General features: G+C 36.2%; 6 protein-coding genes and 1 long non-coding RNA gene across 7 annotated transcripts; 3 read left to right on the top strand and 4 right to left on the bottom strand.

The window, feature by feature from the left end:
* Positions 1-24,123: 24,123 nt before the first annotated feature.
* LOC125218528 lies at positions 24,124-24,652 on the top strand. The gene is made up of 2 exons (XR_007175970.1): positions 24,124-24,242; positions 24,351-24,652. It is a non-coding gene; the product is annotated as an uncharacterized LOC125218528 (long non-coding RNA).
* Positions 24,653-26,300: 1,648 nt separating this feature from the next.
* Positions 26,301-26,928, top strand: LOC125218013 (probable E3 ubiquitin-protein ligase XERICO). The gene has a single exon (XM_048119604.1). It carries the CDS (start codon positions 26,305-26,307, stop codon positions 26,815-26,817), a length of 513 nt encoding a protein of 170 aa, XP_047975561.1. The 5' UTR covers positions 26,301-26,304; the 3' UTR covers positions 26,818-26,928.
* A 1,573-nt stretch (positions 26,929-28,501) lies between these two features.
* LOC125185357 (NDR1/HIN1-like protein 26) lies at positions 28,502-29,476 on the bottom strand. Its single transcript, XM_048081881.1, has one exon. The coding sequence runs from the start codon at positions 29,414-29,416 to the stop codon at positions 28,796-28,798; it is 621 nt and encodes a 206-aa protein (XP_047937838.1). The 5' UTR covers positions 29,417-29,476; the 3' UTR covers positions 28,502-28,795.
* A 2,687-nt stretch (positions 29,477-32,163) lies between these two features.
* On the bottom strand, positions 32,164-35,860 carry LOC125219017 (two-component response regulator-like APRR5). Its single transcript, XM_048120856.1, has 8 exons — positions 35,521-35,860; positions 34,589-34,750; positions 34,373-34,503; positions 34,119-34,277; positions 33,841-34,003; positions 33,471-33,762; positions 32,669-33,347; positions 32,164-32,560 (listed from the first exon to the last, which is right to left on the bottom strand). The coding sequence occupies exons 1-8, from the start codon at positions 35,759-35,761 to the stop codon at positions 32,453-32,455; spliced, it is 1,935 nt and encodes a 644-aa protein (XP_047976813.1). The 5' UTR covers positions 35,762-35,860; the 3' UTR covers positions 32,164-32,452.
* Positions 35,861-46,381: 10,521 nt separating this feature from the next.
* LOC125185463 (protein IQ-DOMAIN 18-like) lies at positions 46,382-48,648 on the top strand. The gene is made up of 4 exons (XM_048081995.1): positions 46,382-46,619; positions 46,691-46,951; positions 47,327-47,647; positions 47,974-48,648. Exons 1-4 carry the CDS (start codon positions 46,488-46,490, stop codon positions 48,439-48,441), a joined length of 1,182 nt encoding a protein of 393 aa, XP_047937952.1. The 5' UTR covers positions 46,382-46,487; the 3' UTR covers positions 48,442-48,648.
* Positions 48,649-50,199: 1,551 nt separating this feature from the next.
* LOC125218983 lies at positions 50,200-51,158 on the bottom strand. The gene is made up of 2 exons (XM_048120817.1): positions 50,946-51,158; positions 50,200-50,559 (listed from the first exon to the last, which is right to left on the bottom strand). The coding sequence occupies exons 1-2, from the start codon at positions 50,970-50,972 to the stop codon at positions 50,278-50,280; spliced, it is 309 nt and encodes a 102-aa protein (XP_047976774.1). The 5' UTR covers positions 50,973-51,158; the 3' UTR covers positions 50,200-50,277.
* Positions 51,159-51,259: 101 nt separating this feature from the next.
* LOC125218982 (growth-regulating factor 2-like) lies at positions 51,260-53,440 on the bottom strand. Its single transcript, XM_048120816.1, has 4 exons — positions 52,855-53,440; positions 52,539-52,709; positions 52,115-52,457; positions 51,260-52,032 (listed from the first exon to the last, which is right to left on the bottom strand). The coding sequence occupies exons 1-4, from the start codon at positions 53,165-53,167 to the stop codon at positions 51,390-51,392; spliced, it is 1,470 nt and encodes a 489-aa protein (XP_047976773.1). The 5' UTR covers positions 53,168-53,440; the 3' UTR covers positions 51,260-51,389.
* Positions 53,441-64,430: the final 10,990 nt, after the last annotated feature.

Below are 64,430 nucleotides of genomic sequence, written 5' to 3'. Positions count from 1 at the left end.
CAGAGAATCTATTAGGCACCGGGTCTAAGAACTCAGAGAATCCTTGGGTTACCTGTCGTTGGGACACAATCACTTCCTTCGCCCTTCAAAACCCTCAACCCGCTGTTGCTAAAAAGGTTAGTACAGGGAAGCAGAGATCGAATCCACAGAGACAAATGTGCAAGTAAACATGCTCAAAGACCTGAAAACTATTTTTGGCTTCTGCCACGCAATTTTCGGGGTTGAGATTTAATTCCTAGACTTGGTAAATGAAATATTCTACTCTAACAGCTAGATCTAGGCAGAGACATGCATAATGACTAAAAGTATTTGAAACAACTACTTGACTGGGTAAACAACTTCCTAAGCTAGCTTAGACATAGGAAAAGCTAAACGTGGGGACCATTTCCTTAAATGGCATAGTACGACGGAAAAAGCTGCAGATTAACCAACTAAAGGGCTAACTAACAGCTAGGGGTGTGTCGATACGATATATCGTATCGAAAATGTTGTATCGTGTTTCGTATCGAAAATATCGATATGAAAGAATTTCATATCGTTATCGTATCGAAAGTTTCGATATACCGAAATTTCGATACGGATAATATTTGTATCGTTATCGATCGATATTTCGATATATCGTACCGAAATTCGATATATCGTTCTATATCGAATTTCGGTACGATATATCGAAATATCGTATCGTATCGTATCGAAAACCTGTATATAAAAAAAATGATTTCAAAACTGAAAAATGACACAAAATTAATAAAACATCAATACAATAAAATAAATAGTGTTCTTATCTCCATAATCAAAATACAACACTATGACATTCCAAAAAAAACTAGTAGTTGTCTTGATCTTGATCTTGATTCTTGAACACCGAACCCTTCATCTTGTCGAAATCATCTAGAAATATTAACCTACATAATCCAAGATCAAAAGAGATGAGAGATTAGAATTGAACAATAAAATGGGCATATACAATTAGATATACACCACAAAGAAGTGGACATTTAATTGACAAATTACAAACACAAATAAGAGAATAGCACTGACTATATATTGCTTGAAGTGTTACATAATAATTTTGTCATGGATAACTTAGTCACTTAGACTAATGACTCAATGTTAGCAGACAGTTTAATGCAGTGAGCTTCATATCAATGTTATCAAATAAATTAATGATTTAAACTATCTGCTTTAGCAAAATGAGAGCTCTGCAAACACAAGCTAAAATCAAAGTCTAGAACAATAGACCAATCGGCCAATCCTGCCATATCTTCTCATGTAGTACCACTTATGAACTCAATCACAATTTATAAATCAAAGTCTATAATAATAGACCAATCCAGTCATATCAACTCATATAATTTACTTATGAACTCAATCTCAATTAAGAAGCCTAATGGCCACCACATATCAGATAGCAACCAAATTTAAGACTAATACCTCATCATTTGGTGGATCAACTAGTAGAAGATACATTTAGAGAACCATCTCGAGTCTCTTGAGTAATGGTTGAGTGACTTGAGCCTAAAAAAAAACATAAAATGGAATTAATAATACTCCCTCTGTCCTATTAGAAATGCAACGTTTTCCTTTTCGGTCTGTCCCATTAAAAATGAAACGTTTCTAAAAATGGAAATATTACCCTCTCTACTTTTTCTTCTCTCTTACTTTACTCTCTCTTCATTAACTCACAAAACAACACTACATAAAATCTCGTGCCGAAAAGCAAATGTTGCATATTTAATGGGACGGAGGGAGTATATGACAAATAAAGTTCATAAATTAAAGAAACACTTACTTTTTTCAATTTCTTCAATTTCTTGATAAAAAGCAAGGTCGTCATTGGTTGGATCCTTGTATAAGCTAAAATCATCCGCTTTGAGCCAATCATTGGTGCACACCAATGCCTCAACCATTTTTGGACTCAAACTAGTCCTAAAAGGATCTACAACTCTTTTGCCCAAGCTAAAGGCGGATTCACTAGCTACGGTTGAGCTTGGAATTGCAAAGATATCTTTTGCAATGAGCGAAAGGATTGGATACCTTGTTCCACTTACTTTCCACCATTCTAAAAGATCAAAACAAGGATTAGATCGCTTCTCCATCTCATCGGCTAAGTACTTATCCACTTCATTAGATATTTGATTTAGTTGGTCTTGAGAAACTTCTTCTTGAACTCCATTATACAATTCATCAAAAAGACCCGAACCACATGGACCGGTATCATCTCCATCACCACTATTTTCTAGAAGTGGTATCTGAGTAACCAATGTATCACTCACTCCCTTATACTCGACCCACAAAGTCACCAAGTCATTTTTAAATCGGTCACACAACTCTTGAACCTCTTGGTTAGAATCTCCAAATCTCTTCAATTTCTTCACACTAACTTGAAGCATTTTCAGCTTGTTCTTCGGGTCCAAAACATTGGCAATAAAAATAATTGGATTCATTTTATTCCAATCACCCCAATACTTGTCAAATTTCACCTTCATTGCTTTTGCAACCTTTGACATAATCTGATCTGAATCATCACATTTTTTTTCAATCTCGATTTGTAGAGCAAACATAGACACAGAAATCATTTGGGATGTAGGAGTTTTTGATGCACTTAACTCTAAAGTGACATCATAAAAATTCTTGAGAAAATGAACAAATGCTTTTGCATTATCCCAATCTTCTTTAAGTGGAGGTCCCATTCTTTGTTTACCCTTATCATCCTTTTCTTCAAAGTATCTCATGAAAGGAATCCATTCTTCAGCCATTCTTTCAAACACCCTTCTGTATTTCAATGCAACATCAAGCATTTTATATGTTGAATTCCACCTCGTTTTCACATCCATGGGCACCGTTGACATACAAGGAAACTTGGCAAGTACTGCATACTCTCTAAATTTACTCAATCTAGAAGGGGAAGAATGAATAAACACAACAACATTTCTTATAGATTTAATTGCACAATTAAGCTCCTTTAATCCATCTTTGACAATCAAGTTGAGTATATGACAAACACATCTCAAATGCAAATACTTTCCATCAAATTGCAATGTGTTTTCAATATGCAATCTTTTCTTCAAATAATCAATCGCAGTATCATTTCAAGAAGCATTATCAACCACAATGGAAAATATTCTTTCTATCCCCCATTCTCTCAAGCAAAACTCAATCATCTTTCCTATTTCTTCCCCAACATGACTAGTGATTTTCGTGAAATTAATTATTCTCTTATGTAATTTCCAATCTCTATCTAGAAAGTGAGCAGTAATGACCATGTAATTGATATTCTGAATTGAAGTCCATGTGTCAGTAGTAATGCTCACTCTTTGCCCATTGAGCACACTTTTAATTCTCTTCTTCATATCTAAAAACAATTCAAAAACCATACCTGCTACCTTCTTTCGGTCGGGAATTCGAAACCTTGGTTCTAATTCGTGGACAAGCGCAACGAATCCTTTTCCCTCAACAGCCCGAAAGGACACTTCATCTGTAATAACATATTCCGTGACCTTCAACTCACACCTTTTTTGATTAAAAGAATGAGGCACTATCTGACTTCCTTTTCCCATAGTCTCCTTTGTCAACACAGTTTGACCCTTGTCATTTCCACTCGCACCATAAAATGGACTTAATTCACACTTCTTCTCCAAGTGATACTTCAGTCCAGTAGTACTCCCAGTAGGAGTTGGTACTTCAGCTTTGCAGTAGTTGCATATCCCTGTTTTTCTTTCTCCTTTATTCGTTGTCGTCGTTGTTTTTTCGAAGTGCGTCCAATATTGACTTCTACCTCTCTTTGTAGGAGCTAAAGGAGGTTTTTCTGAGGAATCTTCTGCTGATCGTTTTCTACTAGTACCCTCATCATTTGTTGAAGTGCTTTGTTGCTTTGATGGTTCAGAAGTAGGTGGCAGTGGAAGCGCATGAGAAGCTTCTGATTCCATTCTGAAAAAATAACAACAAAGTGAATATCTTATGTCTCTTATCTTATCTCATTTGAGCTTATAATCTCATTAAAACAACTTATGGTATAAAATAAGATTCAGTAACTTGTATAACTTTACCTTTTCAGAGTTAATGAATGAGTTTTAATATCTTATGCAGGGACCATCAAATGCAAGTGGGGATTTGTCTGTATCTGCATCTGGAGAAGGTAATCATCCTTCAAAATTTTTCCATAGAACCTGAACAACACCAAGAAACATACATACTTATAATTTGATTGTTGCTTTAGAACAGACAACACAACAGTTGATTATTGCTCCTTAATATTCACACATATTAAAGACATATTGAGAATGATTGGATTTGGAGTATACTGAATACTTTTCGTTTATGATGCTGATGCATTCATATTTAATCACTACTTAATTAAATCCATTGCAAATAAATAGCATACCACATTTGTACAACAACTTGGCTTCAAATAAAAAGTGACCAACTTAATTTGGTAAGATAATTAAAGAATGGATTCATCTTGGAAGTTTATAAACCATGAAATTGCTTATATAGAACATAAATTAAAATACTCACTTAATTAATTTGAGTCTACTGAAGCTGAAGGGTTGTAGAATATAGGAGCTGCAAGCCTGCAGCCGCTCGCCGGAGATAAGAGATGCGGTGGGGAGCATGAGAGAAGCTGGAGGACGTCGCCGGAGATGGACCGTGGAGGCGTGGACGATGAATTGTGAGAGAATCGTATTCGTGAGAGTGAGATTGAGATTTGAGATAAAGACGGCATGAGCGTGAGGTGAGCGATAGGGTTCCAAATCCTAGGGATTTAGGGTTTCATGTATATATTTTATAAATATATTAATTAATTAAATAGATTTATATATATTTATAATTTTAAATTTTAATATGTATTGAATTTCAATATGTTTCGATATATACGATATATATCGTATATTCGATATGAAACGATATATCGAAAATATCGATATATATAGTATATTCGATATGAAACGATATATCGCGATATAAGGAAATTCATATCGTTATCGTATCGAAAACTTACGATACGATATTGTATCGTATCGAAAATTACGATATATCGAAAATTCGATAATTTTTCGATATTTTTCAATACGATACGAGCGATATATCATTTTTTCGATATTTTTCCCCAGCCCTACTAACAGCGACATCATCTTCTCTAACTTTTATCACGAAACAACCGGTGAAGAACAGAGCAAACAAAGATCGAAACAGCGCAAACGAAATTAAACCGATTGACACAAAGAACTACTGAAACTAACACAATCTATGACTGCTAGACGAGGCAAACGAGTAAATAGAATTTAAAATATCATAACCATGCAAATGCGAACAGATCTACACGTCGGATGCTTCATCCACTTCGGATCCAAGCCATCCACAACAATCAAACACCATTTCCATCTCCGATCTTCATAGATTCAACTAGATTCAACTGATCAACTACAAATCTCCATGCAATTCAAACTCCAAACTCAGATCAGCCAACAATATCCACCAAAACAAACAAATAAAAGGACAATATCATAACTGAAACCAAAATAGCAATCTCCATAGCAAAATACGAAGTATCCAACGAGAGAATAACAAAGCACAATCGAGCTTTGAACAGCGAAGACTCGGGGAAATACAAAATGTAAACATAAAGCAAATATCGATTGTATCTTCGCCTCCGTAGAGACGGTGTTACACCACAACTAAATCTGAAACGTGAACTCCCCAAGATGATTCCCCTCAAAGTGTGTGTAGAGAAAATGGAAGAGCTAAGCTAAGAGCCGAGGTGGAAAAAGAGATATCTTCATGTTGATCGCGTGCTCTTATTTATAGTAGGTAGAGCTTCTAGACTGTTCTTGTGATTCCCATTTTGCCCTCCATTTGGATGCTCCTTAGTCTAGTAACTCTTCCTTCTTCCGCTCACTTTTCCCGCCAACTTCTTCTTCCAGGCAATCTTCGTCTTTTTCCTGGGGCTGGCGATTTCTCTACACACACTTGGCTTATAAAACCTTGTTAGACCCAGGAAAACACAAAATTCATCCCCCTAACCAATGCATGAAACTAGCCTTATCAATGAGCTTATCTCATTTTTTGTAAGAAGTTTCTTATGTGTGAATGTATGTCAAACTTAGTTGCAGGTTTTGTTGGGGATTCTGTATTACAAGAGATAAAATTAGTCGGGCGTAATACAACCCAAGAAGCAAGAAAAATTCGAAACAAGTAAACCGTGAAAGTTGTTAGCGGAGTCGAGGAGTCCTCTTTCTGCAAGACGAGATACGCCCCAGTAGTGATATTCGGATTGACGTTTCGTCCCCAAAGATAAAACGACTACGTCTCTGATGAAGCAGCACTGCTATCAGCAGAGCTCTGGCGAACTGGATGGAGGTGAGGGCAGAACTTCGACAGAAGAACAATGCAAGAGAGAGAGAGAGAGCTTATGCTTTGTAGAATGCTTGTGAATTGATGTCTACAATGCAAGAGTATGCATGCCTATTTATAGGCCAAGTCCACTCATTTGAATTGATGGAGTCAACACTCATAATGTGTGTCATAATGACTAGATTGTAACCGCCAGGGGTTACTAGCCGCTACGGACGTTATAAACGTCAACAATGGAGCATGAACCTGGACGGATGTATCTAGACACCTCTCACGTAGTTGTTCATTCCAGAAATATATCTGGACGACCCGATCAATGTGCACGCATTCTACGAAGCCACATTATTTTATCTACGTGTCCAAAATAATATTAATTAATTATTTAAATAATTAATTACATATCTCCATATATCATGACATACTTTAATACTCCCTCTGTTTCGCCATAGTTAAGGCGAAACTTTTCGACACGAAGTTTTAGAAATGAATATTGAATGTGTTAAATAAATAGATAAAAAAGTAAGAGAGATGAAAATGTAGAGAGAATAAAGTATGAAGTGAATAAAGTAGAGAGAGTAAAGTAAGAGAAAGTAAAGTAAGAAAGAGAAAAAGTTACCATATAAGGAAATGACTCAACTATGAAGAAATTTCCCGAAATGATAAAATGACTCAACTATAGTGAAATGAAGGGAGTATATTATTTCACACTCACCGGGAATCGGTTTAGAGAAAGTGAATATACTACAATCATCTACTCGAAGCGTAGATCGATTATAAATTATTTAATTATTTTAAAATTAAATAATCCGTCACTTGTACGACCCGGTCCAATTGCGTTGACCGGACTACGATTCCAACAGGTTTGGAGTTAACAAGAGATTTTTTGATTTTATTGAACTTTTGCAGGAAGAAGCCAAAGAGGAGAGCGATGATGACATGAGATTCAGACTGTTTGATTAGGAATTTCAAAGTCTTGGGCCACAGACTAATTTGAGTTACAAATAGTAATCAATATATATGTTTTTTTTTGGTTGTATAGTAATAGTACTATGCCCTTGTTTTCTAATAGTTACAATTTACTGATTTCAAGTTAATTATGTTGTTTCCTGTATTGTGTTGGATAATTGGACTGAACCTTCTTTAGCTCATTGTTTACTTCATGGGAAAATATGCAATTAGAATTTTACTAGAAACATCATAAATTCACATTTAATTTGATAGTACTATATTATATGCAATAAAATTAATTAAATTGAGAGAGATAAAATATTAAAATTGAAAGTTCTTTTAAAAAGTTAGAATAAAAAGGATATATGTAATTATATATTCAAAACTAATACTTTCCCCCTCCCCCGTTACTTCATGCGTTTCTTTTCGCCACGAGATTTAAGAAAGTTGTGTTTAGTGAGTTAAATAAAGTAGATGAGAGAATAAAGTAAGATAAAGTACAAAAAGTAAAGTAAAAGAAAGAATAAAGTAAGTGAGATTAAATGTTTTGTTTTTAGCAAAAAAAAAAGCAGAAATAACTCAAGTAACTTGGGACAGCCCAAAATGGAATACGACTCAAGTAACATGAGACGGAGGAAGTATATAAAAGTTATATTTTCAAAAAATAAATAGAAATATAATAACTATAAAATAGAAAGTATTTCATCCGTCCCACTTATGATGATACATTTTCCTTTTTAGTTTGTCCCAATCAAGATGACACATTTCATTTTTTGATAACTTTCTCTCTTCAATTAATACACCCAATCATTTTTTCTTACTTTTATTTAAATATTCATCTTTCTTTCTCTCTATTTTAATACTTACACCCATCTTTTCTCTCTCCAATTAAATACATTAACCAATAACTCCTAAAATCCCGTGTCGGCTAAGGAATGTGTCATCTTAGCCGGGACGAAGGGAGTATAATAAATAAAATGCAGTTAAATAAAAAGTAGGAGTAGTTGAATGGACTAAGAAAGTGTAAGAGGAAGACACGTTGAACAAAACTATACAACATTTGCTGATCTTTGAAATTTCAGGCCTATCTACCGATATTCAGGCCGATCTACCGATATTCAACTAGAAACGATCGACTTCTCACACAAAACAAAACAAAACAAAAACACCGCACATCACTGAAATTTCAAGGCGATCAAAGATTCATACAAGATAAACCAATACAATCCTCTAAATAACAATAACTACGCATATTATTGAAATTTCAAGCCAGATCCATAAAGATTCAACTAGAACCAAATTTTAAGGCCCTCTTTAATTGTCAATGAAAACCCCGTGGATGCTCTTCCAAACAAAATTTTTTTACTAATATAAATTCCAAAATTATGAAAGTGCAAAATAGCAGAAATTAAACACTTTCTTTACTCTGTGGAGACAATAGAAAATCATGAATAAAAAATACTCCCTTTCGTCCTATTAAATATGCAACATTTGGGAATCGACACATGTATTTATGTAGTGTTGTTTTGTTAGTTAATGAAGAGAGAGTAAAGTAAAAGAGATGAAAAAGTAGAGATATAAATGTTTTCATTTTAGAAAACGTTTCATTTTTAATGGGACAATCTAAAAAGGAAAACGTTTCATTTTTAATGGGACAGAGGGAGTATCTGCCATATGTACAAAGAAAAAAAAAGAGAGTAAAGTAAAAGATATGAAAAAGTAGAGATAGAAATGTTTCCATTTTAGAAAACTTTTCATTTTTAATGGGACAATCTAAAAAGGAAAACGTTTCATTTTTAATGGGACAGGGGGGGTATCCGTTATATGTACAAAGAAACAAAAAAAAAAAAAGAGGAAAGGTAGAATTTGAGATATTGCAAGAATTTGCAATTACATTTGATTTTGATACATCCGAAAAGCAATTACATTTGGTAAATCGAGCAGCCAAAAATAGATTAATCCAGGCCCGGACAATTGCATTTTAATATTCAAATAAAAATCTAGGAAGATAATAGATCAATATGAAGAGTTAGATAATATACTACTACCTCCGTCCCCCAAAGCTTGACACGGTTTGACCCGGCACATGTTTTAAGAAGTTGTTTGACTTTGTATTAAATGAAGGTGTGTCGTGGAGTTTGAGTCCCACATTATTTGTTTTCTTTTATTCTTGGCTATGAAATGAGGTGTAAAGGCTATTCTTAAATTGTTGAGAACCTTTTTTTGTTGCGATCAATTTATGCAGATTTTGATGTAATTAAATTTTTTTTCGAAAATTCTGAAAATTGATTAAATACAACAAGCTAACAATTCTGGAAAATGAAACATACCCATTTCAGTTGGGATTAAATACACTAACATTTCATAAAACAATTGATGCATATCCATATCCAAATATAGGTGTTGCCACCTTAATCCATACATTTTTAGAATTTTTGGGGAGGGAAATCCCAACCACCTACTACAATTAGGAGGAAAATTAATTCAAACTAGTGGAGGGAAATTCAAACCACACCTATCTATAAAAGTAATAGCTACATCTTCAAAATGAGACTTTTAGTACTAGTACCCTCAGAAAAATTTCATCACTGGGCAATGGAGGAGCCTGCTGGAATAGAAACACGCACGGTTGGAGGCACCAAAAAAAATCAGAGTCTGCTACGAGGGATGCAGGCATGAGTATTACCACATGGAGAAATTGAAAAGGCAACAAAAGCGTTTGGAGTAAGCAGGGGTACAGTCCACAGAATGTGGGCAGAAGCTCAGCTCCAAATAGAGAGTGGATTACTTGTCAACATAGTAGACAGACTTAGAGGCTACAATCACAAAGACAAACTTGAGCTTGATGCTGCCAAGGTAAAAGAATTTTCAGTTCTTGAAAGATCTAACATTCACAAAATTGCTGCAAAACTTGAGGTAAGTAAGACCACAGTAGGTAAGTTTGTGAAAGCAGGGCATCTTAGGCCACACACAAATGCTATAAAGCCATTACTTACTGCCTCAAACAAATTAGCAAGAATGAGATTGTGTCTCAGCCATGTTCAACCAACCATAGTGGATGGTAAGCTAAAATATCACTCAATGCACAATGTTGTGCACATAGATGAAAAATGGTTTTACATGACTAAGGCTACAGATAGATACTACCTTCTGCCCGATGAAATTGAGCCATATAGAGCACGTAAGTCAAAGCGGTTCATCACAAAGGTGATGTTCATGTGTGCTGTGTGTAGACCAGTAATTGCAGCAGATGAACAAGTACTTTTTGATGGAAAAATAGGCATTTTTCCATTTACAACTATGGAGCCAGCAAATAGAAATTCAAAGAACAGGCCAAAAGGGACTATGGAGACTAAACCCATTGAATCAATGAACAAGGAGGTGATGAGAGACTGCCTCATTCATAAGGTACACATTTTTTCCCTTACTTATTTAATCAAACAGTAACAGATCATATATGTGTAGATCATACCAGCAATCAAGGAGAAATGACCAGATAATATAAGCAAGAAGATATTCATCCAACAAGACAATGCCAAGCCTCATATAAATCGCAATGATGCAGATTTTCTAGCTGTTGCTTCCACAGATGGGTTCAAGTTCCATATCAGGTGCCAACCACCACAATCCCCAGATTGTAATGTATTGGATTTTGGGTATTTCAGAGCTATACAATCTCTACAGGATGATAAAGTGGCAAAGGGAGTGGATGACTTGTTGAGGAATGTGCATATTTCTTTTGACGAGCAGGGCTGCCGCCTGCTGTGTCGCTCGCCGCCGGCTCCAGTGGACCAGCCATCGCCGCCTTTCCTCTCCGGCGGAAAGGTATCGCCTTTCTCCCTCCATCTCTTTCTCTGTCATGCGTGGGACTCCGGAGTCGTCATCGCGCCTACGCCGTCAGTCTCGGCGAGCGAAGCTGCTGACCATCCCGCCTCTGCCGCATCGTCACTCGCTTCGTCGCCGGACAACCCCTCATTCTCAAGCTAAGTCACCCTTCCCCACTACCCCTTTAATTATTACATAACTTTTCGGAGTTCTCGATCGATTATTGCTTTCATTACTTGTGTGATCAAAGTTTGGGAATCGCACTACTTAGTTCCAGTAACCTATATTGCCATTTAAAAAGCTTGATTCTTGATCACTGAGTCGTTCTTATTGTTGCTAATAGATGAGATTCCTATTGAAAATTCTAAGTCCTTGGCTACTACTTGTGGTTGTTCTACACATGATGCAAGATAAGGTGTTGGGGTGTTGAGGTATTTACCTCACTCGGTTGATCCTCGGTTTATGCAGTTGTTTCTCCCCTTCGCCGCTGCCTCTCCTCGCCTTCTTGCTCCTCTCATTTCCTTGCTGCACTCCTTGATTTTGAGTGAATTTGTGGTGTCGAAAGAAGAGGAGAGGGGAAGGGAGATAGGGCTGCTTATATAGTGCTCTATTTTGGTTGTTTGTGCCGAAACTTGGGGACAAAGACTCCCATTTTTGGCTGCCAGCTTGCTCCCTTTCGAACTTGATGTTTATGCTTGGTATGCTATTTTGGTGTAAGTTGGGGCTGCCTCTCTTGGCTGCTATCTCAGCCTCGGTTGATGAGGAAAGAGAATCTGATGTTGCCTCTAAAAGGCCTTAGGGATGAGCTCACTCCTTGCTCATTCTTGTCTTTTTTTCTTTCTTGGAAGATTGATGATGCATTGTATAGATTGTCATACTAACTAATTGAAGAAGTCTCCAATCTTGAGTCTTTGTGAAGCCTATTTCTAATATCCTTTTCGGTGCTAATTTGTAGATATATGGGTTGTCATCCTTGGAGCTTGTGGAGGCTGAAAATCGAGATGGGAATGAGGGAAACACTTAGATATAGTTGCTCTATTAGGCTAGTATCCAAATATTGTTGTTTGGCATCTTTGAAATGCTAAGTTGTAGCTTCCACTTTTGTATTTCAACATATACCCATTGTGTAGCAAAAATCTCACATATATCAATAATATTGTGTAGTCCTTTTCCATAACTTTCTCCAAGATATGTAAATCCTCTTCATAAAGTATTGTACTAATTTATTCTCTTTTCCTTTTTGCATGAATAACTTCTTATTTCTTATTCTCCACAACGGAAATTCTACGTTCACACATCTTCTAATCGAAAATTAATTAAGTTAATAAATCCGATTTATCTCGAAGGTAAGGAACGAAATTCTGGGGCGTCACATTCCATCCTTCTTAAAAAAAATCATCCCGAAATTTGCGCTGCTCTACTCGAAAAGCACGGGGTAATACTTCTTCATCTTATCCTCCAAACCCATGTGGCTTCTTCTTTCCCGTGGTGCTTCCTAAGTACCTTCACCGAAGTGATCAACTTATTTCTTAACTGTTGCACTTTTCTGTCCATGATTGCTTTTGGCCTTTCCTCGTAGCTCACTGATAAGGCTCGTTTCATGCATCGGTTTAGGGTTAAAATTCTGTGCAATTGGGGCGCTAATGTGCATTTATGAGTTCAGGTGCGTAGTAAATCTGTCGGACCCAGGAGTTGCTGTTACCTGACCTGGCAGATGCAAAAGAGATGGAATTGAAGTAAAAATCAGACGTTGTCGTTCGGACCTGGGAGAATCAAAAGTTGGCGACAAGAGCAGAATGGAGCGAGAGCAGATTATTTTAAAGAGTCTTACTCAAGGGCAAGAGTGTAAAATCACCAGAGACCGTGAAGAACAAGAGAGACCGTGAACGGCACTTCTGCACTTTCCTAGCTCTAGCTCTAGTTCCACACTTCAAATTTTCATTTCGTCTGCTGCGCACTTGGACATGGAGGATTCTGGCCACCGTGGTTCTCATCGTTATCATCGTTATTTTGCTGTGTAACACCGCCTTGTGAAGGCGAAGAAACAATCTTACTTGCTTTCGTTTAGTACTTTGTGGTTTTTAAGTTCGTAACTCTAGTTTCTGACTTTGATCTACTGGATTCAGACCCATTTCTAGTTATTATGGAAGTTTATGTTTGCTTTTGTTGGATCTCGCTGAGTTAATCTTATTTCTTGCCTTTACTTTTGCTCTTTGTTTATTGTTGGATGTTTGGAGCTGAGATCTGTTGGTTTGTTGTTGGAGGTTGGGGATTTGCGTATGGAGATGTCTGGATTTGTTGAATCGTGATGTTTTAAGAGTTGAAGTTTCGCATATTTGGTGCTTGATGTTTACGTTGTGCATGATTATGGCTATTTACTTTCTGTTTCTGCATCCTTTAGGTCCAGTAGCGTAGATCTATTAGTTTAGACTTTAGTTTCTCGTCTTAAGTTTATATTTAAAGTTTGCTCTGTTTTCATGGTGTTTAATACTCTGTTTTATCTGCTATTCTCGTTTGATTCCCGAAGAAGATGAAGTTGTTGGTAGTTAGAACCAGATCTGCTTTATGTCAGTACTTTTCTGCATGTACTTTACTTTTTCTGCATATCTTCCAGACCACTGTCAGTACGATCTGCTTTGTCTCTTTTACTTTTCTGCATGCTTTTACAGACCCTGGTAGTTTAAGGAAATTTGTCTTTACTTTTCGCTTTATGCTTGTCTGTCCTAATTAGGAAAGTCTGTCTAGTTAAGTTTACTCCAGTTGTCTTAGAACTTTAAAATATCTCATTTTCTCTCAGTCATGTATGTCCCGTACGCTCTCAGTTCTTAGACCCAGTAGGTGTTAGGTTTGGTATACTGAAAAGCATGTTTCGAGCAAGTTTCGCTCGAATAGAATCTTGCTTGTATACGTAAAACTCTATAATCCACTTTTAACCCGATTCAGTATTATTCGAGCAGTCTCGCACGAATAGAATCACTATTATTATTACATTGTGTTTGCTTGTGCATTTATAAGATGTTTTATAAACATTTAAATGCATAAGAAGTAAACAAAGTCTAAGTCTTTTGCTTAGTAGACCGGTTGTGGGCGTCGTCCACTTTAAGGTAACACGGTCAGATCTATGCAATGCTTTGCAAAAGAAAAAGAAGAATTTCACAACCTAGATAGGCTTTGGCTACCTATCGTGAAAGGTTGCAATGTCAGTCCGCATATTTCTAAGCCTTACTGAAATAAGATGACATTGGTGTGGTATAGCACTGAACGGATCTAACAGCAAGACGTGTCTTTATGCTATCTACTGAAAGACTAGGTCTTGATAAAATACTATTTCTTAATCTACATATGTTAGCATTGAGCATACGGTATTGATTATGCACTACTTTGACTTATCAAATGGTGCGGGTTTTTCGCAACCCAATAATCCCGATATATTGGGTAGTGGTGATTAATATCTAGCGGTGCTAGGATTGCTATTATGTTGAAACGTGCGCGAGGTGAGTCTCGTTTGATAATGTCCTCAAGAGGAGCTCGAACAAGGTTTTATTATTCGGAAAACTGGCCAGTTGGAGTTTTATTACTCTATGAATAATAAATAAATGTTTCTTGCTAAGTCCACTCTTGGAATTAATAAGATATAAATTAATTAAGTCCAATGCAGACATTAATTAATTAATGGACATTTATATCTTAAGCGCGTGAAATAAATAATAAACAAAGTGGAAACCCGGATTACTTGTAATTTCGGATTTGGATGGGGAGAGTTCAATATTACTTCTGTAGTGGCTGCTCGTAATATTCCAATATAAGCTTGTATTAAATTGTGGGTTCAATTTAATTAGTAAAAAGCTAATTGGGGGAGCCCATATCCAAAACCTTCCATAGATCCCTGTCTGGGCCCAAAAGGAACTTAATATAAATAGGAGAATAAAGGAGACATAATTAACACAATTTTTATTCTCAAAAATTTTTGAAAATTTTGAAAATCTCCAGCTGTGGAGAATTTCGAATTCTTCACCTATTCTCAAAAGGATTTCTTCTGTCTTCTTTATTCGAGTCCTAGTATTTTGATAAGATCAGCCCACCCTGATATCGAGATACAGTTCGGGAACCAGAGAGAAGATCCGTGGTCTAGTATTGAAGATCATCACGTGGAGAAGGCGCGAGCAATCGACGATTCTTTGGAGAATCAAATCGGTAACTCTAAACCGTAGAAATCATGTTTAGGATTTATATTTTCTAAGCATGAATTATTTGCGTTCTAGCATGCAATTATCTGTTTAACATGTGAATTGATTAATCGCATAATCGATCAAATAGATCATACGTCTGATTTATTTGTTTTGTACAAGTCTTCCGCTGTGCAAGGGGCACCAAACCCCAACAGTAGGTAGAGTAAATTTCTTCTGATCTATTAGACCCAGTAGTTTTAAGTTCTCGACCCACAAAATTGCATGGCAGCAGCCAACCCCTTTTCCCAAAACATCCTCAAATGCGGTTTCGTAGCACCTTCGTTCTCGTAGGATCGATCCTTTACTTCCCTGTGCTAAGTTGTAGTATAGTGGGTTGAGGTTTTTGAAGGAATAGAGTGCACCCAACGACCCCTTTCTGATAGTTTCATGATCTTCTAGCCTCTGAAGTCTAGTCGAATCCTCTAGACCTGTTAGATCGAGTGATATCACACAGCACAAACCGCACTGCACTTCTAGGGCCTGTCACTCACTTACTTCTATTCGTTATATGTGTATCCCTCGATCAACTATTCTTATCTAATTCGTGCGGCATGATCGGGGTCGTTGGGTGGATCATTTTTACCCATGTCTGTCCATCATAACTTATTTCTCATACCTATGTGGAAAGGATTAAGGCTTTGCCTTCGTTGAGAGTCTTGCATTAGGAATTTAGTCAAACAGCCTTAACTTGGATGATACTGATTTTAGATCAATGAAATACTGAAAAGAAATCACGGTCTTGGGAGAGTACTCAAATTACCCAAGGTGGCAAGAATAACATCTCCGGTGTTACTTTGTGAATTAAAATTGCTAACTCGCAATGATTGGTTTATAAGGAAACTGGAACTAAGTTCAATTGAACTTATCACGTCCCTTCGAAGGATTACATAGGTTAAGAGGTTTTAGGTAAACCATAGGGCTTGAAAATTTCTTGAAAGAAATGAAACATGTCTTGGAACGAATTTAAATTTAAATTCACATAATAGGCGTCAAATGAAATGGTCAATTCGACCGTTCTAATTCGATCAGAGTGCCGACCCAATTCCAATGTTGATTCAGGAGGACTCGAACGCCGTTAATTTCCCCGTAGGAGGATACGCCAATGGTGCTAATGCGAGAGAAGTATTTGGTCTCATCAACGAAGAGATCTCTTCCAACATTGAGTTGGCGCCTGTTCTCACTACGTCGTGCTTCGGCCTCAATACCAAGTTGAATGATATTGTCGCTGAAGGCTTCGTCTCCAACATGATTATCCATGGATAGAGTAAGAGTGAGAGTACTTGGAGGAAGAAGGAGGTATGTGATATGTGAGGATATTATGCTATTATGCTTGGAGTAAGAAATGTGATATGTGAGGATATGCTTATAGATGTGGCTTGAAATTTCAATAATATGCGTAGTTATTGTTATTTAGAGGATTGTATTGGTTTATTTTGCATGAATCTTGATCGCCTTGAAATTTCAATGATGTGCGTTGTTTTTGTTTTGTTTTGTTTTATTTTGTGTGAGAAGTCAATCGGTTTTAGTTGAATATTGGTAGATCGGCCTGAAATTTCAAGGATTAGCAAATGTTGTACTGACCTCACATAACTAACAAAACATTTGATAGTCCCTTTGTCATTATTTTTATATTTTGTGCCAATTAATTAATTATTAGATTACAAGAGTATTATAGTCTACATTGGATTATTATTTACAATTAGTTCAGTATTAATCACTATCCCAATTCCTATATATATATATTAAGTGAAATATATGAAAATAGCATCATTTTAATTTTTACTCGTATTTGGTATTTAAGTGAAACAAGAAAATGAATCATTGTATTTTTTCAATCGTATTTGGTCTTACGTCGTGACTCTGTGACATTGGACTAAAGTCACCCATAAGTATGGACGGACCTAGCAAAGGCCAAGCCGCCGCTCCAGCGGGGACCTGGCCAGTGCTGGTCCCCGTACTTCAACCATGGCAGCCTGCTATGATACATATATTTTTTACGTTTCGTCTTCAGAAAGAATGAAGGTTGGGAATGTGGAAGGGGAAAGGGAATAGAGTTAATTATGATCATTGGATTTACGGTTGTGTGTCCACTATTAATTTATGTTTTATTTTTTCTCTGTCTAAGTAATATTGGGAATGCATTTCCATAATTATATAGGAGCAATTCGTATCGAGTGATTTGGAAATACATAAACATTATTACTACTAATTACTAGAATTTGCACTATTTTTAATTTTGGAATAATAATGTAGGCTTATTTCCTTGCATTTATTTTGAAAAGATTATTTTGCATATATTCATAATATCATAATTTATGTAATCTGTTTTATTATAAAAATGTTAGTAGTCCTTTAAAATTTAGTTAATCTAGTTAATTTTATATGAAAGTAACATATAAAATATGAATTTTATCAAAACACTATTGTTTAAACATCATTAAAAACATTAACTGTATCTGGATATAGGGATGTTAATTGGGCTAATCCGCTCGGGTTCGGGCCAATCCACTCGGGTTGTCGGGCTATTTGGGTGCGGGTTGTTCGGGCTGTGAATTTTTCGGGTTATATATTTTCGGTCCTAACCCTAAATCTTCGGGTTTAGAGCTAATCCACGGGTTATTCGGGTCAATAGTAATCTTATATGTTACTTTCTATCCAATCCAATATTCTAGATTATTAAAAAGTAGATTGTCGCAAATAGTAAAGTATTATCAAAGTGATGAAGAGAAAGAAAATAATAGCAATTGAAAATTGAAACAAAATAGATAAACATATCGTTTAATTAATATCACACATGAATCTGAGTACAATTAAATGGAAATCATGCATTTCATATAACCCTAACTTAATTTGAGAGATAAGACATAATTACCATATATTCTTCATATCAAATGTTGTATTATATTTAATATTGATATTACCAAATATACTTCATATAAGTATATAATCCAAAATTTTAATTATATTTTATATTAAATGCTCAACCCGTGGGCTAACCCGCAACCCACCCGGGCCAGCCCGTATAACCCGTCGACCCGAACGAGTTAGCCCGTGTAGTCCGCTTCTGAATATGGGTTGCGATTTTCCGACCCTAACCCTATGATTTTACCGGGTAACTCGGATCGACCCGTGGGTTTCGGGCTAGATTGACATCCCTATCTGGATATGATCATAAATTATGTAAAAATAATTGAAATTTATTACTCTGCCGTCCCACAAAAGATGTCACACTTTCCTTTTTAGTTTGTCCCACAAAAGATGTCATATTTCCCTTTTTGGAAAAAGTTCTCTTTCACATGAATATAAAAATTATATTTTCTCTCTCCATTTAACACACAAAACAAAATCTCGTGCCATCCCACAAATGTGACATTTATTGTGGGACGGAGGGAATACTATTTAATATTCTGATTTTAAATTTTATAAGACTGACAAAAAGTTACTAAATTTTATAATCTTAACAATAAAGGGGGTATGAATAATAAAATGCTCCATAATTTTAAATATTATATATATAGTATTTTCTTTTTATAGTTTTAGCACAGGCTTATTCAAGTTTCTAGTTCCGTCCCTGCTGTATGTGGTCTTTAGATTTTGTCGGTATAAGGAAATTTCTTTTTACTTTTTAAATATATACTCGTTCATCTAAGTAAATAAATAAGGGAGTGATCAATTGCTAACTAATTAATAATCTTAAACTAAGACTAAATCTTAGTCGTTAGATTAGAAGATCTAGTGGCTAAAATAATGCCACATGGGTTATATTTTTAATTAAGAAAATTAATAAATAAAATTAGAGGGTATTAATGTCAATTCCATCTCATTAAAATCATCTTAAAACTTTAAATTTACGCAACTCTCTCGATTTAAATTATTTTTTCGCAAAAAAATATCAAATTAAAGATAATTTTATAAGGATTCCAACGAGATCTCAATTGCATATGTTCCGACGACGTTCGGATGATGAAATTTGATATTTTTTATTTTAGTTTTCGTAAATATGGATAACTAGATTTTTATCAACAAATACAACAAAAAATCTCAATAAAACCATGTAAAAATCTCAATAAAACCATATAAAAATCTCTATAAATATGTGTTGATATTTCCTTGTACTAGTGTTGATATTTGTAATACACTATGTTAATATAAAAAACATTCACGAAAATTATCATATGATAACATAATGACGATATTACCCTTTTGTTGATATTTTATCTACTATTTATTGAGATTCGTAAGATTTAATCTCATCCACTCATTTTAAAATCTAAAGGTAGAGATTTGGTCTTAATTCTGAATTAGGGTGCTATAAGATAATCATGCATACTTATTTGCAAAAAATCAATAAATAATTATCATTATCTATATAACTAATTAAAAAGCAATAATGCAAATCTCTTTCTTTATTATGAATACAAAATACAGTGTTATAAATATTTATGTGAGTCAATTTTATATTACGTCAATGATTCGGTCAAATAAATTTATATGGAGTATTTGTGATCAAATTCGGCAGCAATTGGAATGACGAGAAAGGAAAGAAATTTCGAGGGTATTCCGTTTCAAATACTGAAACGTTAATTTATTTCTGTGTCTCTATAAATTGTCCTTCCTCTCCACTACTTTCTCCACGCCTTTCCTTTTTTCCTTCTGAGCCCCGACATCCAATTCGATTGAAGTTGTATTAAATCAAATCAGGTATGTCAACGTCCATGTTCAGCTCGTTCTGGGCCGAGAAACTCGGGTTTTCATGGTCTTCTTCCGCTGTCAAAATTGATGATCTGAAGAAGAGCAAGGGCGAAGGTGCGGGTGCGTCTTCCAAGGCTGCGAGAGCGCCGAGGTTTGCTGTGGAGCTCGACGGCCTTCACTGCTTCGAAACTATCGTTCCTAGTTGATTCTTAATTTTGAATTCTTTTTCTCTCTTCTGTGGAGTTTAATTGATTCATTTTGGAAATACGCAGATGATGATGGTACGATTCTTATTGATGTATTCCATATACGAGATACAAATATAATAGACGTATTCTTTCTGTTGATTCTTATTTTATTAGTGGAAATTTTAATAAATTCCTAATATTTGGCATTTAAAATACACCTTGTAAACATAAACATCGTACAGACTATATATTAAAATAATTTAGTGAATTATTATCAAATTCGGTTTGAGTTTAGTCAATTTCAAGTTCTCTGTTTTCACTTTTCATGACTATTAATATAATAATATCTATGAGTGCTATGGTTTTTAGAACAAAATGGAAATATAGAAAACGATTAAAATCTAAGAATGTATTTGTTGAATACTATTTATAGATTATTTGGAGAGGGACACAAATTTTAATAATGTACGCAATTAATAAAATAAGAATGAAAAAAAATTATTGAAATAGTGCAGTGGATAAGTGCTTTAAATGAATATGAATTATTTTTATGAAAATAATATTTCATAGTCTAGGCTCTAGACATACAAAATAATACACTCTCCATCTCACTATATGAATCCCAGTCACTTTTCTGCACCCATAGAGAAATGGTAAAGCAAGAGAATAATGTTGAAAAGTCTTCTCTACATTATTCTCTCTCTTATATACCATTTCTTCACTTTAACTCTTTATTACTACCTCCGTCCCACAATAAGAGTCACATTTTACTTTTATTACAAATGGTAAATATGCTCCATATTCCACTAACTTATTCCACTCCATTTTATTATAAAACAAATATATATAAGTGGGACGCATAGTGCACTAACTTATTCAACTCATTTTTCTTTACATTTCTTAAAACTCGTGCCCACTCTAAATGTGACTCCTATTGTGGGACGGAGGTAGTACCATTTTTACTATACGGGTGCAGAAAAGTGACTGAGACTCCTTGAAGCGATTTTTTTTTGGTTTGTCATGTTGTCAAACTGATTTCACAAATGAATTGAAAACACGTAGAACATGCACAACTTGATCAGATCAAAAGACAGACGGGTCAAGCTGGATGATAACTACTGGTCGCTGGGTGTGTGAACAGAGAGACTCAGGGTGCTTCAAGACCTTAACACACAATACTATTAAACTAGTAAACAGAAGTAAGCGTCGAATCCCTCAGAGATGAATGCAAGTGGAGTTGGGATTGGGACATTTAGAAGATTGACTACGGCCATGCTTTAAGTAGGTTAAGTTTAAACTAAGGGGCAGAACTGATCAACTAAATTACTAAACGGATCAAGCTAAACTAGAGACGCCATGAACTGAGAAAAGTAACTTGATCAACTAAGCTAAAAATAGAAAGACAAAAAGTACTCGGAATCAATGACACGAAACGCGCGCACTACTTAAAAGCTGTAAACATCTAAAAGGTGATAGAGATTGCAGTTCTAACAAACTTCTATCTTCTTCCTCACTAAGGAACTAAATAAGAACAACGAAAGCAGATCTAGAACAAAACACAAGCGTAAAACATGAAATCAGACAAAACGAACATAGATCCATATGAAAATTATGTAAATAAGAACATATCTAAGCTACCTAACCTATTCTCATGCAAGTTGGCGGTCCGAAATGTAAATCTACTTATGCGAAAGCATAAACAACGCTGAACTAAAGCAAATAAAAGCAATCAAAGCAGAAAACACCAGATCTGAAACAACTTGAACTAAAAACTACATTTCATAAAAGGATCTTCGGTAAAAGGCAACAAAACAGAATTCCAGCACAAAATGTAAAGATCGAGCATCAACGGAAAGGAAACTAGAGTAGTAGCTGAAAATAAACATGGAAAACAACTAATCTATGAACGCGATAAATTAAAAACAGAATTGGAATTGTTTTAACCCGTCGGAGTGCTACAAAAGCTCGAACTAAGAAGACTTCTACGCAGATCCGAGTCCCTCCTTCCTTGTCGAGGAAGAAGAGATGAACTCTGTCGCCCTGCTGCAGCTAGCTGACTCCTCACTCCATGCTAAGAAACTAAGTGAATTTTGAGGTGACTGGAAATGATGATCGATCATACTCCAAATTTCTGTGCACTCTCTCCATATTTATAGGACGATGTTGGACCCGAATCCTTAGGGCAAGCCCATTCTATCTTTGACAATTATGCCCCTCTAAGATTGCATCTGCTTTTTCTCTCTCATGTGACTCATCAATTCAGGTGATAGACTCCACTGGATCAATTTGTCGGCACAACTGATCAATTTAGCTCCGTTTCTGGTCATTTTCACTTCTTTTCCGAGTTGATCAAGTTATTCCTGCGCTCGCCGTTTTCTACGATTTTAGCCCCTGCACACTCAAATTCACCATTCTTTTCGCACATTATCACATTGTTAGTGTAACAAACCCTACAAAACCATGCTTATAACGAGCCCTATCACTCCTAAAGTGAGACGTAGGGAGTATATGTTTATGATGATAAAACTTCACCAAAACACGTTCTTTTAATTCATTATAGGATTAATATTTAGATATTGAGTTTGAAATGCCGGAATCTAAGGCTGGTTAACTCAGTTTGATTGAATCGTACAACTGACAAATGTATTAATTTTTTAAAATTAAATACTACATCAGTTCTATAACAAGAGTCACATTTTGCCACTATCTTCTTCCTAAAAAATACACAAAGTTGTAAATGACACGGGTTTTAATACGTAATTGGTAAGGTAAGAGAAAGGACGAGAAAGTGTGGTGGAAGTAGTGTTAGTGGATTGTGGCGTCCACATTTAGAATGATATGTAGAGTTAGTATTTGTTTAAAACATTCTAATTTTAGAATTAGCCTAATTTTGGTGGACGGCCCAAAATGGTAAAACTTGTTTGTTTTTTGTGGACGGATGTTGTATTTCAGTTCCTCTCACAATAAGAATCACATTTCACTTTTACATAAATGGTAAGTAGACCCCACATTCCATCAACTTATTCTACTCACATTTTATTATATAATAAGTAAGACATATAATCCACTAACTTATTCAACTAACTTTTCTTTACATTTAAAACTCGTGCACATATCAAATGTGACTCATAAGTAGTACTCCCTCCTAATCCGTTCCATAATAGTGGAAGTACTTCTTTTTGGCACGGAGATTAAGAAAAATTGTGTTAAGTGGATTAAGTAAAAAAAAGAATAAAGTAGGAAATGAAAAATGTAGAGAGATGAAGAAAGAAAAAAGTAAAAGAGAATAAAGTAAGTGAGAAGAAATATGTTGACTTTTACTAAAAAGAGAAATGACTCCACTACTGTGGAACTAGGGAATAGTAATTTAGAATGAATCTCTGTTTGAATAGATTTTTGTAGTATATTAATTTTATGTATCGATTCCCGATGACTACACTATAATATGGAGTTGAGATTACTTAATGTGATTGTTAAGTAATCCCACACTGGAAAAAGTGTCTAATTAATCTTTTAATAATGAAGTGCATAAGTGATGGGCTATAAGTCACATGTGCGTGGCTGCCGCCCACCTTGTCGGGGCCTTGGCCTTGGACTAAGCAATTGGTCTTTTGGTGATCTTTAGATTGTTCCTCAGCTTGGAGCTTGGGCATTATTCGAGCCCAACTCAATTCTTTGGGACCACGGAAGTGTACCAAATTATATTGAACACGTAGCCCATGTAACATGACAAATATGCATGTGTGGCTTGACACGTAGCTTTCCAGGTTCATGCGTTCAAATTGACAAAGTCGTCGTCCAGGTACTGTCCCTCGACAAAAATTGACGTGAGATGTGTCTAGATACATCTTGTCGAGGTTCATGCTCTGAACACAGCCAACACATATCTATGAAAGACACATGTAACATCTGTAACTCTCGACTATTATACCCCAAATTGATGACAAATTTCAATCTACATTGACTCTTGCATGCTCTACTGTAATGGATTGCGCCTTTAAATGAGGTAACTACTTCATTCCTTTGAATACCACATTCTCTACGTATTTAGCACACAATTTTTTTGTCTCTCTATGCATTCTTCCTATCAAAGCCCTCTCTTCGTCTTCTCTAGTTCGTTGGAGTTTGTTTGTCAACGGTGCTGCGACTATGGAGATGTATCCATTATATCTTTGGAGATGACTAGCCTAAATCGAGAGAACTATCGGGACATTTCTCGTCTTGTGAAAAGAGGACTCATCAACTCAACTATATTTTACGGATTTATATTTATAATTTTTGTAGTATTATTTCCAGTTATTTTTGTGTGATGTACTCCTCTTCGATTCTACTTTTTTATTATATTAAGTTCGACAAGTGTTGTTATTTTTTAGTATTCATTTTATAACAGGAAACTATATATTCTTACTTAAGGTTTTTTTTTTTTTTTTTTGGCAAATTCGGTGTTACATATCTGAAAAACAAGTCATATGTCGTTTTATGTGGCAAATTATGTACTCCTACATATACAACTATTTTATCATGTGAACTTGTTGGCTTTCTATGTTGAATATCTCTCTTTGCATTCGTTCTTATGTCAATAAAGTTGTGGTACCTAATTTATATTGTATATACGAATAGTAAAAAAGTTTATATTTTGGACTGTTATTTAGATTTTTTTTGACATCTTTTGATTCACACAACCAACCTTTCCACAAATCTTTGTGTTAGAATAATATGACAACCTGATAAGTAAGTTGATCAAAACAAAATTGAACATTGACTTTCACACTGAAGCCAGAAATCAGGACAATTTACCAGCTCCAACTTTCATGTATATTTGACTCTTGAAACTATAATATATCGTCAAACGAATAAATGAGGTAAGTTATGACTTTTGTTTAATTTATTTGTTAAGTTTTGATTGTTTTAATTTATTCAATGCCGTTTCTTTAAAAAATTAATGCAACTCCGTACTTCTTAATTATTTTTCTTTGACAATTTCCCAATTTAATAAACCTAATTTTTTTACTCCCAATTTACGAAATCAAGTAAACTGTTTATCTTATAAAAAAGGAGAAATTATAAATTTATTTTTTGCACTAAAAGGCATCGAATCACTAAGTTTCCAAGATATAAATATCTAGTTCATGTTTTGGTTTGCTTGCTATATAATTAAATTGCATTTGGAGACTTTTTGTGAGCCTCTAATTTACGAAAAAACTTTTAAATGAGAGCAAAGGGGCATTGTGCTACTCACTTAATAATATGTACCAACTACCATAAAGTCTTTCAAAAAATCGAGTACTAATAAATTTTGGGTTTAAAATGCCAGAAAGATAAGGTTAATTAATATCAATAGAAAAAGCTTATTAAGGTGTCTGACTTAGTTAAATATGTGGCAACTTGAATTTTTGTTAATATGTTAGTAACAAGATGGTAAGTTTTATATGTTGACTCTATGATGGTTTTCCCATTTCAACATATTATATGTTAATTTATAGTACAACATTAAAATATCCAAACGCAACAAGAATATCACGATAAGTTTTCCTAATTTATGTTGAAAACCTCATTTTTGTCCCACATCAACTTTATAAGATCATGTTTAATTTCATCTATATATCTCCTTCAAGAGGATGAGTGACTCATTTTTATAATTTACAATATTTGTTGTACAGCCGTACTCCCGGAACCACATATTTTTTGATAAATTAACCAAGTATACTACTACTAGTATATCCACGACTTCATATGGTTTAGTTTGGCTTATCTTTTAATTACTCTTGTTCTTCAAATTCTTAACATAACGTGTAATTAGACTAATCTCAGTATTGTCAATCACTATCATATCCAACGCAAAAAAAACACCAAAGTCATTAAATAGAAATATAGAATAAATCGAGGATGCATTTGCTCTAGGTTAGATAGTGTAGGCCATTTACTTCAGAATTATGTACTCCAAGTTGTACTTATCAATCTCCTTAAATAAAATGGATCTTATACAACTCACAAATATATATATTTCTACATCTCTCTCTCCAAAATCAAAATTTTCATCTTGTCCCTCAACATCAGTATTTCTTGAAATGGGATTTTCTTCCTACATTATTACACTACCAAATCACCAACCCTTCACAAAATTCATCTTCTCAAATATCATGAGCCAATTTCTCTCAAATATGCGCCCCAGAAGCAACGTTGAAGACTATGATGAGTTCCGCCCATCCCCTTCATCCGTGCAACTTCCGGATTACTTGACAACTAAGTCCTTTGACAAAGGTCGTCTCCCCACAGTCGAACATGCAACCTTTAGATCACACAACAAGGACGGCGAAGAAGAAGAGGGCGATGATTGTGCAGTTTGTTTGAGCAGAATAGAGGCATGGCATATTGTGAGAGAGCTTGACAACTGCGAGCATGCTTTCCATGTCGGGTGCCTAGACTCTTGGATTGATCGCGGTGGAGAAACATGCCCGGTGTGTCGAGCTCAGCTGGTCTCCGGCGATAGGGAAGAGGTGGGGCATGGGAAAGATCCATGGAGATCACAAAGAATGGTCTACTTGTTTGGAGAGGATTGCTTGATGGAGGAGCTTCAGTGAGAGATATGTTACAAACTTTTCATGCTAGATAATGTAGTTTATGTTTATGTAAAAGCTTTAATTAATTTTTCTTTGTAATTAAAGGTTAAGATCAAGAGTAATTGTTTGAAATGTTGCAAGTTCTTATACAGTTATATATATAGCTCTTGTATTGTTGATAACTTTAAATTGTTGATATAACATCAGAAAATATAAGAGATTATTGATAGTACTATGTTGTTATTAACGAGTTTGTTGTCTAATTGGACAATTAACGAAGAAATATACTATCATTAATGCAGAAAGCAATTATGTCAAACGGATCTAAGAATATTGCGAAAGGCAATGGCAAAAATTATAAAAATAAAAACTTGAAAGCAAGAGTTGGTATCACGAAATTCAATCTTTTGTAATTTATCATCCCGGCGGCTACCGACGCATCTACGAATTACTGGCAAATAATTATGAATATTGATTTCAATTTTACTGTTTACTGTATTTTTTACAAACCATACAATAGTTGCAAATATACCAATAATTAATACTCTTTGTTCCATTAAAATAGTCACTTTTTGGCATTTTGATTTGTCCTATAATGAGAGTCTCTTTTCACTAAGTACTATAAATAGAAGTAGGCCTTTCCATCATTTTTTTACATTTGTTTTTACATTTCTTAAATTCATATTGAGTCAACTATGGACTTCTATTGGTATTGGGTGACGGAGAGAGTATTAAGACATCCAATACTAATATTATTCATGTCAACCCAGTGTGGCTGATTTAAGGGAATGGGGGGCAGCTGACTTATTGGATCCTCCGATGAACATAGTTTTTGGTTCCGGGGGATTCTTTAAGTTGACTTTTTTTAATTCATAAGTTACTTTGCCAAATATAATCGATTTTATAACGCAATTAGATAGGTTGCATATCATATAAAATGATATTTTGAGCATATTCCATCGAATCAAAGACGTACTACGTTTTATGCAATTTTTCTTTTTTAGACGAGGGCTTATAACTCCTGTCACTCCACCAATTGGATTCAACCTCAAATCTTTAGTCAATTACTCTTACTCAAAAGTTCGATTATCACATGAGCAATAAGCTATCAAAAGTGTAGACATAAGAGAATTTTGGAAATCCTAATAGACTTCTGCTCAATTTAATTATAATCTTTAAGCAATAGTATTAATCAGTGACATCAATATTCATCTAATAGTAGTAATTTTAGATACATACTGTATATATTACACTTGAGTGCTATAGCCTATATGTACAATGAAATGTATAATCTTTCATTTACACATCAACCATCACTTAGCACTTCCATTAACATGATGTAAGAGAAAAAGTGATTGATGATAGATTACCCAATCAACGTGTTATGGAGTTTGTTTTTACTACTGCATTTATGTAGTAAAGTAAACAGAGTTGTACATTTAAAACTATTTCCCCTGCTCTAGCTATCTGACGTTGTGTTCGGGTGTGACGGAAATTTTGGAACTACTGCGTTGTTCATTTGTTTGTAGTCAGAAACTGCTTAGAAAATATTTTCACTTTTCATGGTCGACCCTCCTAATAATACAACCCCAATTTTACAGAAATGGTCTATACATAATTTCTCAATTAGTTAGTGTGTGAAATTGAGCCCATTTACTACTACACAATAAACCACTGAAGAGGGCAGGCAAGAGAGGGACACAAATTTCTCAATCAAGAAAGCAGCAAAAGTTTCCATTTCATAACTTTGAAAATCCCATCTACCACCAAATGGTAAACACCAAAAAGACACCAATCAATCCTACTTGTTCTTTCTTCCATAACATACAAAACCAAAGAAAAATTAGATACTAATCTTCCCATTTTTATTATTACTATTAAGTAGGAGTATATCTGTAATTAATCAATAATAGAAAACTTTCAACACTAAATCCACCAAGAAACCATAAGCATCAAGAATCAATCCATCATCTCCCCAGTCTCACATTCCCATTGGCCATTACATTGAAGTAGAACACTGTGAGGTCTGCCTTGCACTCAATGGCGGCGAAGGTATAGTAGGCCCAAGCGGCATAATCACCACGCAGTTGACAATGAACCGATACCTCCCTGAGACATAAGTCCACACTTTCCACCTCAGCTGCCCCATCCCCTTGATGCTCAAGGCCAGCCTCCCTGCCCCCTGATCGCGCTGCACCTCGTACGCAAAGGATGGGGACACCGGGAGCTGGATTCCGACCAGCGACACGCTGAGGAGGTTGGTCTCATGGAGGTCTTGGTAGAAGCGGGGGACTGAGGTCTCTGGGGTGATCTTCTGGCCTTTGTAGGAGGCATAGAGAAGGAAGTCGTCGTAATAGATCCCCACTTTCGTGTTGGGATTGTGGGATTGGAGGGTGATTTGGATGGAGGAGTTGAGGAGGGATGGGCCGAGGGAGAGGTTGAGCTGGTTGATGCCGGCTTCTTTCAGGGAGAAGTGAGGCTTTGAGGGGTGGAGGATGAGCCATATTATGAAGATCACAGATAGTAGAGAGAGGACTATTGTGGTGAGGTATAGGTAGAGCTTCTTGCTTTTTTTCTTGCTGGCGCAGTCTTTGGGGTGTTTTTCACTGATTAAAGTCATAATTTGCACAGAGAGAAAGAGAGAGCTTTTGGAGATTTCTATGGTGAGGAAAGAAAGAATGTGGTTAATAAAGGGCTTTTTTTCTTGGCAACCACTCTAAGTTCAAGATTTTGGAGGTAAGTGTAACTGTTTGCAACTTTGCTTTCTTACTTTTCTTTTTTCTAATAAAATTATTTGTAATTTGATGATAGTTTGATATTTCTAGTCATGGACTAGATTTAATGAGATTGGTGTAATTAGTTGATTTTTAATTAAGTTAGTTACTTTTGTTTGTTATCTGCACATAATTAGTGGAATAGAGTCCCAAGCTACATGCAACATATCATGATAATGAATCATGAATATGCAGCCTCACTTTAAAATGTATATTTCTTGAAAAATTATTTTCATGGGTTTAAGATTCCGATTAAGTTGCTTTAAGAATTATTGTCAAAAAAAAGTTACTTTTTCCAAGTGGTTGTAGCCATAAACCCAATAGCAAATAGCCTTTTTCAGTGCATAATTATGGTTTAAGTGAGAATGCTTGCAACTGTCAAAAGTCATGCATATATATATCACTCTTGTAAAACATGTCTGATTTTTTACGATTGAAATTCAAAAATTAGTGTAAAGTGAAAGCAAGACAATGGGGAATCTTGAAAAAAATTGAACTATTATACGACCAAATTTAGTTGCTTTTGGGTTAAGGAAAAATGTTATCTAGGGTTTAGGTGAACATTACTTGACGACTCATCACTCTTCTTATCGTGCAGTGTTGAAAATACTGTCACTTTTGGAATTTTGTGCTTGGGATGTTTATATGTGCACTTAGTATGTGTGCACTTGGTGATTGAATTTGATTGGTATAGAAAAGTTGTTAAAGATTTTTTTTAGTACTAGTAAAGAAGTTTTAAAATTAAAGTTTTGTGAAATATGCATGATATAGATAAATATCATGTATCTTATTTGATTAACATTTAGTGTTATTCGCGATCGTTCTTTCTTTGTACATGTTATAAGTATCATTTATTTTATTGTAATACCTAAAAAATTATTACCAATATCATTAATTCTACAAATTACAAAATAAAGCTCGATTTTTTTTATTTTTTTATAACATCAAATTAATATTAAAATAACATATACAACTTTGATCTTCATGTAATTTGTATAGTAATAATATCAATACTGTTCGTAGTATCAAATTCATACTAATATTGACTAAATAAATAATGCTAAACATTGTTTATGAATGATTCTTACATAAGTTATGCATTATAAATTTTCTAGAAAAATATATAGAATCTTTTAGTTTATGACAAATACTATCACATTATATGTAATTAAATACGTACTTTATAAGAAATGCAAGTTTGATTGCAGTGAAGGTCCATGAGAGCATCTGCAATGGAGGCTAGCGGACAGGTTAGCCGATTCGCGATCGGCTAGCCTATCCGCTAGCCTCCATTGCGACCGGCGAGAGTTGTTTCGGCGAGCCGATCGGCGTGAACTCGCCAATCGCCAGGCGCTAGCCGGTCGGCTAGCCGCCATTGCAGGCGACATTTCAGTGAGAAACCGGCGAGCCACCTTTTTTAAAAAATTTAAATAAAATGGTTGCATTTTCCCATATCTGTGTCGTAAATTTAATTCTGTATTTGCGTGATTGTAATTTATAATATGAATTTATTATTTTGTTTATTGTGTCAGTTTCTAGTCCACTATTGTACAGATTCCAGTTCTGATGATGTGGCCGACAGTTTCTAGTCCTGATAATGTGGCAGGAGGAGTTTTTGGCTAGACTATTGCTGGGCTATTCTTATTGTGAATGCTCTGACTACATTTTAATAGGAATACTCCTTAGGTCGACTTGGAAATTACGGCAAAATCTTGATATTAATGACCATATTTTTGAGTTGGAGAAAGTTGTAATTGTCTTGCACCCCATTCATGAGTAGCATCTCGATTTAACTTTTCATGAATTTTGTCCATTTTTACTTTGGCCGAGTCCCAGTCACCCACCATAGTTGTTTCAATGCTTTTCCTTTCTCATTGTAAGCATTTTATATATATATATATATATATATATATATATATATATATATAATGATACACCAAAACTCATTTTTGGTGTAGAAAACTTCTTCAATCATACTGCAAATCCAAACATATTTTTGCATTTTCTACAAAACAACACAACATATGGAGCTGTTGCAAAATTTTTGAAGACATATACTCCTTTTATTCCTTTCCTGTAAATGGATGGAGATGTCCTTAACTCACACTCAATTGCTACCACCTAAATATATTCACACACGAGCAACCTCTTTAGATTATAAACCAAGTATTCTTGAAAGAATATCCTAAATCTTGGGTTTAATTAATGACTAAGGTTTTAGTTTACCATAATGCTTTGCTTCGTATTAGGTAGATAGAATTTCTGCAGTTGTTATTCAAGAGAAAAAAAGGAAAAAATGTGGACTTTGGAAGCTGGCACTTGGCACCATTGACAATGACTGTGAATTAATGAAGTGAGATTAATATCACTACACAATTGCGTGGGTTCCCATTGCCTCCAAATGATTGTATTTTTGTGTTTAACTTTTGCTTGCTATCTGAATGTAAACAATCTACAACTGTTGACCTCTACCATATACTTACGTGTTGATTTTGTGAGGGTGGAAAGTGTTCCAAAAAGTATGAAGAAACAATATAGGCTGACTAGATAATACTAATACTATTTCATTCAGCTCCACTTCAAAACAATAAAATGATGATAAAATCAAATTTGATAAACCTTGATTTGCTTATACTACAGATATGAACCTACACAACTTAGTTAATGTATAGATGCCTCAAAATGCCCAAAGATGAGGCAAAAAAACAAAGAGAAAAACATGTGCAAACAGTTGTCTTCACTATTAGTTGGTCCACCTAACTAGCTTGTACATCAGCACTCTAATACATACATCAAGGTAAAGAATTAAGAGATGCCAAATTTTCTAACTCATCACACTACTTGTTATTGCCAAAACTTGTTCAATCTTGCTCCTGTTGTAGCTAACCAGCCGACGAGCTTCCAGGTTGATCTGTTGGCAGTTGTCGGACAAACTGTCCTTTTACACGAGGACGCTGCTCAGCCAGCTTCTTTCTGCTTTCATACCGCACCTGTTTCAAAATCGAATGTTGATTATGAGAAAAATAAGGTTGTAGCAACAAATTGTGTCATAGTTTTCAAGACTTGGGAATAGATGCTGTTTTGGGAGATCAATGTACCTTCTTCTCAAAGCATCTGTCTTTCCTCTTCTGGCGGAATTTTGTAAGGGCGGCCTCTCTTTGCATGGCTCGGTGAGAGTGTCCATCGTGAACATGAAAGCTCTCTTCATGACCGTTGATCGTGCCATTACATCCAGAAACTTGACTGTGATGTTGGCTCATATTTCCATTGCATAAACTGCTATTAGCACTCTGATTTGTTCCATGTGATACAAGGCCCTGATCCTCCAACTCTTCCACTCTGTTACCCTGTTTGTTTTCTGTCTGATCCACAGAGTTGCTGTTTCTCTGGTCTGCAGGGCTGTGTAGTTGCTGAGAAGTCGAGGGCTGATGCTCCGACTGAAAGAGAGTATTCGACTGTGGGAAGGGTTCTGAGTGGTGAGTTGCGCCTTGACTAGGCAGTGATGGAGACCCTGACGAGGGCATCACAGAACCATAAGTGCTACTCACATTCCCCAACCCTACGCCTCTAACAGGAATCGGGTGAGATATGTCCCGATTTTGAGAGTATGAGAATGTGAACTCAGGCCATCCTGTTTGGACAGAAGGCTTAGAAGGTGAGGTCAGTGTTTGGCTACGAGCATCAGGACTACAATTAGCTGGTTTCTCCGAGCTCATCCCAATGTCATTGTATTGATTGTAAGTGCTGGGACTGAGCTGCAACGGCTTGTTTATGTATCTGCCAAAGAGTTGTTTCTTCATCAGTTTATGAAGTTTCGACGAATGACATATTAAAGAGAATCACTATTATTTTCAAGAAAACGATAATGAATATAGGAGAAAAGGGTGCATGTTAACTGACCTAGAAAATGCAGAAGCATCAGAGTGGTTTAACCTATGCCTGTCATCATTTACTTGACTCACAGGATGAGATCTTCTCAAAGACAGATCCAACATAGGCAAAATGTCTAACTTGTTTGCACTAGAAACCGAAGCAGCAGTCGCAAGAGTCCCTTTGAGGTGATTATCAAAAGTTCCAATCAAATCAATGGCCTCTCTTAAAAAAATTTCAGTCTGTTCCTGATTATGATCACAACTCTTGTCTTCTCGTGTCACTGTGCGATCAGCATCCGATTTGGCCGCCACTTGCAATCCTATAACCAAATCGGTTGGTAAAAGCCCATGGAGGTGAATTCATACAAGGAAGAGTGGTAAATCTAACAGAACATTACCTTCGGTCTCACTATCACGAGCCCATTTTTTACGATTTTGTTGATGGCATTCTCCCTGTCTGGGAGTACTAACGCCATCTGAAAGGCACTTAGGGCTTTCACGTTTCGAGGGCTTGCCTTCGTCTTCTTCTTCAGTTTCTGATTCTGGTTTTGTGCACGAACTCTGCAGTTCAATAGGCGGTTCTATGAGTCTCGTGTTATTTGAAATCATCCATTGTTAGATGATCCAAATTTTAACTAATGATGGACAGGATAAAGTGTAGAGAAACCAAAGACACCTGAGCATCGTTTCCTTTCTCGGTGCCCTCTTTGTTTCTCTGGATACATGACATGTAACCACTAGAACGGTTGCTTGTAGCATTGTTCTCAGCAGTGGCTTCATCCTTCTCTTGAGCTACACTCTCATCAGGAGGTCCCGGTCCAGCAGCAGTGCTCGACTGACATAATACAGCAGAAAAATGATTAGTTTTCAGTACTTGATAGAAAATGAACAATTTCTTGGAGAAAAAAACATGGGACTGAATCAACTTACAGCTTGTTTCCTCCAGACATGCTGCCACAAGTTCCTGAGCTCGTTTTTCCTGACGGGCTTAACAAGAAAGTCGGTCGCACCTCTCAACATGCATTTGTAAACTGTACTAACTGAGTCTTGTGAAGACATCACTGCCCAATACCAATAAAATGATGTAAGAACACATGATGCAATTGCAGGGAATATCGAAAGGTTTTCCAAGTAGAACGTACTCACTTATTACTGGAATGTTTTTGCAGACGTCGTGCTCCATGATTAAAGTGAGAAGGGCGAATCCAGAGATTGATGGCAATTCGACTTCAGTCAGAATGAGGTCTATGTTATGGGGTCTTGCTTTCAGAACCTCCCAAGCTTTTAACCCATCACCAACTGCGGCAACTGTTTCACAAAAAAACAGAGTTTAGTTTGCAAACAATAACAATCCAAAACTGCTTCTAACCATTGATGCCATTATGAGTAATACTATCCGACAAATTTAGGCCAGACACAGAGAGCCAAAGAAATACTAGGAACTCAAGAAATTCAGGAAATTAATAGATGTGGAAATTCTAGATAATAAAAATTGACAACAATAGATGTATCAAACTGTCAATGATTGATGAGAGAAAATTTTTTTCATAACTCCAGTTAAATGACAATGTTTGAAGAAACTAGGAATTTTACAAAATTTGCAATATTAACGACCCAACCTTTTTTTTTTTTTTTTTGCAAATCAAGTTCCAGAGATTTTCCAAGTGATTTGAACTACAAAAATTGAAAAGTGGTTAAGAAACAATTAGAGTCTCAATTAAGGTCCTCCTTTTATAGTAGGTAAACCTGAAATCTTCTGAATATCACAATTCTAGCAAACTAAAACATAAATAACTCAAAAGATTTACACAAAATTTCAGGATCGATACACTGAAACCATCTAGTGAGAATTTTCTTCAAGACATTTTCACGCACACAAAACAATTAAAACCCAAAATTCACTGCGTAATCACGAATTTAAAGATTAACAGCCACAAGATTCAATCTTGGACAGAAAAATAATGGAATAAATCCCATCACAGCCATAAACAGTCACATTCCTCAAACCCCAGAAATCAAAATTCCAACTTTTTTAGTCTGTAAAAATAACTTTGCGAGAATCCGAAGTGAAAACCAACCTCTGTAACTGCATTTCCTGAGAAGTGCAGAAATAATCTGCCTTGTGGAATCATCAGCCTCTACCAAGAGAACCCTGACCACCATTTTGGGGAGGAACCTCTCCCATCTCACAGTCTCAGCTGCAGCATTCTTATTATTAATTCTGCCTTTTTCACCGACTCTCTCCATCTCCGTTTCGACCCCTGTTTCTCGAACTTGCAATTCCATTTCATTTTCACCGCTCATCACAACTTCTCCCATTTCCCCTTTCTTTCCAGACTTCAATCTTCTGAATTGAAGGGATTAACTGTTCAACTTGGAATATCCGAAATTTGTTTACGACTCGTTTACTATAATGCTTTTGTATAAATTCATTTTTAACTCAAAATATCTAGAATTGGACACCCAATTCTTGAATTTTGATCCTGTGGATGTGGATGTGGTGGCCTTCCTATTGGCTATTGAATCTGATGGCTCACATTTCTTCTACTTAGTATTCTTTTGCATGTATTCATTGGTTGGATCGTTTAGATATTTTTTTATGTTTATGGTTTATCCCATCATTCATGAAAATTATAATTAACACCATAAAGTTATTCTTTTAAGAATCAACTTTTTCACTGTTTGAACTTTGAATATGTAGTTTGATTTTGCTAATGTTTTTTATGCATAAATTACTGTGGTTACTGCTATAAAATACAAAAATTTCCATATATAAGTAGAACTTTCTTCGTGGACAAATATTTGGTTGGCTTGTGTGATTCTTCTCATTTGCATATTTACACTAATATGTTTCACTTAAATTTTTAAATGCAATTAATTGTAACTCGTCTATATTACATTAAAATTGTACTAAATCATTTTGAAAAGTATAGTGATATTAAAATCAAACTTTGTGATTCGAACTCGTGGGAGGTTTATAGAGTGATGAGTTGAAAGATGTGTAAATTTCTCATGTTACTAAACTTCAACAATTTCCAATTGGGGGTGCATTTATAGAATTATGATAACTTATGGGCAATTGAGTGAATGTTCATAGTTGCTAAGCAGTTTGGACATGTAAATAAAGAAAGTGACATAAAATATCTAGGGATATTTATACTATAATAATGAATGGCCGAAATTCGCCACGTCCTTCCCAATCAAAAAGTAAGGCGCCATTGGTTTTCAGTTTTCACCATTCTTTATTTTATTATTATTATTTTAATTTTATCAATCTCTAATTTAGTTGGTGGTGTGGGACCATTGGTCTAGGTTTATAACCATAATTCCAATTAGAATAAAATACCTTTAACAAGATATTTAGGCAAGGCGCACAAGTTGTCGCGTGGGCCCCTCCATGAGAAAGAAGATATTTTCAGTTTCATGGATACAAAATCGACACGTGGATTTGGGCTTTGATGTATCTATATTGTGGCTCTGGTTTGTCCAATGCTTATCCTCCACATCAAACTCTCTTCAAAGAAAAGAAAAAACTTCAAGCCTCTTATTGCTCTTTTCTTTTTCCTTTTTCTATGATTACTTTTTCTATAATTTGGGATTTAAAGCATGACTTGACAAATGGGAAGTTGGAAAACAGAAACAATGTTTAATTTGGTGGGTCGTATGCCACACATTAATAGTGGGATCAAGTTAGAATGGGGCACACATTTGATGCTCTTGACGTTTTTCTCAAGATTAACATAATACTACAATAATAACAATAAACCGCATCTTCTCAATATTAATAATAACAATAATATATGATGCAGAAAATTATCCATAAAAATTAGATAGTAAAAATAAATGTATATAAATTCTACATATATAAACAAATTCCATGAATATGAATTAAAATTTAGATATTGCTTTAGGAGTATTATATATCTAGTGTTTATGCACGTTTATTTATATTCATTGATTAATGTAAGTTTGGTGTAAAGTGCAACCAGCTTGTGAAATTTTGATTGTAAAGAACAAAATATCCTGAAAGATATTTATTTTCTTACGTGGATCAAATTTGAGTGCACAAATGAGAAAAGAAGATTAAGGTCCATATTTATTTTCCAACATAGTCGCCCCTCCGTCTCTCAAATTGATTTCTCTTTCTCCACCTCCCAACTTGTCCAATTATTCCATGATTTTTTTTCGTAGAAATATTGTGGTATTTCATCGTACGAATTGTTGATCTTTATGATGATTTATATTGGTACACCAAACTTCACGTTGCAAAAGAGATAAGAACATAATACACGTCACTAAAAACGAAAACGGATAAATTAGGACCATATATGATTTATAAATATATATGGTTTTTATTTATTTTAAATCAAAATTACACTTGCCATTGATTCTAGAATTTACATGGCACTATAAGTCTATAATAGTGGTAGGACTTGGCTCTGGTTCAACCTTCATGGTCTAAATATGACTACAATACTCCTTTTTGAACGGGTGACTATCGTAATCTGAATTATATCAATTGTATATACATATAATTTACTAGTAATATTTATTTAAAACACTGTATGAAATATATGAAATACGATATTTCGGTTTTTATCAACTCTAACCACAACCCAAGATCTGTTACAATTAGGGGTGGATCGATACGATATATCGTATCGAAAATGTTGTATCGTGTTTCGTATCGAAAACATCGATATGAAAGAATTTCATATCGTTACCGTATCGAAAGTTTCGATATATCGAAACTTTCGATATGAATAATATCAATATCGTTATCGTATCGATATTGCGATATATCGTAAGATCGATATGATATATCGAAATATCGTTATCGTATCGAATACCTATATATCGAAAAATATAATTTCAAAATTGAAAAATAACACAAAAATTAATAAAACTTCTACACAATAAAATAAATAGTATTCTTATTAGGGTTTCATATATATATTTTCTAAATATATGAATGAATTAAATGGATTTATATATATTTATAATTTTAAACTTCAATATGTATTGAATTTCAATATGTTTCGATATATTCGATATAAAACGATATATCGCGATATAAGGAAATTCATATCGTTATCGTATCGGAAACTTACGATACGATACCGTGTCGTATTGAAAATTACGATACACCAAAAATTTGATAATTTTTCGATATTTTTCAATACGATACAAGCGATATATCATTTTTTCGGTATTTTTTCCCAGCCCTAGTTACAATGGGTAAATGAGCAATTGGTTTGTATTGGTAATTAGCATCTGAACAAGTGCATTTGATAGTCTCAAAATCATTCTGCAGTGAGGGAGAAATCAATACAAAAAGAAAAACGTTAGCCTCAGAGGATTATAATATGAACGTCGCACACTTAAAACTTAAAAGTGTCTTCGTTTCAATATAGTTGAGACATTTTTTTTAGGAAAGAAAATTAAAAATTGAGGTGTTAAAAGTTAAAGATGAGAGAGTAAAATATGAGAGAGAAGAAGAGAGGGTAAAGTATGAGAGAAGATTAAGTTGTGGCAAATAAAAAAATGATTCAACTAACTTGGGACAATCCAAAAAGAAATATAACTCGACTATCTTGGAACGGATAGATAGAGTATTATTTAGATAGTACGTAGAAATAGCTCGACACCTATGCAGACAAAAATTATTTGATATTCAAAATTTGGGTCTATAATTCTTCATGTTTTTAGTTGATGTAGTAGTAACTCACTAACTCATGGATGGTCGCAAACACTATGTCAATGTCCCTTTTATGCTAACGAATTGCAATAAATTTATGATCCATAATGGATCGTTCAAATATCCACCTAGTGGCCTCTCTAAAATCACTTGTTTTATGGTGTGGTTGTTTGTAAATAACTTATTCGTTTGGATTAACACGAATGACTTAAATGGACACATATTTGAGTTTTTGAAAATAAGAATATTACAAAAAAAAAAAAGGGGCTGGTGTACCATTAAAAAATATCTACATGTGGCATGGAAGACAAGGCCTATCCAAAGTGGGCCTTATATCTTCGGCCCATTTCACCACACGCCAAAATGATATGTGCCCATGTTTCACTCAGTCGGTAGCCATCCGCGGCTAGACAAAATAAATATTCCGTACTACTACTGTACTACTCCCTCCGTCCCGGCTAAGATAACACATTCCTTAGCCGGCACGGGATTTTAGGAGTAATTGGTTAATGTGTTTAATTGGAGAGAGAAAAGGTGGGTGAAAGTATTAAAATAGAGAGAGAAAGAAAGGTGAATATTTTAATAGGGGTGGAAAAAAGTGGTTGTGTGTGTTAATTGGAGAGAGAAAGTTTCCAAAAAAGGAAATGTGTCATCTTGGTTGGGACAAACTAAAAAGAAAAACGTGTCATCTTAAGCGAGACGGAGGGAGTAGTAAAAATATAGATTCGGGCTAATTCATTGGATTCGAACAAAAATAAATAAAAATTAAACACAATATCTTATAGTTAAAATTTTTCTTGTGTAAAATAATTCTAAGTTTTAGATATTGTTTTCTACTCTCTCTGCTCTCTCATAGTTGAGACGAAATTTTTCGGCACATAGTTTAAAAAATGGAGTTGAATATGTTAAATAAATAGATAAAAAAAGTAAGAGAGAATAAAGTAGAAGCGAATAAAGTAGAGAGAATAAAATAAGAGAGGGTAAAGTAGAGCGGAAAAAGTATTACTATACATAGAAATGACTCAATTATGAGGGAACTTCCCGAAATAGAAAAACGACTCAACTATGGAGGAACGAAGGGAATACTTAGTTTTAGAATTAAATAAATTCTTTAAATTTTCATGGTTTTCAATAGGGCAATTTTCCTGTAAAGTCATGAACTTTTAAAATAGTTTGGTCTTTCCCGTGAACTTTAAATGTTGCATGAAAAGTCGTGAATATTACCGGGCTGTGTAAATATCCCACCCGACCCGACCCGATAGATTTTCGACACAAACTAATCCTGTGTGGCGCGCGGAGGCGTGACTTGGCAAAATTCAACTAATTCTGATTGTTTCTCTTCTATCTTTGCAATCTCTGGCCCAGAATTTATCACAGATATACAAGTAACACAAAAGAAAACATATGAATCGAATTAAGCATACAAATCGACATAAACATACAAATCGAATTCAACATAAAAGTAGTATTAATTCCACAATTCGAATTGAACCCTAAATTTGTCATTTGTCAAGTCATGCCTACGGCGCGCCATGTAGGTTAAGTTTGTGTCGAAAATCTATCAGTTCGGGTCGGATGGGAAATTTATATAGTCCGGTAAAGTTCATGACATTTCATGCAACATTTAAAGTTCACGAGAAAAAACAAACTATTTTAAAAGTTTCTGACTTTACCGACAATCTGCACTTTTCAATATTAATTAGAGATGAGCATTTCATCTTCAACACAAAGATAAAGCAAAATTAAAATAATCAATTGGAATTAAAGTGTGTGTTCATATAATTATTTTAACATTGGTTATAATCAATTTTTTTTATGAAAATTAAAAAGCATATCTTACAAAAGCATGATTAAAACACTAAATGTATTAAAAATTTTGATGGTCTAATTCTAAATTTTGTCTTGATTGACTTTCGTGGTAATAAGTCGACAGTAACAGATATTGGGGTGACGGAAAAACGGGTCAAGGTAGAACTTGAAGATTGAAGAGACTAATAAATTGCAGTGCATAATCCAAAAGTACAAAAAAACCTCTAAAATTTAGTACTCAGTCTGTCCCATAAAAATATGTGCATTTAAAATGACACGTGAATTAATACACAATTGATCAAGTAAAGAGATTAAGAGTAGTGTAGTTAAAGTAGTGTTAATGGTTATTGTGACTCACATCATTATTAGTATTTAATGATTTGGAGACAACTTTCCATAAAAGGAAATGTTCATATTTTTATGGGACAGACGAAAATGAAAAATGCACATATTTTTATGGGACAGATGAAGTATTATTTTAGTGAGTGAACTGCGCCATTTAGGAATGTTGCACCATAGACTCCCTAACAAAAAAATAACCCCAGGTAACCATAACGTTTTATATAATCACGAATGAGGTTGTTTTTAGATTAAAACACCCTCAGGTCTTGCAAGGGCATTTTTCACTCCATTATATTGCTGACACATGATTGCTGTCAAATTTCTATCAGCAACTTATTATGTAATTTCCTAATAAATTATGATACTTCATACATAGTTAAAGTTGTCATTATTTACCCTTCTAATTTTTTTATATAATATACTACTAAGATTTATCATATCTGCTTTAATTAATATGAAAATAATAAAATGAGACCATTTTTTCTTAATAAAACTCATTTTCTAGTATTTTTTTTTTTTCTATTTTCCCTAATTTTATTGGAGTACTGATTTTTTTGTCTATTTTCCCTAATTTTATTGGAGTACTGATTTCTTGCCTTTGTTGATATGGGATGCGCTAGTTTTTTTTCTAATTTTGATGTGTGAGAAGTGAGTCGATTATACATCCGTAAATGTAGTTATTTTTTAATTATTTTTATTGCGGCTGGCCAATTTGAGTAAATGCTAACGTGGCAGGTGGATTTTTAGTGCTGCTGACGTGATAAGGAGAGAGAATAGTTGGCCTATATAGCTGGACTATTTTTATTGTAGATGCTCTTATAACCACATAACATATTTCAAAACTTTGCAGCATCATGATGCTAGACAACATTATAGTACTTAATTATTTTGTCATGTTATTGTAAATGATGGCTTCAATTTTTGAGGAACAACTGTTAATGAGTATTGCTTAAAATTTTATGAATGCTAAATGTGTTCAAATGAAAATATACAAGGACGATTTAAAAAGAAAAATAGGTTTTTATCACAATTACCTATTACTAAAAAATAAAAAACTTTTATATCTATTTTATGTTTTTTTATATTTTTTTTTCCACTTAACACATAGTAAAATAATTGCTACTACTAAGGAAAGGAATATGATACTAACTTTCCAGCCCATTAAGGATGGAAGGAGTATGTTATCACTTTCCAGCCCATTACAGACAAGCTACAACTAAGCTGGGTGATCTTGTTGACGTACTACAAAAGAACAACATCGCCAGCACTATCGAGTTGAGTCATTTTAAAATTTAATTATGTAACAGTTATCCAGAGCCAAAACTGATAAAGTATGGCTAAGCCCTAAATATATAATAAACACTCCCCTATGGAGGTGATCAATTGTTAATTACAACTAATTTAAAGCTATAAGATTTTAGAAAACGTGTGGTCTACAATTTGTCACGTGTAATTTTCATTTTTATTAATAAAATAAAAAAATACTTCAAATTAGGGTTTTGAATGAAAATGTCAATATAGTGTTTCAAAAATATCAACATAATGCTTTGAGAATGTCAACACAATACTTTAAGAATGTTAACCCATTGCTTATATTGACATTCTACATGTATTATATTGACATATTCTATATAATATGTTGACATTTCTGCTTACTACGAAAAAATTAAAAATTTTTGAATTTTTTTTCAAATTTTGACTTTGGAACATATGCATGTAGGATATCGTTGGAATCCTTATGAAATTATCTTTAATTTGATATATGTTATATGAATTTAAAGTTTTGGGATTTTTTTAAAAGTTAGTTATAACTAAACATGTAGTTAATTGACATTAATACCCCTATTGATATTTTTTGGAATTAATCCTATGACCTTATTGACGTTTTTCGTTGATCGTATTGACATTTAGGGATTAATGATCTAAGTCCTTAATCTAATAACTATTATTTAATTATATTTAGCAATTAAGTTATGAGTTAGCAATATAACACTTCACCCACCCCATATATTATCGAGTCAGGTCAAAAAATTAAGAATATATACGGTAGATTTGTAGTCGTATTTCACAAACTTGCAAGTCATTAATTAAATCATTACAAAGTGCAAAAGTTGTGGAAAGTGAAATCTCTGTATCTTCAACAGTCATAATTGGTGTCTTATATTCTTCTCTTGTGATAACGACGATTTAACATAGTGGAGGAACCACACAAAAAACAATAGTATAAAAAAACACTATGTAGAAACACCTACTACATGTGACAATTAAAATTGTGTTTGGCATCTCAGCATTCTCTCTGTTGAAGCAAATAAACAAGATTTGATATATACCTAAAAGCATCAAAAGGATCAACTGATCCTTTATTTTCAGTTTAACCAAAACCACGTCATTTTCAACTAAACCATAAAACAGTGTTACCAAGAGACACAAATTAGTTTACGATAATAAATTAATTAGATTTTTTGGTTATCATGTGTGATGTTTCATTAATGATACCACTCTAATGCCCTTTTATTGTAATTTATGTAAGCTCATACATAATCCATTAAATTGGCAAATTAGGTCATTAATTAGGTTAATGCAGAGTAGGGAATATACAAGATTTCACACAGAGATTAGGTGGGTGCAATTTTCTTATATGTATAAATATAAATTCCGTGGATCATAGGAAATTTAAATTTTCAACTTTATATATAAATATCTGCGTAACTCGTCCCTATAAAAAATGGTAGTTGAGCAATAGGACCATCCTAGCATGCATGAAGTAGTAGTACCCAGTGCTTTAGGTGGTTGTACAGTGAAATCGTATAGGATGAGCCACTCCCATGCGCCATCATCCACTAACACACCTCTTCTGCATGCGTGTTGACGTTTTTAGTTTTTATGTAAGAATAAAATATTTCACCAACTTTACCCTTTCCCTCGTCTGAGTCATCTCCATTCCATTTATGCAGAATATTTACCATATTTTGGAATTTTGTTGTCAGCTTGCAATTGCATATAAGAATCTCCAATCTCCAAACCATACCCATATGCTTCCCTAATTAAATCTTTCCAGATTCCTGGAAAACCATTAGAAACAACTAATTATGGGTTGCCTCAAATTATCAATTGGAAGAAGGGGAAAAGTTTTGCAGGTAGTGAAAGAGGATGGCAAAATCATAGAGTTCAAATCAGCAGTGCTTGTGAAAGAATTGCTCCTAAATTTCAGAGGGTTTGGAGTGAAGCAATCAAAACAATCTGGCAAGTTTTTGCCACCAAGCTCTGAGATGCACTTGGGAAAGACTTACTATCTTTGCCCTTGGAAATGTCCAGTTCCGGCGGCGGAGGTGAAGAGGATAAAGATTGTGATAACGAAGAAGCAGCTGGAGGAGATGCTGTCGAAGCAAACAAATCCATCACCTGATTTAGCCGCCAACTGGAGGCCTAGTCTGTTTCCCATTCCAGAAGAAAATGAATTGTAGCTCTGTCATGAAATCCTCATCATAGTGTAAGAAAGAAATAGCTAGCTTTGTAAGAGACACTCAAACCATGCTATATATATTCCAATGAATAATTTCTCAACAAGTTTTGAATTAGTAATGTCTTTTATTGCCTGATTCTTGAGTCTTAAGAGAATTTTATGTGCCTCACTTTTCTTGAATATATTTGGTTTCATGCCAAATGGTCGATGTATTTCACTCTTCGTAAATTAATTACTACTAGTACTTTGATAAATCGGTTACGCATGAAATGAAGAAATAGCGTCATTTGATGCTTGAATTCATTTTTTTACAAAGATTTAAATGAAACAATACATAGAGTGTGTGATTTTTGCAGATAAAGATATAAAAGTTGCAATATTGGTTTGCTATTACTGTAAGTGGTCTGTCATCTGTGCAAACTGATTTTCAGTATAAATAAATCTAGAATTTATTTGTTTTTCTCATTTTTCCTCGACTTTGTTTAGCCTTAGTTTTCTCAAAATGGTGTTTTAAATATTATTCATCTGTCCCTAAAATTTTGTCACATTTTTCCATTTTCATCAGTCCCATAAAATTTGTCATATTTTACTTTTTAACATTTTTTGTAGTGGACCAACAATCCACTAACCTTTTATAAGTAGGATCTACATCTTACCAATTTTTTCAATCCCTTCCATTACATTTTTTAAAAACTCATGCCCGATCAAACTGTGACAAAATTTAGGGGACGGAGTGAGTACTCGAAAACACATGATAAGATAGATCCAAAAAAAATGAACAGACTATATATCGAGTATAAATATTTTATATCAATGTGTTTCAAATAATAAATTGAAACCTTAGCGAGAGAGCGAAAGATTGCTCTATTTTAATGTTGGAAGTCCAAAATTTTATTTTAGGATGCAGTACAGAAATGGAACATGAAAACTATCAATTACCCACTACTGTAGTAATAGTAATTTTAAAATATATATGGAGTAACAAAATAAAAAGGCAGGCTCCCTATTTCGTCCACTGCATCACATCACTACACGACATTAACAAAAATAGTTCTTATGTACTAGTATAGCCAAAAAATGGATCATAAGAAATTAACGAACAGAATAATAAGTTTAGAAAAATAATGATCTATCACATCTCTGCTACCCAATAAAGAATCTGTTGTTTGTTCATCTCTGCCATAAAATGGCGATCCCCATAAACAAGAGTGTCCCTAAACACTAAGTTTCCTCTGCCATAAATCATTATCTACCAACAATGCCCAAATAAAGCATAAAAATAGTACTCCAAATAAAAGTAACAAAAGGAAATTGCTTCTCATATTTTTTACCCTTTCAGCAGCTTTCTCCCCCCTCGAGAAAAACATATTCCCTCATGCTGATCTCTCATCTAATTATTTTCCTTAATTTTTGTTGTAGCCTAATTCCCTGATTACAATGTTGTGAAAATGGAGTACGTGTTTTACTATAGTTGACCTCGAGTATATCGACCCATAGTCTACAGTAGTGATATCGTTAGTGAATAGTGTATTATGCTGCAAAAATGATTTATTGAGTAGAACTTGCTCTTTTTGGTTTGTTCTATAAAATGCAGAACTACTGTGACAAAGTAGACCACTTTGTTAGATACTGTTTCCCACTACACTACTATTCAACATTTAATTTACCTCTATCCCATAGCATATAACCAAAAAAGAAAAGCTCCAAATTCCCCAAAGCTTCTTCTTCTTCTCATGGGAAACAAGAGTGGGAGGAATTCGTGGTTGAATGCAGTGAAGAAGGCCTTCAGATCTCCCACCAACGACGATGAGATGAAGAGAAGCAGCAGAAGAAGAGAAGATGACGAGCCAGAAGATGAACAAAAAGTATGCATCTCACTCTTCATTACTCTGTCTGTGATGAACTTGTAACTCAATATGTGAGTGTGTGTTTTCAGAAAAGTGGAAAGAAGAGATGGATATTTGGCAGATATTTATCTGTGGAGAAGACGAGTCAGCACAACGTTAGCGGAGAAGAGAATTTGGTGAGGAAGCAGCCCAGAATGGAGGGCGAGCACAAACATGCATTGGCGGTGGCTGTGGCGACCACGGCCACGGCGCAAGCGGCGGTGGAGATGATCCGGCTCACTAGGCCGGCCCTTTTGCTCAAACAAGGCAAGGCCGCTCTCTTCATTCAGAAAATTTTCCGAGGATACCTGGTAATTACCACCATTTCCGAGTTTTCTTGCCACAAATCCATGTAGCTTTTGAAATTCGGGTTGCATGGTAATAAGGATGGACCAAATTAAGTGACATGCTAGTTTATTTGAATTAATCTAATTTTGTCCTTCTTTACAAAGTTCATGTTTGGACAATTTGTGAGACATAATTGGATATGCCCAATATGTTATACTACAAGAGACAAATTATAAATTACAATGCAATACATACACCAGTGTCTGCCCACTTGTTTTGTGTGGGTAGCTTTTAAGTAGTAGCACTATATACTAAATTGGCATAGAGTAAAGTTGTGTATTGACATAAGAAGTGGATAATTATTTTTACAATTATTAGCTCAAACGTTATTTGATTAGGCAAGGAGAGCTCTAATGGCGTTGAGAGGCGTGGTGAAGCTGCAGGCAGTAATAAGGGGCCACAATGTCCGAAAACGTGCAAAAATGACTCTCCAATGCATCCAATCTCTCGTCCGGGTTCAATCCATAGTTTGTGACCAGCGCCGGAGGCTGTCCTGCGAAGCCGCAACCTTAGACTCAATGTTCACGCAGTCCAGTCGAGTTTCGAATCGCTCGGACGTTGGTCCTACCGAGCTTGAGAAAATTCATGCTTTAATACACAAGACAAAAGAATGCTCACTCAAACAGGGCAACACTCTAGCTCATGCATCGTCTAAGCGGGTATTTCATTTTTCCTTATTCATATTAATTGTTAAGTACTACTACCTCCGTCCCTGAAAGTTTGACACAGTTTATCATTTCAGTCTGTCCTTGAAAATTCCACACACTTCACCTTTTACCATTTTTGGTAGTGGACCTCATATTCCACTAACTCATTTCTGCGCACATTTTATTATAAAACTAATACTTTAAAAGTAGGACCCACATCCCACCAACTTTTTCAACTCACTTTCCATTATATTTCTTAAAACTTGTTACGGGTCAAAGTGTGTCAATATTTGAGGGGCGGAAGTAGTACATATTTAATTGTATATATTGATGAACAGATTTGGGCGACTGAGGATGAAGATTCAAGCAGGAAAACAGGATATAGTTGGATGAGGAAAGATAGGAATCTATGCAATCAAAGAGATCCAATCAAGACTATTGAAGTAGATTCCATGTTTATGCCCGCAGGTTTCAATGCGAAGCGCCTCAATCTCCGTCTTCAATCTCCTAGCACTCCCAAGACAAGGCCCATCCCGTGTTACCAGCCAGACGCAGCTGAGTCGCCTAGCTCGCGAAGGATGAGCATGAGCGACAAGTCTTGCCCTCTGCCTCGGCCAAACTATATGGCGGCCACTGCATCAGCTATAGCGCGTGTTAGACCAAACAGCGCGCCAAGGCAGTACAGGCAGTCGAGCCCGAGTAGAGAGGTGGCTAAGAAGCGCCTCTACTTCCCTGACCAAGATTATGTGGATCAATCCAACTACCAAAGATGCAGAGATAATAAGCCTTATTACGCCACAGATTGACATGCAAGAAGGGATAATGTGCCTAATTTTCTATGACATTCTTAGATGAATGCACATAGTAACTGTAATAAGCTCAGCAAGCAATCTTCAACAACTTATGTCTGATCTTGAAATTCCTCAGAATTTTTTTCCTCTGTTTTTCTGTGTTAGGGAATTTGACTCATTTTTGGAACAATGCTGAAATGTCTTAGAATACTGTTCCCCGGATGTCTCGACAGCAAAAGACTAGAGATTTGAATTTCGTCAACTTTCTTCGTCACTTTTTATTTATTTTTTTATATATAATGTCAAAGAGAACACGAGACGTTAAGAGTGTCCATTGGCCGGGCCAAGCCACAAAGTGTGGCCAGGCCACAAAATCGTGGCTCGGGCCACCAATGCCCATGTTTCCCACTATAGTGGACATGGCCAAGCCACCAAAAAATTTATTTTTTCCATTTTGTTTATATTTTAATTATACTACAATAAAAATTGTTAGACTACAATAATTAAATAAAATGCATAATTTAATGAAAACTAAATCGAAAACCAAATCTTCGTTGTATTATAGAACGGGGTAAAATTATACAACGAAAATTGTTTTAGAACACGCAAACAAAAACATAAAAAAACACCGCCATCGCCGACTACTCGGTCTCATCATCAGAATCCGCCACTTCATCTTCACCCGTTGCATCGTCACCGCCAACGCCATCACCGTCACCACCACCGCCACCGCTCTGAGGTCCCGTCGCCGCCGCCGCCGTGTCCTCCCACCCCAACAACGACCTCAGCCTCACTATAAGGTCGTAGTACATCATCTTGGTAGTCGGGTCGGTCGACTTCTCATACAAGGCCAGAGTGTCCTTGAGTTCCTTTATCATCTGCACCGCTAGGGTGTTTCGCAACGCCGCTCGGGCCGATCCGGGGGCGGGTGCAGACGGGCCCGCAGCAGAGTGTTGGGAGGCAGCGGCGGAGGTGGATCTAGCGGCTCGGATTGCGGACTGTTGACCCAGGGGCCGTGGACGCCGGGATAGTGACGAGGGGGGGGGGGCTCCTCCATGACCTCGTCGTTGAGGTCGAAGGTCCTTGAACCGCCGCTACTACTGCTGCAGTTGCCGCCCCTGCCCCGTCTTGTACGGCTTGGCCCAGAATCAGACGCGTTCTCGCAGATGGCTCTGAATTTTGGGGAGTCCCGCAGAACGAGGAATTCTGCCCAGTAGGTAAACTTCTTGCCTACTTGCACATTGAACAACTGCATCGACAGGGATTTTATGTCGGCTTCGCTGCGGCCACTCTGAGCAGTGCGCATTTGGTTCTCGTATATACCAATGAACTTCCGAAGAGCTGTAGTGATCCTGCCGAACTTCTTCCGAATCTGATCGGGTGTACGGTCGACGCTCCCCGGCGGTTTGAATTCATTGTACACCACCAAGACTTTCCGCCAGAAGCATAAGTCGGTCTGATCCGTGCCAACTATGGCATCTGTCGTCACCGCGTCCCATGCCCTAGCAATAGCAATGGACTCGGCGTCTGTGTACAGAAACCCTCGTCGACCACGACCGCCATCGCCATCTCCGTGACCGCCGACCCTTCCTGCCGCCGCCGCCATCGCCTTGTCCGCGACCACCGCGGCCGCCTTGCTGCCCGCCGTCGCCGTTGCCGCCACCTCGCGCGGATCCTCCGCCTCGCCCGCCGCCGCCGCCGCCCCTTCGCCCGCCGTTGCCGCCGCCACTTCGGCCGCCGCCGCCGCCGCTTCTTCCACCGCCTCCTCTCCCCGTCTCTACACGACCGGGCGTCGGCGTCGGGGTATCAGGCGACCCCATCAATTGTTCCCATGTGAATCTATCAGATTCGTCAAGCGGAGATTGACTGCTCTGGAATGGGGAGGATTGGAATTGGGACGGGAAGTTTATCGCGTCCATGTTGGGTCGGTAGTCGCCCGTCCCCGGTTGGGTACGACCCGCATATCTCTGCTGATAAGCCGGGGACTGACCCCGGTTTTGGGGTGTTTGTTGCCACGGCGCCGGCGATGGCGGACTCCACATCTGGGATGGAGGAGGGGTGGGACTCGATCTCCAGCGTTGGGGGGTGGAAAGCTCCCCTGTCCCGAATCTCCATAACCGGGATCGTCTCCGCCTTGCATTTCACAAAAATTCAAATTGAAGGGAATAGGGTAAATTGTGTGTGAGAGTAGAGTAAAAATAAGATATGAATTTTAGGTATATATAGAAAAAATTTCGAAAAAAAAAAAAAAAAAAAAATCGGAAATAGGGGAGCCGCGGCTCGTGGCCAATGCAATAGGAGGGCCGCGGCTCGCGCCCAAGCACCGCGGCCAGGCCACGATCGTGGCGCTCCCGTGTCCACCCCCCCCGCCGCGGCTGCCCACCCCAGTCACTATAGGGAGCCGCGGCTCGCGGCTCTCCCGTGGCCCGGCCGCGGCTCCCCTATAGTGGATGCTTTAAGGTTATATTGGAGCGTTTATTTGAAAGTATCACACCGTTTAGATAATTGCCATTTAGTACCCCTCGTTTCGGCTCCATGATCTCCATCTCGACACTGATTCCGTCCCCCGGCGTCACTGCATCCACCTATTGGGCCCACCACGACTACGCCCTTTCATTTTTGGTTTGTCGAAAAAAAACATGTCATCTTTCTATATTTGAAAAAAGGTAAGAACACAATCTGCTTTTCATCTATCAGTCGCCAAATTCAAACACCTCGCCTTCTCAAATTTGATAAACAAATTAATCATCAAGATTCCAAGATTACTAATATAGATTCTTTCTAGTTAGTTCACTGCCAAACCCAATGTACCACCTCTATGTAAGTTAACATCTTCAAAAATAACTTGAAATCACTGAAATTAATGCAGTAATGCAAAGTATTCAAACATCCAGAAATCAAATTCAACAACTGATAACAGCACCAAAAGTAAAAGAAAAAACATTAACAGCTTCTCACTAGCCTTAGTAGAGGCCGTTGAATGCAATTTCTGTTGTCGGAGCTGCAGGAACTGGGCTACTGCAGACACTACCATCAGAGTGCGAAAACAACATGGTCCTATGAAGAACACCAGTGGGTGAGGAGACATTAGTAGCCGGGGCGCTTATTGAGTCGCAACTGGAGATGGCAACTGATCCCGGCTGCAGAGCCTCAGCCAAAGGCCCTCCTCGTGCAAACGGCTCCCAATAGAGGGGGTCAGTCCATCTTGGATCTTTCTCATCACAACACTCGAAGCTTCTCAATGCTTGATCTACAATGTCGCCAGCAGCCATGGCTATTGACAGATTGAGTGAAGGAGACAAGTTCCCGCGGTTCGTTGTCACTGATGATTCAGCATTCCCACTATTGCTGCTGTCAAGATTGTTGATCGACCAAGCATCGATGAAACCAATGGGGGCATTGACTTCAGGGGCTGAGAAATTTGAATAGGACAACATATTCAATGACTGCTGCTGCTGCTGCTCCAAATAATCTTGAGCAAAAAGGGAACTAGAGTCATTAACAGAAGAAGTGCCCACATTAACAAATCCCATATTTGATTCAATCAAATGCTGCCATCGCTGATCACTCCCATCCATCTGTCCCTCCATCGTCAAGCTCGAATTCCTTCAAAATGCATAACAAATCAACAATGAGGATTCAAGAATCAAAGAAAACGAAGCACACACAGCATCGGAATAAACCAAACCTAGTAGGTCCTTTGTAAGAAGAGGGTGCAACAGAAACGCTGGGATCATTTTTAGCATTGAAAAGCAAAAGGGGCTTATTAGTATTCCCTGCAGCAAATTGTGTAGCAGAAATAGTAGTACTAGGAGGAACGTGGCTTTTCTCAGTGCGAGCTTTTTTGAGATTTTCGCCACTGTTTTCAACTTCCACAGGCTTTCTTGAACGGGGGCGGCCCCTGTGCAGGTGGCGCTCACAGTATTTCTGGAGAGGCGCCACCTCTCTCGAGCACCTCCACTTCTTCCCATCTGTTCTCTTACATCTACCCGGTTCCGGGTCTCCATTCCTTGAATATCTCACATTGTACACTGCTTCCAAATTCAAGAAAAAGCGAGCTGTGATTTCAAAGCCATATAAAAAACAATATAAAAACCAGGATTAAATTTTACATGAAGCGGCGCAATCCAGAGGTGCAGCAGAGAAATTTCTTGAATGTGGGAAGAGAAGGTCGGGAGGGACAGGCACAGACGAAATCATGTATTTGTAAACCATTGCTTGTCTTTCTAATTCTTTCCATTGAGCAAACGTGAAAGGGAACGCCGCGGTGGCAGCCATTTCTTCTGCGTGAGTTCCAAGTCACAAAAGAGAAAGATGAGGAACAGCCACTTAAAACAGCGCCCAACTTTCTCTCGCGCATTTAATCAAGCACCTCGCTTGCACAAAAAACCATGACGGAAATGAATTGAGAGAAGAGATGGAATGTACCTGGGGATTTGTAGGGAGCGGCAGCGAAAATGTTAAAAGACTGCGAATTAGTAGTACCGCTAGTGGCAAAATTTTCACCACCAAGACGAACATCATCACCGTACGCATGGCCCACCGCCTCGGTAGTTCCGCCGCTATAACAGCTATTGGGCCCACATCCTCCTCCTCCATCAAATGGTCGCCCCAGATTAATTTCTCGCCGGTGACAGCTCATCATCTTCTTCAATCGAACTACATCATTGCCAGATGATAATTTGTTTTCAAGTATGCTACACTCCCTATTTGGTTTAGCTACTTTTTCCAAACCGCTCATTCCAACAGTACCCAAAATCGCCTTTACTGAGAACCTATCGAATTAGAGGGAACCCTAAAATTGAGAAAAAGGGGGAATTTGTTGAAGGGATTTGGAGAAATCAGTTGTGCTGCAATGATTATTTATGTAATGGAATTGTGCGAAGAGACAGAAGTGAGATTTTGATTTTATGAGGGATGGGGTGTGGGGCTCAGAGATGGAATTTAGTAGTAATAGCCTTGCCGCCATTGTTTTGCCTCCGTGCTTCCGACATTCTCACCGTTGGATAAGTGCACTAATTATGAAAAAAAAATTTACTCCACCGTCTAAGGAAGATGAATGACTCAATTCATGCAATTTTATTTTATAGGTGAGTGACGAGGGTAAAGCACGAAGAGAAAATAAAGATAGAGGGGAATAATTAAGTTAATGGACTACTGTTTTCCTAGATTTATTTACAACTAAAAAGTCATAAACTAATTTAACGTCTGGATTTGAATTTTATCATGTTTTTGGTTTCGATCATATTAACGATAATTTTAACTGTATAGTACTATAGAATTAAGAGTGACATAAGTTGCAATGGAAAATTGAGAGTGGCATAGGTTACAATGGAAAATTGAGAGCATTATTATATCAAATCATGTATAAGTATTGTTTAAATGAAATGTTAGGCTAAAAAACACACGAATTACTGATTTTTGAAATAAGTATAAAAATTAAAATAATTATTAATTTGTTCAACTTTACATATTTGAATTATTTTAAAAGCGTTAAGAGCCATTGCCCTTCCCGATCGGCCCCCATGGGCTCCGGAAGGTCTCCATTGTGGAGCAAGGGAAGATGGCCACTCACTATGGGCTCCTCCCAAAGGCTGATGGAACGGCTCAACAGATCTTAACCTTTTTTTTAATTTAATTTATCTTTTATCCATTGTATATATCTCATTCCCCATCAATTCCCATTTATCCCTCTCAATTCTAAGTCACAATTTTACTTCTCTCTAGTTTTTTGTTTTTTTAATGTAGGATGTTTTATTTTGTTTTTTTAATTTTATTGAAATTTGCTTGTTGTATTCTTTTTCCTAATATCGTAATACAATGGAGAATTAATTTATTACGTATATTTTAATTTAAAATATTTAGACATTGAAATAAAATAGTGATGATGAAGAAATGAGATGGGCTCTCATTACAGGAAGATAGAATCTTAGATAAGCCTACTAACGTGGCAGGAGAAAATAGAGATAGTCCCTGAGATGGGCTCCGGAGAGGAGTCATCACTGCTAACCATTGTTAACCACTGCTAATGCTCCTTGAACACTGTGAGAGCCGAAGAGTTTTACTGTGGTACTGGTAGTACTATTCTATTATTTAAATTAGGGCTTACAAATCTTACAAAATTTGTTTGTTATTAGGTCAATCCAATATTGATCCAACCCAATAAGGCTGAACTCTAACCATATCCAAAATCGTCCAATTCTTATCAGGTCTCAACCCATTAACTTCGCGCGGATTATCATGTCATCTTGAATGGAACGGAGGTAGTATAATTTTGTAGAAATATAAAAATGACAAAAACTGACTACTCCATTTTTCAGTACTCCATTTTTCAGTACAATTGAAGTCTAATATAATTTGGTTACTTCAGTTCTAACCGAATGATTCTCTGTTAGAATCGATAATCGGACCCAAAACATCTTGCTAACCATACTCGAACGCATAACTGACTTTAATCAATTCAAGTTTAGCAATCGATAACCATGTAACCATTTAAGTATCTCGATATATCTTATTCTATTTATCCGAGTGGGTGTATGATCAAGAAATCACTTACTTTCTCCGTCCCATAAAAGTATACATTATTTTCTTTTTAATCCACCCCACAAGAGTATGCACTTACTAATTTTGAAAAGTTTTCCCACAATACTTCAATTACTTTTTTTTCTACCTCTCTTTTACTTTACTAATTATGCATTAAAACTCATGCAAAACCAAACGTGCATACTTTTGTGTGACTGAAGGAGTATTAAACCACCCTTAATCCCTAATATACATCTTACTCTATTTATCCGAATGGTAAAATATACTTCCTCTATCTCATTATAAATGAAATATTTTCCTTTTTAATTGTTAAATTAAAAATAAACATTTCTTAAAATGTAAACAACAACATCTCTACTTTTTCCTTCTTATTTTACTCTCTTTTTATTAACTAACAACAATACTACATAGAATATACAAACATCATATTTATTGAGACTAAAGAAGTACTCCCTTCGTCCGTCGTTAGGAGTCTCCTTCCTTGAGGCACAAGTTTTAAGAAATGTTAAGAAAAGTGGGTGGAAAAAGGTTAGTGGAATAGAGGTCCCACTTATATATATTAGTTTTAAATGAAATGTGAGTGGAATGAGTTAGGTGAAGGTGAGATCCTATTATACCATTTAAGGTGATGAGTCTCAAAAGTTCTCTACCGAACATAGGCCGACACCGAATAAGGAAGCCCTTCGTCGAGGCACGAGGGTGAGGAAACCATCATGGAAGTTAAGGGAGGCTGTATGAGAATATGCCTAAGTTGGTCCGAGAGTCACCATTCAAACGAAGAGTCACCAATCAAAAACGAAGAGTCTCTTTCTTTTAAGCAATGCATCTCTTTCTTTTCTATTACTATTTAAACCATTGTAGTTTCACTTTGAAGATATAAGAAATATTTATTAAATTAGCAGCAAGTTACGCTCTTCTTTACCTGTTTACTTCAATTGATTAAACTGATTTTCTTCGGTTCCAACATAAGGTAAAAGTGAACTGGAACTCTTATTCATGGACGGACTAAAATGAAAAAAACGGGACTCTTATTGCGGACGGAGGGAGTAATCAAGAGTCCGCCTATTAAGTTTTCAATAAAATAATTTTCACCAGGAAGTGAGGAGGAAACTGATACAAAACCCGTAAACATAACACTCGTATACAAAAAAAATCATAAATCCATGATAAAATTAACAGCGGAATATGGAATAAGTCATCAAAGCCATGAACAGTTGATACCAAAACTATTCAAAATCTAAGGCTCAGAAATTGAATGTGATCTTGACGAGACATGGGAACGAAGTCATGAAATGAATAGGAAGAGAATATCATTATTTTATAATGGAATTCTTAATGAGATCTCAGATGTAACAAAGGGAGATCATTTTCTCATCATTACTCAATTTACTAATCATTATTCAATATATACTCGTCCTATTTTGGGATATTCACGAAAAAAGTCTCATTCCAAAAATGAAAATTTTGTCTCATACTTAACCACTTTTTCTCCTTCTCATTCTTACTTTTTCTCTTTCTCTCTCCTAATTTATCTATTTTATTCTCTCTTACTTTATCAATTTCTCATCAAAACTTATATTGTCCACATATAAGACTATTTTTCCATAAAAAAGAGAGCATTACAAAATAAATAAAACTAAAAAATTGATTACCATCTTATTTCTTCTGCCTTAGCTTGATGTCTGATGATAGGGAGAATAATGACATTACATAGAAGGGAATATTGAGAGTATCATTTATGAAATTAATTGAGAATATAGTGTACATAGATAATGTACAGGCATTATGGGTGAGGATGAAGTGAGATATGAGAATAGGAAAATAAAAACAGAGTGGGACTCATTACATAATGATGGAGGAGGTGTGACAATGGCTGTATGAGATAGAAATCATAGAATCATATGCAAGACCCATCAAGTGCCTAACAAGACAACTCTAACCCTCAGAACTCATAATCTCTGTTAGACTATTACCATAATTTTTTTGTGAGCATAGTATCAAGTAGTACTCCAACTACCATGTCCCAGTGAGCAACTGCTTTTGGAATTTATTATTAATTGTTAATTTCTGTTTGGAAATAACTACTAGCACTCCATTCTATTTCATCATATAAACAATTGTTCTCATTTTTTGGGGGAACATATTTGACCTTTTGAAATATTGTTAATCAAGAGTAAAGTACAATAATAGCACACACTCAATTTTTTCTAAAATTCAAATTTTTTGTAACTGATTTTGGAAAGTTTTCATCATGTGTATCACCCGCATACATCTTTCTCGTCTCCAAGATTTAAATCCACTCTCAAAACTTATTGTTACATATAATCCCTCTTTAACTTGTTAATTTTAATAGGTTCATTTCACTCCAACAGTTTTTACTGAATTCCCTAGATATGTTTTTATTCCAAAAATAACTTATCAATTTATTTTGCATTGCTAGCAAGTGGGGTTTAGGGATAAGATAAGACCTATCAACATCTTGATTTTTCTTTTGTAGAAACGCATGTATAATGTATATCCCTAAAGATTGTGTTTAGTAGTACAAGTTTTTTCCTTTTAATAATAGAATCTATGTAGGAGTAGGAGTAGGAGTATTCAATTTAGAGTAATGATAAACAATCAAATTTTGTACAACCAAAACAAGAATATAACATAGACTTATTGCTCATTGTTCAATTTAGGCCATGTAACAACATTAAGATAGTAGTTGCTACCGGGGAAGGAACAAGAGAATAAGAGCATCTCCAATGCCGGCTAGCCGATTGACGTGGCTAGCCGGTCGGCTAGCCGAACCATTGGAGCAGGCTAGCCGAATTTCGGCGAAAAAACCGGCCAAGGCTAGCCGATTGCGTGTGGCTGGCCGATGCGCTGGCCGCCATTGTGGCGGCCCGATCGGCCAGCGACGATTTTTATTTTTATTTTTTTAAAACCTATATAAACGCGATTTTAGTTTCATTTTCATTTGCACCGCTTGTTTTAACGAGTTTTCTCTCTCTCTAACTTTCTGTACAAGAGCATCATCGAGCGATGAGTAACGCGGGTGGTAGCGGTGGTGGTAGTGGTGGGGATGCTGAGGAGTACGGACGGATATGAACGAGGCTATGAATGCCTACATGAACCGCGAGATGGAGCGGTACATGCGTAGGGTGGAACAGCAGGCGATACCTCGCCCTCCACGGGTTATCCACCGCCGAGCGGTGATTGATCGGGATCACGTAGCTGCACATCAGCGGTTGTACGACGACTACTTTTCAGAGAACCCGCGGTTTCCCGCAAACATGTTCCGGCGGCGTTTTAGAATGCGCGGGGAGTTGTTTATGCGTATCGTTGGCGCTTTAGAGCGTCGATATCTGTATTTCCGCTTCGGGCACGATGCGGTTGGCAGACCCGGCCACACCCTATTCAAAAGTGCACGGCGGCAATCGGTAGTTGGCCTACGGAGGCGCGCAGGCATGTGGGATGAGTACCTCCACATCGGTGAGTCGCGGACCACTGGAATGTCGAAGTATTTACGTGAAGGGGGCGTGATGAGCCGTTTTCGGTGAGCGGTACCTTCGAAGCCACTACTCCCGAAGATTGTCATGAAGACGATCAGGCACGCAAGTGATGAAAGGAAGGCCTACTTTGCGGAACGACAGGAGTCGGCGCGCAAGGACGTGGAGCGCGCATTTGGTGTGCTCCAGTCTCGATGGGCGGCAATTAAGGGTCCAACGCGTTTGTGGGATGTCACATGCGTTTCCCAAATAATGTACGCCCGTATTATCCTGCACAACATGATCGTCGAAGACGAAGGCGTACAACTGACTAGTTGGGCCAATGACGATGAAGCCGGTCCAAGCCACGGAACGGCCACCCCTAGCGTACGACGTGGGGTACCTCTCGATGAAGCCGGCCGCCTCAAGGAATTTGCCGACATGCGCCAAGTGGATGCTCATATTCAACTCCAAAAGGATATAATTGAAGAGTTGTGGGCACGGAGGACTCGCACGGCGATAGTTTTTTTTCTTTATTATGTAATTTTTTTTATCTATGTACCTTTTTTTAATGCAATTAGTGAATTTTCTAGTATATGTCTCGTAAATTTAATTCCGTAATTTAATCGTAATTTTAATTCCGTATATGTAGTATTTTTTGAATTATTTTTATTGTGGCTGGCTCTATGGCCGACCTAAATCTAATGTGGCAGGTGGATTTTTAGTGCTGCGACGTGGCAGGGAGAGAGAGTGGCTGGCCTATTTGCATTGGAGATGCTCTTTAGGCTAGCCACCGGCTAGCCGATTGACGTGGCTAGCAATGGTCGGCTAGCCGAACCATTGGAGTAGACTAGCCGAATTTCGGCGTAAAAACCGGCCAAGGCTAGCCGATTGCGTGTGGCTGGCCGATGCGCTGGCCGCCATTGTGGCGGCCCGATCGGCCAGCGCCGATTTTTAATTTTTTTTTTTTTCAAAACCTATATAAACGCGATTTTAGTTTCATTTTCATTTGCACCTCTTGTTTTAACGAGTTTCCTTTATTATGTACCTTTTTAAATGTAATTTTTTTTTATCTATGTACCTTTTTAAATGCAATTAATGAATTTTTCCCGTATATGTGTCGTAAATTTAATTCCGTAATTTAATCGTAATTTTAATTCCGTAAATGTAGTATATTTTGAATTATTTTTATTGCGCCTGGCCTATGGCTGGCCTAAATCTGATGTGGCAGGTAGATTTTTAGTGCTGCTGACGTGGCAGGGGAGAGAATGGCTAGCCTATTGCTGGCCTATGTAGCATTGGAGATGCTCTAATAACAAAATGGACCACCAACCGTTGATTCATTTGCGATTCGATAGCTATCAATTCCACACTTTTCCCCAACAATCATTTCTCTTTTCCCATTCTACCCCGACCTTCTCCAATTATTTGATTTGATTTCTCAGCAAGTTCAAAAATCAAAACAAACAATTTGCCCATGTTTAATCAAACCCCATCACAAAGACTATAATTTGCGTCCTTTTTTTAGTGTATTCATTACATTTTCAGATTTTCTTACTTTACATGGATGTGACAAGTGTCCATACTTTTAAATAGCGCAGAAGGTGATCCTATTAAATTTGTTTCAATTAGCATGTCTTCAAGAGCATCCGCAGCGGTGGGCTGTCCGTCCGTGCCGCTGAATACGAGCTCGTCCGGCCGCCGCTGCGAGCTGTCCGTCCGTGCCAGTGGCATGGCGCTGCTCTTAGCTAAGAGCACGTCCGTGCCGCTGAGCAGTTCTACGTGGCGTCTTCTTATTGCCGTTGGCAAATTCGATTTTTTTTTTAAAATTCATAAATAATTCAAAATAATACCAAAAAAAAAAAAAAATATTGGATTCCCAAAACAATAGAGCCGTTTATGGACGTTTTTTTTTTGGATTTTTGTGATTTTTTTTTAATCCCAAAATCATCTATAAATACACACATTCATCATCCACTTTTCACATCAAATTATCTCTCATTCATACTTTTTCATACTAAATCATCTACATCTTCCTCTCACCCAAACTCTCTCTAAAAAATTCAAAAATGGATTTCACCAATCTCATTGCGGAAGCGGAGCGCGAAGAACAAGAATATTATGAACAATATCGTGCCGCCAATACCCCCGCCCCTCCTCCTCAACCAACTAGAGCAAAACGTCGCTACATCCCTCGTGATCGAGAGGGAGCCCATGAAAGGCTCGTTGCCTACTATTTTTCCGACCAGCCGCGGTATCCAGAAGATTACATTCGGCGCCGTTTTTGCATGTCAAAACGGTTGTTTATGCGTATTGTCAACACATTGTCCACCCGCGTTGAATACTTTCAAGAAGGTGCAGACGCAATCGGTCGACAAAGTCTCACGGCGTTGCAAAAGTGTACTTGTGCCATCCGACAACTTGCTACTAGGCAAACGGCTGACCTCTTCGACGAGTATTTTCATGTCGGTGAGTCAATTGGAATCCTATGCCTCAAGAATTTTTGCAACGGCGTTCGTTCTACTTTCGGCGAGGAATTTCTTCGGGCACCCACCACCGACGATTGTCAACGGTTGCTTCGTCTTCACGAAACAGTCCACGGTTTTCCCGGTATGCTAGGCATCATTGACTGCATGCATTGGAAGTTGAAGAATTGTCCGACTGCTTGGAGGGGGCAATTCTTAAGCGGCCACAAAGGCGGCGGCCTAACGCTTATCCTTGAAGCGGTCGCCGACTACCGCCTATGGATTTGGCATGCATATTTCGGTGTTGCCGGATCCAACAATGACTTGAACGTGCTATATTCTTCACCACTCTTCGATGATGTTTTGAATGGTGTAGCACCGGCGATCGACTTCACCGTCAACGGAAATGCATACCACATGGGTTACTATCTCGCCGATGGTATCTACCCAAGGTGGTCGACTTTCGTGAAGTCGTTCAGCAATCCACAAGAGCCGAGACGGATTCTTTTTGCGCAGCGTCAAGAGTCTGCTCGGAAAGACGTCGAAAGAGCTTTTGGTGTCCTTCAAGGCCGATTCAACATTGTGAAGTCCCCTTCTCGGCTTTGGTACGTTAAGAATATCGCCGACATCATGTACACGTGCATTATCTTGCACAACATGATTATAGCTGACGAAGGACCGAGGGCGGCTAACTTTTACGACGAGGATGAAGCCGGAAGCTCAACCGCGAGGTCTCCCCCACGCCGAGGTGTGCATACGACGGTGAACGAGAGGATCGAAATAAGACACACAATGCGCGATACAAGAGCCCACACTGAGCTACAAAAAGATTTAATCAATCACATTTGTGCGAAATTCGGTAACGAGTAGTGGGTCTTTTTAATTTTATGGATTTTAATTATGTAATTTTTAATTTTTAGTATTTTAATTATGTAATTTTTAATTTTTAGGATTTTAATTATATAATTTTTAATTATTATATAATTTGTAATATTATTCCGGGTATTTTTAATGCATTTTAATATTGTGGAAATGTTTTTATTTAAATTGAATAATAGAATGGTGGGACCCTTGAGCTTGTCCTTAGCTAAGAGCACGAATGTGGGTGTTGTACTCTTAGCTAAGGACAAGGAGTAAAAGTGGATCCGGGCCCACCTCCATGCTCTTAGCTAAGAGCACGGATGAGGATGCTCTAAGGCTCACTTCTTTGTTATATTTCCTCTAAAAAATAGTACTACTAGTTTTATTGTTTATTATAGTCTATCAATCAAATTTACTACTATCGTTTGTGTTTATGAAAATTTACTAAGTACACAAGAATACATGTCGGCCTCAAATTGGACTAGTTTTGGTATTTTTATCTCTCTACTACTATTATTTTACTTATTTTTTAATTTTTATCCTCTTACTTTACCAATTCCTTTATCCACCAATTAGACTATTTGTTTGTTGATAGTTATGCAACTAAGGCTATTTTACATGTTGTAAAGGAATTGAATGATATGGCCCAATTTCATGCAGTTGACACAATGGGCTCCGGATTTTCAACATGGCCCGTTGGGTAGAACTCACCCTTATATTTTCATTGAGAAATTGCGTGAGCATCGCTTGAAAATTCAGTAATACGACTAAGCCCAATTATATTGTGGCACAAATTGGGCTTCATAAAAACTTCTTGAATGGAAGATTTTATTACCATGTCTATTTCTCTCCTTTAAAATATATTCCCTCCACGGACACAGAATAAATAATTAGGAAGAAAATCTCTCAATTTTCGAATTCATAAACAAATATATTGCGATTTTGAAACTACGCTTCTCTATCTATATATGCGTAGCCTAAGTGTAAATAAATATTTTTGCAAGGATTAAACTGAAATAACCATAATTAGGCACCAAAAACTAGAAAGCATATGTGGTATACCCTATCAATAATATTTTAATAAATAGATATGCAGGGATGTAGATTGCTAACTAATTACCAATCTCAAATTGAGACCAATTTTCAACCATTAAATTAGAAAATCTTGTGGTTAATATAATGTCAAGTATAATATATTTTAAATTTAAATAATTATTAATTAAATTAAAAGGGTATTAATGTCAAATTCTATATGTAGTAATTATAACTAACTACTTTCTCTCTCCTTAAAATCATCTCAAATCTTTAAATTTACGTAACTCTCTCAATTTAAATTATTTTTTCGCAAAAAAATATATCAAATTAAAGATAATTTAATAAGGATTCCAACGAGATCTCAATTGCATATGTTCCGACGACGTTCGGATGATGAAATTTGATATTTTTTATTTTAGTTTTCGTAAATGTTGATACCCAGATTTTTATCAACAAATACATCAAAAAATCTCAATAAAACCATGTAAAAATCTCAATAAATATGTGTTGATATTTTCTTGTACTAATGTTGATATTCTTATATCATATTGTTGATATTTGTAATACACAATGTTGATATAAAAAAACACCCACGAAAATTATCATATGATAACATAATGACGATATTACCCTTTTGTTGATATTTTGTCTAGTATTTATTGAGATTTGTGAGCTTTAATCTCATCCACTCATTTTAAAATCCAAGGGTGGAGATTTAGTCTTGATTTTGGATTAGGGTGCTATAAGTATTAGAATAAGACCCTAGATATGCATATTGGTCTCACCTCCAACTAGAATGACACATAGACACATACAATTATGGAAATTTCTCATGTGCATACATAGATAATATAGCTCCATATACACACATATATGCACATTAATTACCATCCAATTAGTTAACGACAAAAATTTAATTTGATATGAAAATTTCGAGAACCCAATATATACTCATTAACTACGAGAAAATCTTTATATATTAACTATTGAGTACTTTTGATAGGATTAAACTTTATTATTGGTGAACAATTTGAGTATAGTAGTTTTATTTATTTTTATATTTTAATTGCTAGTTACTGCGACAAGCTTAGAATCTATTTTGTTTCTAGAGTTTTTATGGTGTACAGGCAAACTTTTAATAAAGTAAAAATATTATTTTGGATCATGTTATTATTATTAAGTACTCATTGCTTTATATTCTAACATAAAATACAACAATTATTAAGTTAACGTGCTATAGAAAAATAAAATAAGAATTATACTATATTACCATTCATATTCAACATGATACATAAAAATACAATAAGAAGTATACAATATTATCATTCATATAGAAGTGCAATACTTGTTAAAAGAATAACAAAAAATAATTCTATTAAATATTGTGTACAATGTATTTACTCAAGTTATGTGTTATTGGTGCTTATATGATTTGGAGTGTAATTTTGTTCTCCACAATGGTAGAAATGGCGGCTATTTTAATTGAAGCGAAAGATTTTCTCGTAGTTAATGAGTATATATTGAGTTCTCAAAATTTTTATCAAATCAAATTTTTCCTATTAACTAATTGGATGGTAATTAATGTCCATATATGTGTATATGGAGTTATATTATCTATGTACGCACA

The sequence above is a fragment of the Salvia hispanica genome, chromosome 4, assembly GCF_023119035.1.
Source record: "Salvia hispanica cultivar TCC Black 2014 chromosome 4, UniMelb_Shisp_WGS_1.0, whole genome shotgun sequence".
NCBI lineage: Eukaryota > Viridiplantae > Streptophyta > Magnoliopsida > Lamiales > Lamiaceae > Salvia > Salvia hispanica.
This window is presented reverse-complemented; position numbering and strand designations above follow the sequence as displayed.

Excerpts from the sequence above, each read along its gene's own strand:
- LOC125218013 (XM_048119604.1), top strand. The coding sequence starts at position 26,305 with ATGGGATTTTCTTCCTACATTATTACACTACCAAATCACCAACCCTTC.
- LOC125185357 (XM_048081881.1), bottom strand. The coding sequence starts at position 29,416 with ATGACTTTAATCAGTGAAAAACACCCCAAAGACTGCGCCAGCAAGAAA.
- LOC125219017 (XM_048120856.1), bottom strand. The coding sequence starts at position 35,761 with ATGGGAGAAGTTGTGATGAGCGGTGAAAATGAAATGGAATTGCAAGTT. Across the intron at positions 34,278-34,372 it reads ATGTCTGGAGGAAACAAGCT|TCGAGCACTGCTGCTGGACC; the intron begins GTAAGTTGATTC and ends GTATTATGTCAG. Across the intron at positions 33,763-33,840 it reads TCGTGATAGTGAGACCGAAG|GATTGCAAGTGGCGGCCAAA; the intron begins GTAATGTTCTGT and ends ATTTGGTTATAG.
- LOC125185463 (XM_048081995.1), top strand. The coding sequence starts at position 46,488 with ATGGGAAACAAGAGTGGGAGGAATTCGTGGTTGAATGCAGTGAAGAAG. Across the intron at positions 46,620-46,690 it reads AGCCAGAAGATGAACAAAAA|AAAAGTGGAAAGAAGAGATG; the intron begins GTATGCATCTCA and ends GTGTGTTTTCAG. Across the intron at positions 47,648-47,973 it reads CTCATGCATCGTCTAAGCGG|ATTTGGGCGACTGAGGATGA; the intron begins GTATTTCATTTT and ends ATTGATGAACAG.
- LOC125218983 (XM_048120817.1), bottom strand. The coding sequence starts at position 50,972 with ATGGAGATCATGGAGCCGAAACGAGGG. Across the intron at positions 50,560-50,945 it reads TCATGGAGCCGAAACGAGGG|GCGGAGACGATCCCGGTTAT; the intron begins GTACTAAATGGC and ends GTGAAATGCAAG.
- LOC125218982 (XM_048120816.1), bottom strand. The coding sequence starts at position 53,167 with ATGAGCGGTTTGGAAAAAGTAGCTAAACCAAATAGGGAGTGTAGCATA. Across the intron at positions 52,710-52,854 it reads CGCTCCCTACAAATCCCCAG|AAGAAATGGCTGCCACCGCG; the intron begins GTACATTCCATC and ends GAACTCACGCAG. Across the intron at positions 52,458-52,538 it reads TCTGGATTGCGCCGCTTCAT|TGTACAATGTGAGATATTCA; the intron begins GTAAAATTTAAT and ends ATTTGGAAGCAG.